Source organism: Salmo trutta, chromosome 34 (genome assembly GCF_901001165.1).
Source record: "Salmo trutta chromosome 34, fSalTru1.1, whole genome shotgun sequence".
NCBI lineage: Eukaryota > Metazoa > Chordata > Actinopteri > Salmoniformes > Salmonidae > Salmo > Salmo trutta.
The window spans coordinates 9,141,575-9,213,235 of record NC_042990.1 but is presented as its reverse complement, the minus strand read 5'-3'; the positions used below and the strand labels follow the sequence as shown (position 1 = coordinate 9,213,235).

At 44.7% G+C, this 71,661-nt stretch overlaps 1 protein-coding gene across 1 annotated transcript; it reads right to left on the bottom strand.

Annotated features, from left to right (window-relative positions):
• Positions 1-13,144: 13,144 nt before the first annotated feature.
• Positions 13,145-71,381, bottom strand: grin2da (glutamate receptor, ionotropic, N-methyl D-aspartate 2D, a). Its single transcript, XM_029731079.1, has 15 exons — positions 71,268-71,381; positions 63,170-63,287; positions 57,279-57,890; positions 52,247-52,513; positions 46,376-46,707; positions 37,611-37,725; positions 35,649-35,857; positions 33,292-33,460; positions 32,629-32,782; positions 27,918-28,043; positions 27,396-27,625; positions 19,947-20,107; positions 19,269-19,456; positions 16,536-16,768; positions 13,145-16,183 (listed from the first exon to the last, which is right to left on the bottom strand). Exons 3-15 carry the CDS (start codon positions 57,822-57,824, stop codon positions 13,145-13,147), a joined length of 5,769 nt encoding a protein of 1,922 aa, XP_029586939.1. The 5' UTR covers positions 57,825-57,890; positions 63,170-63,287; positions 71,268-71,381.
• Between the last annotated feature and the right edge of the window lie 280 nt (positions 71,382-71,661).

Here is a 71,661-nt window from a genome sequence, read left to right as displayed (position 1 = left end):
CTACTCATTCAAGGGTTTTTCTTTATTTTTACTATTTTCTACATTGTAGACGTCAAGACGTCAATGCAGCGCCATCTTGGTAAAATAGCCCTTACAGCTCCTGGAGTTGTGTTGGGTCATTGTCCTGTTGAAAAACAAATGATAGTCCCACTAAGCCCAACCCAGATGGGATGGCGTATCGCTGCAGAATGCTGTGGTAACCATGCTGGTTAAGTATGCCTTGAGTTGTAAATAAATCACAGACAGTGTCGCCAACAAAGCGCTCCCCCACCATAACACCTCCTCCTCCATGCTTTACGGTGGGAAATACACATGCGGAGATCATCCGTACACCCACAAAGACACGGCGGTTGGAACCAAAAATCGCCAATTTGGACTCATCAGACCAAAGGACAAATTTCCACCGGCCTAATGTCCATTGCTCGTGTTTCTTGGACCAAGCAAGTCTCTTCTTCTTATTGGTGTCCTTTAGTAGTGGTTTCTTTGCAGCAATTTGACCATGAAGGCCTGATTCACACAGTCTCCTCTGAACAGTTGATGTTGAGTTGTGTCTGTTACTTGAACTCTGAAGCATTTATTTGGGTTGCAATTTCTGAGGCTGGTAACTCTAATGAACTTATCCTATGCAGCAGAGGTAACTCTGGGTCTTCCTTTCCTGTGGCGGTCCTCATGAGAGCCAGTTTCATCATAGCACTTGATGGTTTTTGTGACTGCACTTGAAGAAACGTTCATTTTCCGGATAGACTGACTTTCATGTCTTAAAGTAATGATGGACTGTCATTTCTCTTTGCTTATTTGAGGTGTTCTTGCCATAATATGGACTTGGTATTTTACCAAATAGGGCTATCTTCTGTATACCCCCCGTACCGTGTCACAACACAACTGATTGGCTCAAATGCATTAAGAAGGAAAGAAATTCCACAAATTAACTTTTAAGAAGGCACACCTGTTAATTTAAATGTATTCCATGTGACTACCTAATGAAGCTGGTTGTGTCACGCCCTGATCTGTTTCCCCTGTCCTTGTGCTTGGCTCCACCCCCTCCAGGTGTCATCCATCTTCCCCATTATCCCCTGGGTATTTATACCTGTGTTTTCTGTCTGTCTGTGCCAGTTCGTCTTGTATGTTCCAAGTCAACCAACGTGTTTTTCCCGTGCTCCTGCCTTTTCTATTCAATTTTTCTAGTCCTCCCGGTTTTGACCCTTGCCTGTTTTTTGGACTCCGTACCCGCCTGCCTGACCATTCTACCTGCCCTGACCTCGAGCCTGCCTGCCACACTGTACCTCCTGGATTCTGAACTGGTTTTCACCTTTTGCCTGTCCACGACCATTCTCTTGCCTACTCCTTTTGGATTATTAATAAATATCAAAGACTCAAACCATCTGCCTCTCGTGTTTGCATCTGGGTCTCTCCTTGTGCCCTTATAGGTTGAGAGAATGCCAAGAGTGTGCATAGCTGTCATCAAGGCAAAAGGGTGGCTATTTGAAAATCTCAAATATAAAATATATTTTGATTTGTTCAAAACTTTTTTGCTTACTACATGATTCCATACATGTTATTTCTTGGTTGTGATGTCTTCACTAACACAGTAACTCCACGATGTAGAAAATAGTCCAAATCAAGAAAAACCCTTGAAAGAGTAGGTGTGTCCAAACTTTTGACAGATAGTGTACGTACTGCCTAGCAGAAATGAACAGACAACACATACATATTTATAAGCATATACATGCATCCGAATGGGGACACACATGACCAAACACACAGATCACACGCCACACATTTCCATAAAAACAGCCTTCGACACACAGCAACTTCCTTCCTCCCGCATTGGGCAGAAGCCCCAGAAGTCATGTTCTATTGGCAGAAGGTGCAGGAGCCTACAGGGCATTGGCAGTGAATGTGACTGACTCCTCTCCATCTCTCTCTCTCTATATAATATCCAGACACATCCATACGTATCTGATTCTGATGTATTGCCTTAAAGCACTTCTATGCACCTGGATTCATATGGATTCAATGACTACATACATTAGGGCTATTGAGGAATATTAAGTGCCTGTTAGAGTGGTTTTGGCCTATGACCCAGTTAGGTACTCTTGTCTGTGCAAATGAGAGGTACTCTGGGAAGCTGTGTTTTCTTTAGCTGCTAGCTACTCAGCTCAGGCACATCTGTGACAGAAGCCTTTTGGACCTCCGAATGTGTTTATGAGGACTTAGAGGCTTGAGTCCTCACTTTGTCATGTGTGGGATTGTGAGGACATAGGGATTCCATGTCCTCATTTTTGGCATCCTTGCAGCGTGTCTTTGAGGACCAAATGACCCGTGTCCAAACTTTGCCGTCTGTGGCTGTTTAGATCTGACAGTTTTATGAAAGTCTTCATGTAGATCTTTCTGAAAATGACCTAATAATTATTCCAACTTTGCAGTTCATTCAAATATTTGGTAAGAGACAGTTTCCAATTGTGTTGAATTCTTTAAGGTTACGCCAAAAAAATGCAGTGCTTGCTACCACACCAATCAAATACCAACTGAAAAGGAACTATAAAATGAAAAAAATTTCTTTACTAAATGAGTTGAAATCGATATGGAATTGACCCCAACCTTTGTGGGAAAAAAAGTGAATGGTCCCTCCAAAGTAGCTACGGACCTTTTCTGCCTCCTGAGACCACCGGAGTGATCCCACCACTGCCAAGAATTTAGTGAGAGTGAGAGAGAGCTGCAACAGAGAGAGCTGTAACCATTGCTCCTAAGGTACAGAGGTATCTTATGGACTGTGCCCCCGGGCCGAGGTAGTAAAATACTCATATATGCCATGTTACAAAAGTATTTACCATTTAGATTTCAGGTCTGATTAATAGATTGATATGTCATTGTCATCACATCACATCAGTGAGCATGAAGATATATTATGAATGTCATTTAGAGTATGTAATGACGGAGGTGGCTCTGAGAAATGTGAGATCTAATCAATCGTTAGATAACTATCTCGTCATCACACACACGCACGCACGCACGCACACACACGCACACTCACACGCGCATGCACGCACACACACACACACACGCACACTCACACGTGCATGCACACACACACACGTGCGCACACGCACACACACACACAAACTTTCTTTTACACTCACATATTCGACACATACATTATGTAACTCGCTTTAGGTCAAAATGCAAGAGCAATCTGTTCTTGTTAAACACCCCGGCGCTTGACTGTTAATGGCCTTGTTAGGAGACGCAGGCTCCTTTTTGAAATAAATTTGGTTAATTAAAGCACTGAAGTGTGCCAGCATTGAACATTAAAGGGGGGGAACACCTATGAGACCAACGATTAAAAGTACCCCTCATTATCTGCCTGTTCCCATATATTACCCATACCACTGTCCCCATATTACCGGACAGCAAGGGATGATCAGTCTTCCGTTCTCTGCTTTCGTATATACATTTTCTCTCATTTCATGTAGTGTAGTTGGCAAGCCTTTTATAATGAGCCATGTGTGTCCACTCCTCGCTATGACACTGATGATGATTTGTCAATTGCACCTTTCCCACTTTTTAGGGCATGATGTCCTAAATAAATAAGATTGATTTTTGCATCTGAGCCTCCATTTTTGTTTTTCTCCTTGTTTTTGGACAGTGTGTGGTTATCTATCCTTCCTGCACTCTCAATTTCTCTGTCGTATACAGGACAGTGCATACAGTATGTGTATAATGCTTGAGTTCCTTCCCATACAGACATTAACTTTAAAGGTCTAATGTAGCCGTTTTGATCTCAATATCAAATCATTTCTGGGTAACAATTAAATACTTTCCTGTGATTGTTTTAAATGAAAATGGTAACAAAAAATAAATAAATGAAAAAAAAAGCTTCTTAGCAAAGAGCAATTTCTCAATCCAGAATGTTGCTAGGACTGTCTGGGTGTGGTCTTAGTGGGGAAGGGGAAATCTGAAAACTACCTGTTATTGGCAGAGGGGTTTGGAACTCTCTTTCTTATTGGTCTAATAACTAATTTACCACCCCTGGTTGTCACCAGGCAGGTCGAAATTCCATCTCACCGAATAAGCTGAAATTTCAGGCAGCTCTTTTCAAACAGCTCTTACGCTAAAACAGCATTATCCTAATTTTCACAATTTCAGAGTATTATTCCAACCCCATTGTGTGGAAATGTATATAAAACACTAGAAAATCAAGTTTTTGACTGCAAAGGGCCTTTATTTTTGTTCTGCTAGGAGACATCTGCTACATAAGTATGTATGCTGAGTATTTTGCATACAGAACATATATACTCGGTTTCCGTTGTCTGTTATGTAAATATATCTTCACACACACACACACACACACACACACACACACACACACACACACACAAACACACTTTCTTCACACACACTGCAGAGTACACACTCTACCACTGCCTGTTAACACACACACATATTTACTTTTCATCATCAATCAACCTCACTCTCTCTCTCCAGCAGCCTCATGCTCATAGCCAGACACACTCTGCACACACTCTCTCCAGCTTGAACACAAGCCCACAATGACTCTCCTCGCCTCTCTGTCACATTCACACTCTCCTCTGCATAAACACACTCTTTTCCCCCCTTGCCATGTGCACGCACGCACACACACACACCAGTGGAGGCTTCTGAGGGGAGGATGGCTCATAATAATGGCCGGAATGGAGCGAATGGAATGGAATCAAACATATGGAAACCACTTGTTCGATAGATACAATTCCACCACTCCGCTCCAGCCATTACCACAAGCCCGTCCTCCCTAATTAAGACTCCACCAACCTCCTGTGACACACACATACTGTATGCACGTGCATGCACACAATATCCCCCTTTATCGCTCTGCCACATGCACACACACATGTTCTGCATAAACACACTCTTCCTTGCCAGAATGTGCACTCATGCACGCACTCTCCATATCTCTCATTGTCACATTTTCACACCCCACCATCGTCCTCATTGGTCCTCCGCATCTCACATTCTCAGTGTGGTGCAGTGAGACCCTATCCGGGGGCACAGCACTGGATCGTTCTGTGACTGTTACCATCTGACGCTGTAGCCTACTATACCTCCCCTTTCCCCCATCCCTCCTGCATAGGAGCAAATGTACCTAACTCCAAATGTGTGATCACTTCTGTATCTGAATCGATAAAGACCTGGGCCTGAGTCCGCAGCATTTCAGTGGTGGCGTTGGCCAGATCCTTCGAAGGCGTCCAGGCGGCATGGGAACGGGGCTGAAATTAGCCTCATCGTCGTCGTGCGCCTGGCAGTTCTCCAGGAATATGCGTATGGTGAGTGATTCATTCCACTGGCAACAGCCACGCTCTGCTGCAGAAGAGGACCCCCTTGCTCCATGGTGGCGGAAACTGAGTACTGCACCCTCCGCCTCGTTTTTCATACATACAAACTCCCATCACCGAATTAGATGTAATGTGTTCGGACAGCACAAGAACATCGACGTATCCGAGGTCGCTGGTGCGTGTGGGTCGTGAAGGCAGCCGAAGCCGCTCTTAGTAAAAACAGAGTCCAAAAGGAGAGAGGGCTAAGATAGTAATGACTAATTAGTGATCGAAACACTCATTTGATTTATTAGCATTAGGTCAGTACAGTAAGTGGGGGATTCCCTGGGTCCCATTGTGGTGGTTCTGCTGCCCTCTGGTGGAGTGAGGAGGACTGTGCTGCAGAACAGCAGACCTCTATTACAACTCATACATAGTCAATCACCACCGGTTCGTCTGGCCATCACATGTTCATTTCATGTCGTTTCTTTAATTACACTGTAAATGAAACATTTTACAGTTCAGAGGCCTTGCTAGGGGACTGGATGTTATTCAATTGGTTCCAATTTTATCTCCTCGAATATATATTAAAAGAAAGAGGTTAAAGGAGTATATTCAACTGAATATAACATTTTCATGTGTGAAGTCTAGGTGGACGAGGAGTAAAAATCTCCCAACAGTGCAGTAATGCCCAGCAAGACAAAACAATACACACACAATCCAAAAAGTTAAATGAAGAAATTAAGCAATATCAGAATGAGTAATGTCAGTCCGGAATATACGCGATATATGGTGTGTATAGACAGCATGGACAATATATGAACAGCAAAAGGTGTGTACATTAGTACTTATGTAGGATGAACCATGACTACACTGTATACATATAAAATGGGTTAAACAGTATGCAAACCTTATTCAAGTGACCAGTGTTCAATGACTCTCTGTACATAGGGCAGCAGACTCAAAGGTGCAGGGTAGAGTACCGGGTGATAGCCGGCTAGTAACAGTGGCTAAGCTTCAGGCCAGTGTACTGGGTGGAGGCCGGCTAGTGGTGACCAACAGTCTGATGACCTGGAGATATAAGCTGTCTCTCGGTCCCAGCTCTGATGCACCTGTATTCTCTCTGCATTCTAGATGGTAGCGGGGTGAACAGGCCTTGGCTCGGGTGGCTGAGGTCCTTGATGATCTTCTTGACCTACCTATGAAACCGGGTGCTGTAGATGTCCTGGAGGGCAGGCACTGTGCCCCCGATGATGCGTTGGGCTAACCACACCACCCTCTGGAGAGCCCTGCGGTTGCGGACGGTGCAATTGCTGTGCCAGGTGATACAGCAGTGATACAGCCCGACAGGATGCTCTTTACACCTCTCCACCTCTGTGTTCACCTCTCCACCCCCCTTCTCTCCCCCATGTCTCTAAGCCCTTCTCTCCCCCATGTCTCTAAGCCCTTCTCTCTATCTGTCAAAGTCCCCCTCTCCATGTCTTTCTTGGGTTCTAGCCTTCTCCCCCCTCTTCGTGTGTGTGACTCTCTCTCTCTTTTCCCCTCTCCTCTTTGTGTCTCTCTCTCTCCTTTCCCCTCTCCTCTTCGTCTCTCTCTCTATTTTCCCCTCTTCGTGTGTGTGTCTCTCTCTCTCTGTTTTCCCCTCTCCTCTTAATGTGTGTGTCTCTCTCTGTCTTCCTGTCTCTTAACTCCAGTGCACTGTCAGGGTTTACTTCGGCTTGGTTTCTGTTCTAGTTTGTCTAGTAGGAACAGGAGAGTGAACAGGCTGACAATATGACAGGTGTTCTGTCATCTATACATAGAATAGAATACATTAACATTCATTACATACATATGTTACACAATAAGCATGCTGTGAATTAATTAAGTGTAGACTCTCTCAATATTAGCGAAATTAATGATATCATTTTAAGTGGTGATATCATTTTTGTATTGCAATAAAGGACAATTGTATTGTATAGTGTAATTGCAGTGTAACAACAATTCTGAGAATTTTAAGGGGCGATTATGGTGAAAGGCACAACACAAGCACTTACTGAGACGTGCGCTCGCCTTGAGTTGCCATCGTTGCCTATCTTCTTGGCAGATCATCACGTCTGCCTCGCCTTGGATTGTGGCTCTCACACAAAGAGTGTCTGCCTGAATACCAAGTCTGTCAGATGATTGCATCAGAGAGTGAGGACCTTAGTAATGGAATAGAAATAGGCTACATGCACATCCATCTCACAGGAGAAGACATTACTTCACTTACAGTGCATTCGGAAAGTATTCAGACCCCTTGACATTTTCCACATTTTGTTACGTTACAGCCTTATTCTAAAATGGATTAAATAAAAACAAGTCCTCAATCTACACACAATACCCCATAATGACATCACAATACCCCATAATGACAAAGCAAAAACAGGTTTGAAGACATTTTTGCAAATCTCAAAAGAATGTAAATAAAAAATACCTTATTTACATAAGTATTCAGACCCTTTGCTATGAGACTTGATATTGAGCTCAGGTGCATCCTGTTTCCATTGATCATCCTTGAGATGTTTATACAACTTGATTGGAGTCCACCTGTGGTAAATTCAATTGATTGGACATGATTTGGAAAGGCACACACCTGTCTATTTAAAGGTCCCACAGTTGTCGTTGTATATCAGAGCAAAAACCATGCCATGAGGTCGAAGGAATTGTCCGTAGAGCTTTGAGACAGGATTGTGTCGAGGCACAGATCTGGGGAAGGGTACCAAAACATTTCTGCAGCATTGAAGGTCCCTAAGAACACAGTGGCATCTATCATTCTTAAATGGAAGAAGTTGGAACCACCAAGACTCTTTCTAGAGCTGGCCGCCCGGCCAAACTGAGCAATCGGGGGAGAAGGGCCTTGGTCAGGGAGGTGACCAAGAACCCGATGGTCACTCTGACAGAGCTCCAGAGTTCCTCTGTGGAGATGGGAGAACCTTCCAGAAGGACAACCATCTCTGCAGCACTCCACCAATCAGGCCTTTATGGTAGAATGGCCAGACAGAAAGCCACTCCTCAGTAAAAGGCACATGACAGCTCGCTTGGAGTTTGCCAAAAGGCACCTAAATGACTCTCAGACAATGAGAAACAAGATTCTCTGGTTTTGATGAAACCAAGATTGAACTCTTTGGCCTGAATGCCAAACGACATGTCTGGAGGAAACCTGTCACCATCCCTACTATGGCAAAGCATGGTGGTGGCAGCATCAAGCTGTGGGGGTGTTTTTCAGCGGCAGGGACTGGGAGACTAGTCAGGATTGAGGGAAAGATGAACAAAGTAAAGTACAGAGAGATCCTTAATGAAAACCTGCTCCAGAGTACTCAGGACCTCAGACTGGGGCAAAGGTCACCTTCCAACAGGACAACGACCCTAAGCACACAGCCAAGACAACGCAGAAGTGGCTTTGGGACAAGTCTCTGAAAGTCCTTGAGTGACCCAGCCAGAGCCCAGAGTTGAACCCAATTGAACATCTCTGGAGAGACCTGAAAACAGCTGTGCAGCAACGCTCCCCATCCAACTTGACAGAGCTTGAGAGGATCTGCAGAGAAGAATGGGAGAAACTCCCCAAATACAGATGTGCCAAGCTTGTAACCTCATACCCAAGAAGACTCAATGCTGTAAACGCTGCCAAAGGTGCTTCAACAAAGTACCGAGTAAAGGGTCTGAATACTTATGTCGTGATGAAGTTATTTATTTTGAAGACATTTGCAAAAATGTCTAAAAACCTGTTTTTGCTTTGTCATTAAGGGGTATTGTGTGTTGATAGACAAGGGAAAAAACGATTTAATCAATTTTAGAATAAGGCTGTACGTAACAAAATGTGGAAAAAGTAAAGGGGTCTGAATACTTTCCGAATGCACTGTAAAAGGCTAAATGTGAATACAGTAGATCCTAGGTACGGACTGGAGCACCAAAACAACAAATTATAAATCAATATAAGCATAAATGTATTCGATATTCAGAGGAAATAATGTTATATTTTAAAATATATTTTATACCAGTACCCCTTACAAAACAAAATCCCATTCCTGCTCTTACAATATCTTATACAGAGCCATCTAACCATTTTTCACTTTAACTGGGTGGGTGATAACTGACCTTCTCGCAGTGAGGGGTGATGGGAGATAGGCACTCTGGCACAAAATGGCTGTCAACCAACATCCATTAAGGTGTTTATTATTGGCCCTAGCTAACTCGTAACAATGCACTGCACTGTAAATGCTCCAATATCTGTTGAGGGGTTCCATCTCAATGAAATGTGTTATTGTGTCACGAATCCCACCGAAGGTGGCTCCCCTGCCTGCTCGAGCGGCGCTCGGCGGTCGTCGTTGCCGGCCTACTAGCCGCCGCCGATCCCATTTTTCCTTTTCTGTTGGTATGTCTTATTGTTTGCACCGGTTCCTTATTTGTGTGTCTTGATTTGTGGTTATTTAAGCCTGTTTAGCCCGCCCAGGTTTGTGCGGGATTATTTTACGTCAGTGTGCTTTTTGGATGTGCTGGCGATCTGCCTGATTTATTTTCTTTCCGGACTGTGTGCCCGTTGTGTATGGGTTGGTCACTTAGTTCACACGCCTGTTGTGTTGGCGTCGACCGTTGTCGTACCAGAGAAAAATAAATCTCATTTTTTCTTACCTCTGCTCTCTGCGCCTGACTCCTACCACCACTCCTAGCATTCGTGACATATTGGCATTAATGAGTTTACGTATAAATTGGTATGTGTGTGTGTGTGTGAGTGTTCCTAGTCCGGAGCTGGTACATGTTAAAAACACATTTGAGTCAACACTTTGGAAGTGAGCTTCGACGAACCGCCTTTCTATTCTTAATGTCGTTGCATTGTTGAGAGGTGAACCTGCAAGTAAGAATTGAATTGGAATGTGTACACAGTGTGTTCCTGTGCAATATGACAAATTAACTTGACCTGTAAAAGAATTGAACTGGACGTGGACCCTCACCATGGGCTGCAGCTGTGTGTGTGAGAATGAGAACACCTCATCTAGAATCTCTCCACTACAGTGTCACTCGCTGTGATAAAAACCTTGTACTTTTCTAAGGAAAGAGAGTCTTCTGCACAACATGTCCTCAATGAGATTTGTGAACAGATTTATCATCCCTCCCGCTTCTGTGACGCCGACACAAAGAATAATGGAAATAGACGGAAGAGGTTTTAATCCAAAACGTATTTTTATTCTGTTCTGCTTGCAGTACAGCACAGTATTGTCTTTCCAGTGGTGCGGCAGCCCAACGTAAGTAACCACTGTGTTCTAACCCAGTATGACACATTGATTCTCACACAGTGACGCAGTGCAAGTCCGCCTGGACACAGTGTGGAGTAAAAACCGCGCAGGGTTAGCGGACGGAGACAGCGCTGGACTGGGGCGCTACAGTGGGGATTATTATGGAGGAACACAGTGTGTTTTTGTTTAGTTCAGCACGACAGACGCAGGTTCGCAGAGAGGGAACACACGACACAGTCCTGGTATGGCTCACCACGGAGAGTATACTGCTGCATGACGCAACAAAAAGCCTGTTGCTGCCCGCTAGACCACATTGAGTTTCGGTGTTTAAAGAAGTCGCTGTACACTTCAACTCATTGGTCCAGTTGAAATCCAGGCTCAGTGTCTCATTGGTGTTACTGAGCAGACTATGCCCTGGTAAAAAAGAACTAATATAATGGTTATTAATAACGTGTTACAGCCATGGCCCGAACTTACACTACTACAGTGACACGGTCGTCAGACACACACCTCCATCACATTGCGAATATCATTGTTAACTAATCGTGGTCGATGGTCGGTGAGAACACAGTCAGGTACTGGTCTCTGATTTCACTGGGTTTTGAGACAAGGTAAGACAGACAAAAAAAAGCCAGCTTCCTAGATAATACTGTAAATGTAGTAGACAAACTTAACAGATAAGATCTTATCTTTGAAATAGATTGTTATATATAGATATGCTATTATTGAGATGAAAGAAATATTCACAGATACTTAATAAAAAAATAGAACGGTTTACAATTGCAGACACTCATCAACACAACAAATAGACAAGGAGAAGGGACAGAGATTTCGGTTCAATTGTGGTACAAATACCTCAGCAGGTAACATTTCGCCCACGGGTTAGCCTCGTCGTTAGATTCTTGCAAGCTGTTGATTGTAACAAGCAAAGCACTGCTTCCATTGTGTTCCTACCGCTCTTGGGTTAACTAGGTTTTAAGAATAAAAACCTATACTTTTAGCAACAAAGAGCGTTCCCAATTGTGGGTGAAAAAAGGAGATTTTTCCTTCTGCATGGAATATTCATCTCTTATCTAATGGCACTGGAATGATAAAACAATATCCCCATATCAAGATGCTAAACAACAATTACTCTAATGCTACCCAACTACACAAATATATATATATATATGCGATATATATCTAGATATTCAAAGAAATGCAGACAAACTTTACACAACAACTTTGTGTTAACTAAGGTTGTTCTTCTTTTTTTTCTTCAGCTGAAGTATGGCTCAGGTGCAGTCACTGGCAGATGAATGAGCTAAACAGACTATATGGAGAAGATGGAACTAGCCTTGTGGGTTACTGACAACGCACATTAGCTAACGCTAATGCTAAAGGTTGGTGGAAAACTGGCTGATTTGAAAGTACATCTGACCGTGCAGGTATCAGCTTTACCGTCAAATTGCTCTGAGCAAGCTAGCTCTTGATTACGGATTTACAAACGCATCTCTGGTAGCATCATTTAGGCACCTATCATGTTGACATCGTTACTGGGACACAGAGAATGAATCCTGACCACCTGTGAGGCCACATGTCTGACAATTCCATCTAGTCCCCCCCCCCCCCAAATGCTACAATCTTATAGTGTCTTCATAGTTGCAGCAGACTAGGTCAAGGCTACATTCTGTCTTATGGGGGGGAAAGGCTGCCAATGACGTTAGGTAGTTGAAAACATTTTGCTCGTACCCAGTATAGTACAGCACAGTGCTTACATTTTGTCAAAATGAATACATTTGTCTTAGTTTATAATAACACTATAGTAAAATAACCTTTTAAAATATAAAATGCATTAACTGTTGGTCTGCAGGCAATGTATTGCTCGCGAGGGTCATGAATGGGGGAGTACCTGTGGTATCAATGAAACAGCATTGTATGTAAGCTCCGCTGAAGTTTGGCACAGTATAAGATCAGTCACAGTCGACTTACCCTGTTGTCAAGAATACAAACACGGTAAAACACAGACACAGAACATCAAATATGAGTTTGAGAGGGTGACTGGGGAAAACCGAGAGAGCTAGCTACTATTCTATTCCCCCTAAACGTGAAACATAGAACGTACACAACTATGACCCTCAGACTTCACAGGCCTGTGAGGTGTAAACCGTTTGGTAAAGGAACATTGGGAGGTTCATGTTTTAGGGGTGTAAGTCAAATGTTCCTGCATTGGAGCCCTCGGTAGGGAGGCCTATGAACGAGTACCTGAGCCCTCATGAACAAATATAACTGAACAATAACAACCACTTCACTTCGAGACCCAAAGACGCGGCCTGTCAGGAGGACGGCCCCATTTCGGAGATCCCACTTCTGACACCAATTTCAGTTTACCAACAACACATGTAGTCTTACAGATACTCTGACCAGAATGAAGAGAGCCCCAGTAAACATGACATTGCTGTGCACTCCCTCAGACTGGACAATGGGGGTTGTGCAAGAGTTACAGGGGGCCGAGTTACAAAACTGCGGTTGCCAAACAGTCATGACCCAAGGTTGTCTGAATAGGTCGGTGTTTCCTACCCGGGTAGGTGTCTGTGATTCGCCTCACACCTCGCTCTCCACACTGGAGAAGTGTGCGGACCCCCTCCGTGAGCAGAGGCTCTTGGCCTTGAGGGGCAGGTGAGGTGACTGTAACCTTTGGGGCTGGGGCACTGAGCGCAGTCTCTGGTACAGGAGTTTGGCACTAGCAGAAGCCATAGAAGACGGCTGGGGGGCGCCTGGGGTGGAGGATACTACAGAGGGAGACGAGACTGAAGAGGAGGAGTTCGGAGGAGGGATGTGGATGGGATGGGATGAGGAGGGAGGGGCAGGAAGGGCCGGGAGTGTTGGTGGAGGGAGGGAGGGGATGAGGGCCTGCGATGTAGAAGGCTGCCGAATGCGGTCTGTCCGCTGGATGCTGAGGTTGGACTGGCTTCCCGATTTGGGTTGATTCTTTGTCCGGTCGGGTTTGAAGGAATGCCGTTTGGAATTGGCGTTAGTCACAAAGCTTTGACAGTGTAGAAATAGTTCCTCCTGGCTAGGAGAGCTCACCTTGGGCAATTTAGAGTGAGCGTGTTGATGTTCGAGGGCAGATTGGCAGTTGCAAGCCACATCACCCCGCCCTTTGTCCTTGTCTTTCCGTTTCTCTTTCTTCTCCTCCTTCACAGGAAGCTTGTCCACGGACCAGTATCTTCGAGGAGCTGGTGGTGTCAATGGAGGTGGAGGCCACTGTGTACCACCTATCCTCCCTGATCCCCAGCCACCTTCCCCTACTCCCCCTGCTCCGCCCCATCCCTCCCCACGGCCCAATAACGAGCCATCCCTACTGTTTATGCTGCCGGCTTTTTCTCTGGCGGGATAAGTGCCAAAAAACCAACCTCCCCCTCCTATTCCCCCAACCGCTCTACCCTCATGACCCTCCCAGTACCTTTCGAACTTTCCAAATTCTCCCGAGGAGCCGTCGTTGTCTGAGTAGATACCCACCATCTTATCGCTTTCCCTTTCGGACTCTGATGCGGTCCTTCGTCTTCTCTCGTGTCTCTTCTCTTGCTCCACTTTTCTCCTTTCCTCCTCGGAATCTTCATCCTCATCTTCGGAATCCCACTCATGAAACGACAGACCTTCTTTGGAGTGAACCTCCACTCTCTCGTTCCTGCCCAACAGGGGGCGCGTCTCCCCTTCTTTCCCTAGGGCCTCTCTATCTGAGCCCTTACTCCTGCGCCTGGACGAGAGAGGGATCAGTGGTAGAAATGCAGATGAAGGAATCTCTGACGAAGGGTTTCCCGCTCCCCAGAATTTGACAGCGGTTGTGGGTTTTCTGGGGCTCTGGTACTGCTTGCTGGAACTGGAAGGCCTACCTGCATGCCTGTGGCGAGAATAAGGACTTCTGTGCCTTTCCTTGCCTCTAGTGTCCTCTCCATCATCTCTTTCCTTGTCCTCGCTATCTCTCCTCTCTTCATCCCTTGGAATATCCCATCCGTAACTTCTGATAGAACCTTCACTCTTCTTCCTCATAGAGTCACGCCTCAGAGCCGGGTAGGAGGAGTAGGCCTCTTGCGTTATCGCTTTGAGCTGCCCTCTCTGCTCACCACCCCCCTCCTCGTGCTCTGAGCGCTTGCCCCGATCTCTTCTCTTCACCTTCTCCTCTTTCTTCCTCTTCTTCTTCACTTTATGCCGCTTGCGCTCCCGCTCTCTCTCCTTCTCCTCTCTCTTTTTTTTCTTCCGGCCTTTCTTCCTCCTCTTTCTCTCCCTTTCACTCTCTTTGTGATGCCGTTTCTCATCCTTCCCCTCGGCCCTGGTTCCTGTTCCTCTACGTCTTTCTCTCTCGCCCCAGGAGGTCCACCACTCCTGCAGCTGGGCTAGCTGGCTCCCAGCCCTCTCTCTCTCATACTGTAGACGAGGCTTGCGGGGTGGTACAGGCGGAGGGGGTGGACTGCAAGGCAGTGAGCGAGAGGACATGCGTCGGGATTTGCCCTTTCTCCGTCCTAGCAGGAGGCTAGACTCCTCTGTCAGCTCATCAGAGTCATAAACGTCCTCGACATCCCTACTGCCAGCCCTGTACTTAAAACTCTGGGACGATGTGTATGTGATGGTGGAGGATGAGGGTGAGTTGGAGCGTGAGAGGGAGACGGAGGATGAGGACGAGGATGAACTTGATGAGGTGGAGGAGCAGGAGCTGGAGGTGTAGAGGGCGGAGTGAGAGGGAGTGGTAGGGGTAGTGAGGACAGGGGACGAGACAGGGACAGGCAATGGGAGTGGGGGAGGGCGACGGCCTCGCCTGCCACCTCCATCCCTTGCTCCGTACCTCCCTCCCCCTCTTCTCCCCAAGGGGAGGATGTTCTCATACAGAGGACCCCCGGAGCCCTTTCTTTTCGGGAGGCTGCCTCTTCTCCAAAATGGCGGTGGATGTGGGGATGAGGGGAGCGGTAGAGGGGGCTTGGACATTAAGTGCCCAGGGGGCGGTCCTTTAGAAGGTAGCCTAGGCATTCCTGAGGACTTTGTCCCCCTCTGGTTCGTTTTGGGGGTTTGAGAGCCACCTGTTTGTGGGTCAGCATTTGCCCCTAAGCCCTCTGGATCGATCGGGCCATAGTATCGCTTGTATTCATCCAGACTCCCGTCCCCTCCACTGGCTCCCCCAGCCCAATGAGGGGGCAAGCCCTTTTGAAACTGTGCCATGTCTGGGATCACACCGCTGCCACCAATCGGCTTGTCCGTGCTGGGCTTGGGACGGTTCCAGCGGTCTACCACAGCCAATCTGCGATCATGGCGAGGCAGAAAAGTGGAGCACGGCATAGGACCCTCCAAAAGGGGACTGTTTGATGGCCCAAGGGCCATTGCAGAGTGCCCAGTAGTTGGAGGAGATCCAGCAGGAAGCATGCTGTATGCTTGCTGTTGCTGCTGCTGCTGCTCATGCTGCTGTTGCTGCTGGTGATGATGCCTCTGCTGCTGCTGCACCATGGAAAGAGTAGTGTTACAGGTTACAGCCGCTGAGATGTGGGATTGGGGTGGAGGTGGCATTGTGGGAACACTCTGATATAGGGGAAGTGTGTTTCTGAGGCCTCCAGAGACGGTTTCATCTTCAAACCTGCAGCAACTGTACATACCCTGTGTAGACATAGAAGGGGAAGCTAGTTAGGATACAGCTAGCAAACTCCACATCCTAGTATCCCTAGATGAGAATATTGATACTGCAGTAAGAAAACACAATGTCATCTGAAATCTTGGAGAAAACTAGGGTCACTTTTAAAACGAGGTACAAGGACCTACCTTTTGAACAGTACTGCCTAGACATAGCCTGTGATGTGTTGATGCACCAAGCCTTTTCCCTTTCACCACCACCAGGGGGCATCACTACCACCACCACCACTACCACCACCAGGGGGCATCACTACCACCACCACCACTACCACCACCAGGGGGCATCACTACCACCACTATAACTCAGTCAGTAACTCACCCTGCTGATGGCCAATAGGAAGTCCATGCCACCGGAGCGGCCCAGGCAGTGCCTGATCTTCCAGTACACCAGGTGCTCCCAGGCGAAAACCAGCAGACTGAGCCCCATGGCCACCAGCAGCATGTAGAAGACCCCCGCCATGTTGTCAATGTCCAACTTGGAGCTCATCACCTCAATCTTGTCGTTGTGACAGATCCCCGAGAGCCACAGGCGCTCGAGCATGTCGATCTCATCTGACGGTGGGAGAAGAGGAGATGGGAGAGAAATAAAAAAACTACAAGGAGGGATTATCTGCCATTGTTATGGGACAGGCATTGTTTTATACCTTAAGGGGGAAGCTAGGAAGGTAATAGTTGAGAGGTCAGGAGGAAGAGGGGTGAAAGTGTGTCTGGCTCAGAGCTGTTGTATGATGGCAAAAAGAAAGCTGAAAATTGAGAAAATAGTGTGTGTGGGCGGGGAATGTGAGAGAGTAAGCCTGTGTGTGTGTGTGTGTGTGTGTGTGTGTGTGTGTGTGTGTGTGTGTGTGTGTGTGTGTGTGTGTGTGTGTGTGTGTGTGTGTGTGTGTGTGTGTGTGTGTGTGTGTGTGTAAGAGAGAGGGGGAAAGCGGAGGAAAGGGGGAGAGAGAGAGAAGCTGCATAGCTTTGATGGAAGTTGGAAATGGCCTGGATACAGAATCTCCCGTGTTAAGAGTGACCTGGACAGATGAAAGGTAGCAGAGACTAATAGGACTCCCAACACAGACCATTAGTTCCATATGTCAAAAACAACTGTTACACTGTAAAGGAGAAATGGAGGAAAACCCAGAGTTTGTGCTCAGCGGAGAGCAGACAACATGTATTGAAATGACAGCCACGTCTAAAGCGCCCTGCATTGTAAGAGCAGCTACTTAAGGTGTGTTTTAAAATCCCTGGTCGTTAGAGTTAAAACAGTGAAACACTCAACTATATTAACCTTAGGTTAACTGCCCTGTGTTGGAAATCCCATTGTAAAGCCCAAACTACATGGATCAGAAAAACATGAATTAACCATCCACTCCAATAAAACAAAATAAAAGGGAATCTACCTAACAAAAATATTCTTCCAAGAATGTGTAGCTAAGAATTCACAGTCAGGAGTTAAAGTGGTCTCTCTGATTCCATTTTTTACATTGACATTTTAGTCATTTAGCAGATACTCTTATCCAGAGTGATTTACAGTCATTGCATTAATCTTAAAATAGCTAGGTGGGACAACCACAGTCATAGTAAGTACATTTTTTCCTCAATTAAAGTATCTATCAGCAAAGTCAGTGGAAAAAGTCAGGTACGAGTGCTAGACCACGGAAGTCACTATACCTCACTGCCAATTGTGTTGCTTTTTTTTAAACAATGGATGCTAATTTGCATGATCATAAACGGTGACAGACTCCTAATCTTATTCATCATATTTCAATAAGCACCCCCCCCCCCCGCTCTCTTTCACATTCAACCCTTAATCGTGACCAAACTCAGGGCTTCACGTAGAGCTGAGACAGAGCTGACAGAGCTGCGACATCCTCAGCACAAGCCGAAGGAATAACACCACCTTCTAATCACAGGACCAGAACAAATGAGTGACAGTAAAAAAAAGAAAGAAAAAAAGATGTATTACAAAGAAAAAAACATTAGCAATGCAAAGTATGATACAGTACTTGAGAATACATATATGGAATCTTTAAGACCTTTTATGATGTAAGGATTTGTGAAACATTCTGGGGGGGGGGGGGGGGGGGGGGTGATTGCACAGACCCAGATTAAGCCTAAAGTACTCATGGACTAAATGGCATGTTAAATAGAGAATCACCATTGAAGTCCGTGTTAAGGGTTAATCTGGGTCACAATCAACCCTAATAAATCCAACATTCAACATGAATTTACTGTCTTGCAGTATGGCAGGCCTCCTGCAAAGACAGCGTATGTAGGACTACTCTAAAACATACAGGTAACTGCCAAAATAATGGAAACACTTGAGTAAATGAGGGATACAAAGTCTATTGAAAGCAAATGCTTCCACACAGGTGTGGTTCCTGAGTTAATTAAGCAATTAACATCCCATCATGCTTAGGGTCATGCATACAAATGCTGGGCAGACCATTCTTTTTTGCCAATATTTTGGCAACCATGATTATGCCCCCATAGGATGACAATGCCCCCATCCACAGGGCACAAGTGGTCAATGAATGGTTTGTTGAGCATGAAAACGATGTAAACCATATGCCATACCCGTCTCAGACTACACTTATTGGAGATTCTGGAGCGGCGCCTGAGACATTTTCCACCACCATCAACAAAACACCAAATTATGGAATTTCTCATGGAAGAATGGTGTCGCATCCCTCCAATAGAATTCCAGACACTTGTAGAATCTATACCAAGGTGCATTGAAGCTGTTCTGGCTCAAGGTGACCCAACGCCCGATTAAGACACTTTTTGTTTGTGTTTACTCTAATTTGGCAGTTACCTGTAGTATGTAGGTCTACTGTACAATATACAGTATGCAAGACAAACTGCAAAAACCATGAATGTGAAAAGCATTCAACTGAATTAAGCAGAATGTAGCAGAAGCAGAAAGTGTTTTTTTCTCCTCACTTCAATCCACCACTAAAAGCAGAGACAGATTGATGCTGCCAGCATGCCACTAACAAGCCAGCACATTTATCAACTTCTCCTGCCTGTCCCCAACCCCTCTCTCCCCCACTCCTTTCTCTCTCCTCACCGTCTCCCACCAGCTGCAGGAGGGCCAAGTCCACGGGGCGTTTCCAGCGGGTGTTCTTATGCAGGGCGATGCCGTAGCCCGTGGTGGCGAACACCTTGCCCGAGCCAATGGTCATCACCTTACAGCCCTCGTCTTTCCTCGCCATGTAATTTAGCACAGCCGCATCATAGATGAAGGCATCTAGTTTACTGACGGGGAGGGAGGGAGGGAGGGGAGAAAGAGAAGAGGGGATGAGGGTGAGATGATAAGTGAGAATGTGAGGTTTAATAACACGGTACGTCAAGTCCGGGTGAGGAATAAGCTTCTGGTGGTCAAGTCGTCTTGGGGAAGTGTCTCTCCTCTGCATGAGGCGCACAATTTGTTACATCTACTCTAATGCTTCCAGCATGATGTGTGTGTGTGTTTTATCTAATGTAAGCATAATTCATACAAGACTGCATGGGGAGATAACTGTTGCTAAGAGGCTGCTATGCTGGGTCATGTTCTTTAGGGCACACAACAGAAAACATTAAAAAAAAAATGTTTTGCAACGGAAAACGAAAATATACGTTTCTTATTGGACAAGTCTAGGTAGTTCCTCCATGTTTCAGGCTGTTTTCTTCCGTTTGGTGCCTAATGAACATGGTCCTGGTTGAATGAAATGAAATGGATGTCATCTTCAGAAACACACAAACTGACCCAGTCTTGAGGTTGTCGATGGCCTCCTCCACGCCCTTCTGGTTGTTGCGGATCATGAAGTTGTGCATGTTGGCGTAGTTGCTGCGGATGTTCTCCTCGGTGCTGCCGTTGGGGACGGTGCCAAATCGGAGTGGGGGGTACTGCTCAGTAGGCTGCTGGAACTGGGGGGATAGAGGAGGAACTAGATGTTGATGTGGGGATTCAGGGTAAGAGTTGAGTGACAAGAGTACATTACAACGTAAATAATGCATGCATAGTGATCTAAGGAAGTTGGACAGGTGGACAATACATAGAGCAACATGTCAAAAATCAAAGAACTGCCAAAATGCAAGAACATTCGAAAAGATTGCTGCACAAATCTCCAACACCAACTCAACAAGTTGAGCATTTATCTTTTGAGATGTTCTTGTGATTTTTGGCTGCATCTCATGGTGCTGCCCAGTGTCCACCAAACTTCCTTAGATCTCATTTAAAAACATTTTCTTCTTCTCCCCCAAAGAGAACAGAATTCTGCTCTCCTTGCATTTTTATTACAAAAATCTTTAGAAAGGGAGAGAAGTGAGAGGGATGAACAGTAGGGATGGATCAATGCATAAATTGTCATGACATAAGACATTAGATGGATATTTTTTAATAATCAAATGATCAATGACAAATGATCAAAATAAATGGCTACTCTGACTGACAAACTGAGGACAATCTGGTCTTGAATTCAAACAATCAATAGCCCAGGCCAATGAAGCGACACACAGATTGTACAATGTTATGAGGAAATATATATACAGTTGAAGTCGGAAGTTTACATACACTTAGGTTGGAGTCATTAAAACTTGTTTTTCAACCACACACACAAATGTATGGGTAACAAACTATAGTTTTGGCAAGTCGGTTAGGACATCTACTTTGTGCATGACAAAAGTAATTTTTCCAACAATTGTTTACAGACAGATTATTTCACTTAGAATTCACTGTATCACAATTCCAGTGGGTCAGAAGTTTACATAAACTAAAATGACTGTGCCTTTAAACAGCTTGGAAAATTCCAGAAAATGATGTCATGGCTTTAGAAGCTTCTAATAGGCTAATTGACATCATTTCAGTCAATTGGAGGTGTACCTGTGGATGTATTTCAAGGCCTACCTTCAAACTCAGTGCCTCTTTGCTTGACATCATGGAAAAATCAAAAGAAATCAGCCAAGACTTCAGAAAAAAATGTGTAGACCTCCACAAGTCTGGTTCATTCTTGGGAGCAATTTCCAAACGCCTGAAGGTACCCCGTTCATCTGTACAAACAATAGTACGCACGTATAAACACCATGGGACCACGCAGCCGTCATACCGCTCAGGAAGGAGACGCGTTCTGTCTCCTGGAGATGAACGTACTTTGGTGCGAAAAGTGCAAATCAATCCCAGAACAACAGCAAAGGACCTTGTGAAGATGCTGGAGGAAACAGGTACAAATGTATCTATATCCACAGTAAAAATAGTCCTATAACGACATAACCTGAAAGGCCGCTCAGCAAGGAAGAAGCCACTGCTCCAAAACCGCCATAAAAAAGCCAGACTACGGTTTGCATCTGCACATGGGGACAAAGATCGTACTTTTTGGAGAAATGTCCTGTGGTCTGATGAAACACAAATAGAACTGTTTGGCCATAATGACCATCGTTATGTTTGGAGGAAAAAGGGGGAGGCTTGCAAGCCGAAGAACACCATCCCAACCGTGAAGCACGGGGGTGGCAGCTGTGGGGGTGCATTGCTGCAGGAGGGATTGGTGCACTTCACAAAATAGATGGCATCATGGGGAGGAAAGTTATGTGGATATATTGAAGCAACATCTCAAGACATCAGTCAGGAAGTTAAAGCTTGGTTGCAAATGGGTCTTCCAAATGGACAATGACCCCAAGCATACTTCCAAAGTTGTGGCAAAATGGCTTAAGGATAACAAAGTCAAGGTATTGGAGTGGCCATCACAAAGCCCTGACCTCAATCCTATAGAACATTTGTGGGCAGAACTGAAAAAACGTGTGCGAGCAAGGAGGCCCACAAACCTGACTCAGTTACACCAGCTCTGTCAGGAGGAATGGGCCAAAATTCACCCAACTTATTGTGGGAAACTTGTGGAAGGCAATCTGAAATGTTTGAACGAAGTTAAACAATTTAAAGGCATTGCTACCAAATATTTATTGAGTGTATGTAAACTTCTGACCCACTGGGGATGTGATGAAAGAAATAAAAGCTGAAATAAATCATATTATTCTGACATTTCACAGTCTTAAAATAAAGTGGTGATCCTAACTGACCTAAGACAGGGAATTCTTACTAGAAATTGTGAAAAATTGAGTTTAAATGTATTTGGCTAAGGTGTATGTAAACTTCCGACTTCAACTGTACAGTATACACTACATGACCAAAAGTATGTGGATGCTCATCAAACATCTCATTCCAAAATCATGGGCATTAGTATGGAGTTGGTCCCCCCGTTTGCTGCTTTAACAGCCTCCACTCTTCTGGGAAGGCTTTCCACTCGATGATGGAACAATGCTGCAGGGATTTGCTTCCATTCAGCCACAACAGCATTTGTGAGGTTGGGCACTGATGTTGGGCCTGATTAAGCCTGGCTCACAGTCGGCGTTCCAATTCATCCCAAAGGTGTTCAATGGGGTTGAGGTCAGGGCTCTGCAGGCCAGTCAAGTTCTTCCACACCGATCTCGAAAAAACATTTCTGAATGGACCTCGCTTTATACACGGGGCATTGTCATGCTGAAACAGGAAGGGGACATCCCCAAACTGTTGCCACAAAGTTGGAAGCACAGAATAGTTTAGAATGTCATTGTACACTGTAGCATTAAGATTTCCCTTCACTGGAACTAAGGGGTCTAGCTCGAACCATGAAAAAAACAGCCCCAGACCATTATTCCTCATCCACCAAACTTTACAGTTGGTACTATGCATTCGAGCAGATAGCATTCTCCTGGCATCCGGCAAATCCAGATTCGTCCTGTCGTACTGCCATATGGTGAAGCGTGATTCACGTCTCTTGAGAATGAGTTTCCACTGCTCCAGAGTCCAGTGGTGGTGAGCTTTACACCAATCCAGCCGACGCTTGGCATTGCTCATGGTGATCTTAGGCTTGACCTGCGGCTGCTCGGTCATAGAAACCCATTTCATGAAGCTCCCGACAAACAGTTATTGTGCTGAAGTTGCTTCCAGAGGCAGTTTGGAACTCGATGGTGAGTGTTGCAACCGAGGACAGACGATTTTTAAATGCTACACACTTCAGCACTCGGCAGTCCCGTTCTGTGAGCTTGTGTGGCCTACCTCTTCGTGGCTGAGCCGTTGTTGCTCCTAGAAGTTTCCACTTCACAATAAAAGCACTTACAGTTGACCGGGACAGCTCTAGCAGGGCAGAAATTTGACGAACTGACTTGTTGGAAAGGCGGCATCCTGTGACGGTGCCACGTTGAAAGTCACTGAGCTCTTCAGTAAGGCCATTCTACTGCCTATTGCATGGTTGTGTGCATGATTTTATATACCTGTCAGCAACAGGTATGGCTGATGTAGCTGAATCCACTAATTTGAAGGGGTGTCCACATACTTTTGTATATATAGTGTATATACCATTGCCTACAGTAGGCTACATAATAATATTTCGAGAGGGTCAATGTCTCACCTAATGATATAGATGAAGCCATAGGCTACTCATAGTGATGGCCGATGCGCTCATCGTGGCAATAGCCTATCTCATGATGAGCTACTTTGAAAAACAGTGCTGCTGTTCGCAAAAAAATGGGAGTTGTTGAGAAAAATGTGTTTCAATCAGTTGTACTGACAGATTAGACTTTTCAGAAGTAGGTATTTGCTTTCCAAACTGTACGTTTCTCCCACAATTGTATTTTGAAATCTTCAAAAGGCAAACTGACAACCGCAAACAACCATAGAAATATAATCCATAGATGGCAGTTCAAGTCTGGACTGGCATCCATTGCTAGAGTACCCATGAGTTTATCAGTCAAATTGCCAGGGTAAGAAGTTATAAAACCTTTCTATGTCTATGTCTATGGCCACAACGCAACAAGCTGTATATTTGGCACGCATGCTGGCCAAATTGCAGCATCCCCGACTGTAGGCATACAGGTGACTGCCAAAATAAAGGAAACACTTGAGTAAACGAGGGATACAAAGTACATGTTATGGTGTGGGGTGCATTTTCCTGGCATCGTTTAGGTCCACTTGTAGAATTTCTGCCAAGGCGCATTGAAGCTCTTCTGGCAGCTCTTGGTGGTCCAACACCATTTTCATTAAGACCCTTTATGTTGGTGTTTCCTTTATTTTGGCAGATACATGCTTGTGAGTGTGATAAAAATAAATCCACAATAATTTTTTATTAACTATTGATTCTCTGTGGCATAATATACACTACATATAATGATGCTCTTTGGTGTGGCGTGATAAAACTATTTAATATTACAAAAAATACCGCAATTTTATTTGTGTTTTTTTTTTTTTTGCATCTTCGGCTTTGGCCCAGCCCCTGACTCACACAACTGACCAGTCACATTTATTTATTATGCCGTTTTTTTATTTTATTAATCAGTTACCCAATAAAGGCAGGGCACCCCAGTTACCCACGTGGGCCCCTAGCTTCTCTCCTGCCTCATGTGATGATTAGCAGAGTGGCAGAAGGCTGCAGCAGGCTGTCTACACTCATTGAGAGCGGGCTCATGAGTCCTCCTGTGTTTGGCGGTTGCATAAAAAAAATATATATATATACTATACTGAACAAAAATAAGCGCAAAATGCAACAATTTCAACGACTTTACTGAGTTATAGTTCATATAAGTAAATCAGTCAATTTAAATCAATTCATTAGGCCCTAATCTATAAGTATTTCACATGACTGGGCAGGGGCACAGCCATGGGTGGGCCTGGAAGGGCATAGACCCACCCACTGGGGAGCCAGGCCCAGCCAATCCAAATTAGTTTTTCCCCACAAAAGGGCTTCAATACAAACAGAAATACTCCTCAGTTTCATCAGCTGTCCGGGTGGCTGGTCTCAGATGATCCCACAGGTGAAGAAGTCGGATGTGGAGGTCCTGGGCTGGCGTGGTTACACATGGTCTGCGGTTGTGAGGCCGGTTAGATGTACAGCCAATTTCTCAACAAAAAAAACGTTGGAGGTGACTTATGATAGTGAAATGAACATTAAATTCTCTGGCAACACCTCTGCTGAAGATTCCTGCAGTGAGCATGCCAATTGCACGCTCCCTCAAAACTTGAGACATCAGTGGCATTGTGTTGTGTGACAAAACTGCACATTTTAGAGTGGCCTTTTATTGTCCCCAACACAAGGTGCACCTGTGTAATGATCATGCTGTTTAATCAGCTTCTTGATATTACACACCTGTCAGGTGGATGGATTATCTTGACAAATGAGAAATGCTCAATAACAGGGATGTAAACAAATTTGTCCACAAAATTTGAGAGAAATAAGCTTTTTGTGCGTATGGAAAATTTCCAGGATCTTTTATTTCAGTTCATGAAACATGGGACCAACACTTTTTATGTTGCGTTTATATTTCTGTTCTGTATACATATATACAGTTGAAATCGAAAGTTTACATACACCTTAGCCAAATACATTTAAACTCAATTTTTCACAATTCCTGACATTTAATCCCAGTAAAAAGTCCCTGTCTTAGGTCAGTTAGGATCACCACTTTCTTTTAAGAATGTGAAATGTCAGAATAATAGTAGAGAAAATGATTTATTTCAGCTTTTATTTCTTTCATCACATTCCCAGTGGGTCAGAAGTTTACATACACTCAATTAGTATTTGGTAGCATTGCCTTTAAATTGTTTAACTTCGGTCAAACGTTTCGGGTAGCCTTCCACAAGCTTCCCACAATAAGTTGGGTGAATTTTGTCCCATTCCTCTTGACAGAGCTGGTGTAACTGAGTCAGGTTTGTAGGCCTCCTTGCTCGCACACGCTTTTTCAGTTCTGCCCACATATTTTCTATAGGATTGAGGTCAGGGCTTTGTGATGGCCACTCCAATACCTTGACTTTTTTGTCCTTAAGCCATTTTGCCACAGCTTTGGAAGTATGCTTGGGGTCATTGTCCATTTGGAAGACCCATTTGCGACCAAGCTTTAACTTCCTGACTGATGTCTTGAAATGTTTCTTAAATATATCCACGTCATTTTCCCTCCTTATGATGCCATCTATTTTGTGAAGTTCACTAGTCCCTCGTGCAGCAATGCACCCCCACAACATGATGCTGCCACCCCCGTGCTTCACGGTTGGGATGGTGTTCATCGGCTTGCAAGCGTCCCCCTTTTTCCTCCAAACATATCGATGATCATTATGGCCAAACAGTTCTATTTTTGTTTCATCAGACCAGAGGACATTTCTCCAAAAAGTACGATCGTTGTCCCCATGTGCAGGTGCAAACCGTAGTCTGGCTTTTTGATGGCGGTTTTGGAGCAGTGGCTTCTTCCTTGCTGAGCAGCCTTTCAGGTTATGTCGATATAGGACTCATTTTACTTTGGATAAAGATACTTTTGTACCTGTTTCCTCCAGCATCTTCACAAGGTCCTTTGCTGTTGTTCTGGGATTGATTTGCACTTTTCGCACCAAAGTACATTCGGTATGATGGCTGCGTGGTCATATGGTGTTTATACTTGCGTACTATTCTTTGTACAGATGAACGTGGTACCTTCAGGCATTTGGAAATTGCTCCCAAGGATGAACCAGACTTGTGGAGGTCTACACATTTTGTTTTCTGAAGTCTTGGCTGATTTCTTTTGATTTTCCCATGGTATCAAGCAAAGAGGCACTGAGTTTGAAGGTAGGCCTTGAAATACATCCAAAGGTACACCTCCAATTGACTCAAATGATGTCAATTAGCCTATCAGAAGCTTCTAAAGCCATGACATAATTTTCTGGAATTTTCCAAGCTGTTTAAAGGCACAGTCAATTTAGTGTATGTAAACTTCTGACCCACTGGAATTGTGATACAGTGAATTATAAGTGAAATAATCTGTCTGTGAACAATTGTTGGAAAAATTACTTGTGTCATGCACAAAGTAGATGTCCTAACCGACTTGCCAAAACTATAGTTTGTTAACAAGAAATTTGTGGAGTGGTTGAAAAATGAGTTTTAATGACTCCAACCTAAGTGTATGTAAACTTCAACTGTAATACATATATAATTGTTTGCATCCTCTTGGGCCCCCAAGGGGCTGGGCCCAGGGGCTTCAGCCCTGGTAAACCCCCGCATAAATCCGGCCCTGCCTTCCCCAATGCAATGCTTTTAAATCCATAGACAGGTAATGTGCGAGTGCACACTTTGGGAGAAGTGTGAAGAATTGAGGCATCACTGTGCTATGGAAACAGACATTATAGCCATCTTGGCCTTGGATCAGAATGGCCTCCTCACTCACACACCTTCTTGTCGCTGAGGCCAGACACAGTGTCGATGTACTCCTCCTGGATCATGAAGGCTGCCAGGTTGGCCGTGTAGGAGGCCAGGAAGATGACAGCAAAGAAGGCCCACACCAGCACCATGATCTTACTGGTGGTTCCTCTGGGGTTCTCCACGGGCACTGAGTTATTGAAGACCAGAGCCCACAGCAGCCAGATAGACTTCCCTATGGTGAATTTAGAGCCCCCTGTCTCTGGATAGAGAGAGGTCGGGGGGAAGAGGGGTAGGGAGTGGGAGAGACAATGAGTGAGAGAGTGAGCGAGAGAGAGCGAGAGAGAGAGAGCGAGAGAGAGCGAGTGAGAGAACGAAAGAGCGAGAGAACGAAAGAGCGAGAGAGAGAGAGAGAGAAAGAAATGGACATTGAATGGAAAAGAAATATCCCCAGGGTACTACTCACACTGGTATGTAACTCATCACGACTACTTCAATTGCTTCAATGGTGATAACCTGAAATAATAATGACCATACTGTAATAAATTACTTACTCTTTGCACTTTGCAGGCTGCGGTTGTAGCCAACGGGACTGAAGAACTCGAAAATAAAGACTGTGACAGCGACCACGGAGAGGCACATGACGAACATCATCACCCACACAGCTGGGCTGTACGGCTCTGAAACATCACATCAGAAAGACAAAGGTTCTGTTCCAAGGTTCTCGCTAGCTTGCTACTTAGAATGAAGCTATTGACACGTCCCAAATGGTACCCTACAATTCCCTATATATATAGTGGGGTCCGAAATGATCGACACCCTTGATAAAGATGAGCAATAATGATTGTATAAAATAAATAATTAGAATACTGAGCTATATTGTATGCTCCCAAAAATTGGGTCATTATAATATTTTATACTAATCAAACTGCTTAGAGAAAAATATTTTGTTAGTAATACCTTTTTTCTCAAAAGGTAGGGGGCAAAATTAGTGACACCCCTAAATATTCTTATAAATGAAGTAGTCAAAGGTTTCCTAAAGATACTTATAAATAAAGTATTCAAGGGTTACTAAACCTTTGACTACTTTATTTAAAAGAATATTTAGGGGTGTCAATAATTTTGCCCACTACCTTTTTGAGAAAAAAAAGTATTACTTGTTAAACAAAATCTCTTTCTCTGAGCAGTATTAGTATAAAATAATATACTTTCACAATTGTTCTTCGTTTGATCCTATATTCTACATTGGGTCCCATATTCCTAGCACCCAATGACAACACAAAGCTTGTGATTCTACGAACTTGTTGGAGACATTTGCATTTTGGTTTTGTTTCAGATTGTTTTGTGCCCAATAGAAATTAATGGTAAATATTGTAATGTGTCATTTTGGATTCACTTTTATTGTAAATAATAATAGAATATGTTCCTAAACCCTTCTACGTTAATGTGGATAATCCTAAATGAATCGTGAATAATGATGTGTGAGAAAGTTACAGCGGGTCAAAGATCGTACCCCAAAGACATGCTAACTTCTCACCATTACCAATTACAGGGGAGGTTAGCATTTCTGGGTGTATGATCTTTGACCCGCTGTAACTTTCTCACTCATCATTATTCACGATTCATTCAGGATTATCTCTAAGCATGGTAGCATCCACATTAATGTAGAAGTGTTTAGAAACGTTTAGAAACATATTATATTCTTATTTTTACAATAAAAGTGACTCCAAAATGACACAATAATGATCTGAAATACAACCGAAACTAACTGTAAAAGCATCCATCAAGTTTGTAGAGCTTGATGCAGTCCTTGCATGCTAGAATTATGGGAACAAATACTCAACTTTTGACTACTTTATTTATAAGAACCTTTAGGGGTGTCAATATATATATTTTTATACAATATAGCTCAGTATTTCAATTATTTATTTTATACAATCATTATTGCTCATATTTATCAAGGGTGTCAATAATTTGGGACCCCACTGTAGTGCACTACTTTTTTCTAGAGCCCATTGAGCCCTTGTCAAAAGTAGTACACTACATAGGTAACGGGGTGCCATTGGGACACAGGCAATGTATTGGACACGCATTAGATGGTTGCTCGACCTCATCCCTTTAATAAGGCTTGTAAATGGACAAAGTTTCGATCCAAGAGTGGATGCACATTGTGCATTTACTAGCCTTATTAAATATATAAGGGTATGTGGTGGAGCATTTGTGTATGTTAGTTTTTACATGGCCCAGCAACCCTCTAACAAGTGCTGTGTGTTTAACTATACAGACAGATTACAGGCATGCATTCTAAGTGGTATGCTAGCATTGACTTTGGAACATAGCCAAGGAGGGAATTCTACAAAAAAGCCATTCTCAAACCACTACACTCGTGCCATCAAATCCCCGAGCCGACAAGGTAAAAATCTGTCGTTCTGCCCCTGAACAAGGCAGTTAACCCACTGTTCCTAGGTCGTCATTGAAAATAAGAATTTGTTCTTAACTGACTTGCCTAGTTAAATAAAGGTAAAATATATATATATTTTTTTAAATAGGTAAAGATTTAAAGGGATTGTTTTGTGGTAACATGATTTTGATTGGATACCTGTGAAGGAACTAATTACATGTATTAATGTGTTATTACAAAGTAATGAAGCAATTGCTCTGTAATTGCATACAGAGGAATCAGGAATTGCCTTTAAATCATTTTCAGATTCTGTCTGACCTTAGTCATACAGGAGTAACCTACAATATCAAAAATATTAAGGTCAAAACAAGATAGTTGAGAAAATGGTTGAAGGTCTCAAGAAAACAGCCTTAAAAGAAAGAGTCAGGCTTGAAGAGCCAAGATTTTCTTGGCAAGAGATTACTCTGGGCTCTGGCCAGCTAATACACACTAAGAGCAAACCAATGACCCTTAGGTTACCATCAAATCAGTGACCCTTGATTCAGACTAAATGGCCTTGGGGTAAAAAAAACTTCTGGGTGGCCATTGGATACAGAATATGTCCAGACTGTCTGCTAAATCTTAGTTGACAGACAGATATAAGTCTGAAATGAATCATTCAGGGGGAAAAACTACATCCAGTCTGTGTTGTTTGAGTGTCTGAAACTAAGGCTACATCCAGTCTGTGCTGTTTGAGTGTCTGAAACTAAGACTTCATCCAGTCTGTGTTGTTTGAGTGTCTGAAACTAAGACTACATCCAGTCTGTGTTGTTTGAGTGTCTGAAACTAAGACTTCATCCAGTCTGTGTTGTTTGAGTGTCTGAAACTAAGACTACATCCAGTCTGTGTTGTTTGAGTGTCTGAAACTAAGACTACATCCAGTCTGTGCTGTTTGAGTGTCTGAAACTAAGACTTCATCCAGTCTGTGCTGTTTGAGTGTCTGAAACTAAGACTACATCCAGTCTGTGTTGTTTGAGTGTCTGAAACTAAGACTTCATCCAGTCTGTGCTGTTTGAGTGTCTGAAACTAAGACTACATCCAGTCTGTGTTGTTTGAGTGTCTGAAACTAAGACTACATCCAGTCTGTGTTGTTTGAGTGTCTGAAACTAAGACTACATCAAGTCTGTGCTGTTTGAGTGTCTGAAACTAAGACTTCATCCAGTCTGTGTTGTTTGAGTGTCTGAAACTAAGACTACATCCAGTCTGTGCTGTTTGAATGTCTGAAACTAAGACTCCATCCAGTCTGTGTTGTTTGAGTGTCTGAAACTAAGACTTCATCCAGTCTGTGCTGTTTGAGTGTCTGAAACTAAGACTCCATCCAGTCTGTGTTGTTTGAGTGTCTGAAACTAAGACTACATCCAGTCTGTGCTGTTTGAGTGTCTAAAACTAAGGCTACATCCAGTCTGTGTTGTTTGAGTGTCTGAAACTAAGACTACATCCAGTCTGTGCTGTTTGAATGTCTGAAACTAAGACTCCATCCAGTCTGTGTTGTTTGAGTGTCTGAAACTAAGACTACATCCAGTCTGTGTTGTTTGAGTGTCTGAAACTAAGGCTACATCCAGTCTGTGTTGTTTGAGTGTCTGAAACTAAGACTACATCCAGTCTGTGCTGTTTGAGTGTCTGAAACTAAGACTCCATCCAGTCTGTGTTGTTTGAGTGTCTGAAACTAAGACTACATCCAGTCTGTGTTGTTTGAGTGTCTGAAACTAAGACTTCATCCAGTCTGTGTTGTTTGAGTGTCTGAAACTAAGACTACATCCAGTCTGTGCTGTTTGAGTGTCTAAAACTAAGACTACATCCAGTCTGTGTTGTTTGAGTGTCTGAAACTAAGACTACATCCAGTCTGTGTTGTTTGAGTGTCTGAAACTAAGACTACATCCAGTCTGTGTTGTTTGAGTGTCTGAAACTAAGACTACATCCAGTCTGTGTTGTTTGAGTGTCTGAAACTAAGACTACATCCAGTCTGTGCTGTTTGAGTGTCTGAAACTAAGACTACATCCAGTCTGTGTTGTTTGAGTGTCTGAAACTAAGACTACATCCAGTCTGTGTTGTTTGAGTGTCTGAAACTAAGACTACATCCAGTCTGTGTTGTTTGAGTGTCTGAAACTAAGACTACATCAAGTCTGTGTTGTTTGAGTGTCTGAAACTAAGACTACATCAAGTCTGTGCTGTTTGAGTGTCTGAAACTAAGACTTCATCCAGTCTGTGTTGTTTGAGTTCATGTCTGAACTAGCTTGTTTTACGTACAGCACAGCCGTCTCCTATGGCCAGATTGCTGTGTACTACTGAGTCATATCTGATGAGCTGCCATTACCTCGGTGCATTTCACACTGTATAATCTAAGATCTGGCTGCAGATTTAAACGTACCATCACGTCTCAATCGACAGCTGTAGGATTAAAATGTCTGCCTTGTTTAAAGACTGAGTCTCTCTACATGGTTGGGCAAAGACTAGAATTACGCTCAGGCGGCTTGAAATGTAGAGGCGTTACCTTAGAGACATATTTTATCTGAAATATTTTCACCATTCATTACCGAGGAGCGACATAGCCCATTGGAATAGTGAATGGGTTTATGGATTTTATTTGAGAACCCTGTGAAACATTGCTTGACAACTTTGATACTAAACCAAGAGAGAGAAATCGAGGTTTTCCTTGTTAATGTGGGATAATGTTGGCTGGGTTGTCAGGTGTTGTGTGTTACCATAGACCCTTCATAGCCCATCATAGGCCCTTCATAGCCCCTTCATAGCACATCATAGGCCCTTCATAGCCCCTTCATAGCACATCATATGCCCTTCATAAGCTCTTAGTCTGCCCTGCTCACCAAGGAAGGCCGACGGCGAGACGGTGCCGTTGCTACGGGAGACCATGACGCTGATGCCTGTCTCCACGAAGGGCACGGAGAACTCCACAGCCTCCGACCTCTCCTTGTTGACGGTCAGGGAGCCAATGGCCATGTCGGCCCGTTTATAAACCACCTGGTGGGCGGGAGGGGAACTGCAGTTAGGAACAGAAAGAAAACGGGCCCATTCACGTTCACAGGCACTCACTTCCAGCTGTCTCAGTAGTAAAATGGTTGCGTTAACGAGATTCGAGGGCGAGTTGAGCGACTGAGGTAGCCTCGCGGAGAGAGAAAAGGGACACCGGCACCGGGTAGAAGGAGCCTAGCACCCGGTGGCTGTGTAAGCACAACAACACACCCTTAGCCGTGCTGGTATATAACATCCCATTCTCTGTTAACCACCCGTATTAATCCCGGCCCTCAGAGGGGGATTGGCTTTCCTGGAAATAACGAGGCATCTGCCCAAGACTCCAACCCAAACACTCCAGTTACTCTTCCATGGGAATACTAATCTATTTGACTTAGTCTCATTCTGTCTCCACATTTACTTTTAGGGGATTTTGAGGAGGAATTGCTTGGCACCCCTTGAATACGTTTTTTTGAATACGAAAAGAAAAAGAGCAGAAGAAATGAATGACCCCTGACCTCCCCGACCATGCCATTCCACTGCCCATCACTCCCCCTCTTCCCATGTCTGCCATTGGTCACCAGGTAGAGGTCATAGGAGAAGCCCACTATTTTGGCCAATCGCTTGAGGACGTCAATGCAGAAGCCTTTGCAGCAGTGCTTCGACGATTTCTCATCCACCGGCACACTGTGGTTACAGAGAGAGAGAGGGGGAGGGAAGGAGAGAAAGACAGGGAGGGAGAGGGTTAGAGACAGGAGGCAGAGGACAGAGAGAAGCAGAAGGGAGACACAGAAGGGCAAGGAGGAATGTATGAATTATTAGCGAGAGCTGTAGTAGCTGGATCAATACTGCCTGTAGGTGGACTGCACATCAGGACAGACAGGAGAGGAGAAGGAGGACTGCATTAAAACAGGATTAAATGCTATTTTTCTGTGTGGGTTACCCTCAGCAGGGGACGAGGAGATGTAACGGGACATACGTGGACTCTTTCCAAGCGTGTAGCTTTACAACAGGGAAGTCGACAGAAAAAGCCTGATGGTAGATCAAAAAGCTACATTTATCTGGGCAAATATCAATGTGTGGTCCCTCCCTGTATGCCTACTATGATAACCCACCAGTCAGTGCAGGTTTTAAGATTCTAATGGAATGTTCAAAGTAGGCTAATTAAATGGGCCAATCTCCCTGAGCAAATCAAACTGATGGAACGTTCAGCAGGCCTTGTTACCAGGCATCAGAGACAGACTGGGAACACACAACACACTCATCAGACCTTTAGAGACCAGGGCAGACTGTGAAACACTGAGTGAGAGTATATAAAAGAGGACAAGAGAGAACATACAACAGCATGTCAATAAGAAAAACGGGCAAAGCACGTGTTTACTGGTTAGACTAAGCTGCATCCAAAAAAGTTACTTTAAGGGGAAACTTCAATCAAAAGTTCACAGGAAACTGCTGAATGTGAGAAAAACAGCAGCGTTGCAGTTCTTGACACACTTAACCCGGTGCACCTGGCACCTACTACCATACCCCGTTCAAAAGGCAGTTATATATTTTATCTTGCCCATTCACCCTCTGAATGACACACACAATCCATTTTAAAACTCAAGGTTTTAAAATTTTTCTTTAACTCCCCTTCATCTACACTGATTGAAGTGGATTCAACAAGTGACATCAATAAGGGATCATAGCTTTCACTTGGTCAGTATATGTCATGGAAAGAGCAGGTGTTCCTAAGGTTTTGTACACTCAGTGTATAAAGACATTTTTAAGTTCAAAGGCTTTATTATTTATTTACCACAATTCAGATGCTAAATCTTTACAACTTCTCTCCAATTATTTTCCCTGAATGCCTCGAGGAGAGAGAATGTTACCCTGTGACATCATACTTTTAGGAGTTATGTCCTTTTTAGTTAGTGTGGATTAAAGCATTGTATATGAAACACACTCTCAGTAAACTATATGAATAATGACGATCAACATGGCTGACCACGATTTTTGAATGAAATTCCCCTTTACACTTATGATAGTTACAACATTTAAACTACGTTGGTTACATGTTGGTCATGGTTAAAACATCTGAATGGTTAGACCATGGTCGGTCATGCTTAAACATCTGCATGGTTAGACCACGGTCGGTCATGCTTAAACATCTGCATGGTTAGACCATGGTCGGTCATGGTAAAACATCTGAATGGTTAGACCATGGTCGGGCATGCTTAAACATCTGCATGGTTAGACCACGGTCGGTCATGGTAAAACATCTGCATGGTTAGACCACGGTCGGTCATGGTAAAACATCTGCATGGTTAGACCATGGTCGGTCATGGTAAAACATCTGCATGGTTAGACCATGGTCGGTCATGGTAAAACATCTGCATGGTTAGACCACGGTCAGGCATGCTTAAACATCTGCATGGTTAGACCACGGTCGGTCATGGTAAAACATCTGCATGGTTAGACCACGGTCGGGCATGCTTAAACATCTGCATGGTTAGACCACGGTCGGTCATGGTAAAACATCTGCATGGTTAGACCACGGTCGGTCATGCTTAAACATCTGCATGGTTAGACCACGGTCGGTCATGTTAAAACATCTGAATGGTTAGACCATGGTCGGTCATGCTTAAACATCTGCATGGTTAGACCACGGTCGGTCATGCTTAAACATCTGCATGGTTAGACCATGGTCGGTCATGCTTAAACATCTGCATGGTTAGACCACGGTCGGTCATGCTTAAACATCTGCATGGTTAGACCACGGTCGGTCATGCTTAAACATCTGCATGGTTAGACCAGGGTAGGTCATGGTTAAATATCTCCATGGTTAGACCAGGGTAGGTCATGGTAAAACATCCGCCCCAGTAGCAGGCCTTACTTGGTGGTGTTGAGCGGTAGTCTGCAGGGCACCGAGTCCCGGATGCAGGAGTTGGTGCCTGGGTCGGCTGGCTCCACAATGACAAAGGGCCTCTCCTCCAGGGTGACCACCTTGAGGTGCTGGGTGTCATCCAGCGGCTTGAGGAAGGAGCCGTAGCGTGAAAAGGGCTGGATGATGAGATCCAGAACACCGTTCTGCCACGTGCCAACCTGCAGGAGATCATTCAGAGACACTTAGGAAGTATACGGAGCGTGAGGTGGAAAAGGGAAACCTTTGTGCGACACAGTGTGTCTCTCTTTCGTTCACCGCGCCGCTTTGTGGTAAGTGCGGCATGTGCTAAACACTTTGAGAGTGTTCCAGTGTCTCAGCGGTCAAGCTAACATAGGAGACTGCATACTGGGGGAAATAAAAACCAGAAGTGACCGCGACCTGTGTTGAAGTGATTCACAAATGAATTCAAGTAAGTCACCGTTTTCTGAAGCACCAATTCATCAGTTCTCCTTTGGGGTCACTTGAAGTTGTCTGGTTTGAATATGACTAGCTACAATGTATTAGTACGTGTACATGTCGACCATGGAATGGCCTACATTTTTTATATTATTATCTTCATATTTTGAATGGTGGTTATGTTATACTATAGGGAACAGTAAGTTACAGTACTATGAAGACTATGAACGCACTGTAAATCATAAGTGGTCTGGTTTTTCCATCATATAATGGTCTGGAGTCAGAAACTGGTCCCAGAGCTCAATCATCCACTGCTTGTTCACTCCCCTCTCCTGATCTGAGCCCAGAGCCCTCAGTAAATATACTCAGAGGAGATGGGAAATGAACTGAAGGAGCACGACCGCAGGGACCATGTTATCATTCTGCTGCAACTGGGTCGGATTAGCCCACCTTGACACTGACAGTACGGAGGCAGTGGTGTAAAGTACTTAAGTAAAAAAAAAATACTTGAAAGTACTACTTAAGATGTTTTTGGGGGTGTCTATACTTTACTTTACTATTTATATGTTTGACAACTTTTACTTTTACTTCACTACACGCCTAAAGAAGATAATGTACTTTTTACTCCTTACATTTTCCCTGACACCCAAATGTACTAGTTACATTTTGAATGCTTAGCAGGACAGGGAAATGATCCAATTCACACACTTGAACATCCCTGGTCATCCCTACTGATGATCTGGTGGAATCACTAAACACACATGCTTGGTTTGTAAAGGATGTCTGAGTGTTGGAGTGTGCCCCTGGCTATCCGTAAATAAATACAAAACAAGACCATCTTGCCATCTGGTTTGCTTAATATAAGGAATTTGAAATGATTCATATTTTACCTTTTGATACTTAAGTATACTTTAGCAATTACATTTACTTTTGATACTTAAGTATATTTAAAACCCAAATACTTTTAGACTTTTACTCAAGTAGTATTTTAATGGATGACATTCACCTTTACTTGAGTCATTTTCCATGAAGATATCTTTACTTCCACTCAAGTATGACGTTTGGGTACTTTTTCTACCGCCGTATAGAGGCGTGTTGAGTGTATCACGATTCATGCTGAACGAATTCTGGGGGTTGTGAATGGATATCAATGGAATCGCTAGGCCTTGAGGCAGCGACGTGGGTCAACATACAGAGTACTGAAAGGTTCGTTGAAAACAGCAGGAATGGAGTGAATGGAGAGCTGAGGCAAGAGCATTAGACGTTGAGTTAGCCTGTTAACAAAAGCTAACAAGGTTTACAAAATGTGAAGGAGGGGTACGTAGGCACATCCGATGGACTGTGATAGTGCGGTTAGCGTGGTTAGCAAGGTGAGGGGAGTGTGTGTGTGTGTGTGTGTGTGTGTGTGTGTGTGTGTGTGTGTGTGTGAGCAAGACTTGACGGGGTGTGGGATGGTGGTTAGCCAGGTTAGCGAGCGTGTCAGCTAATTAGAGGCTAGCGCGTTAACTCACTGACCTCCTCCCAGCCTTTCCCCTCGGTGTAGGAAATCACATCCAGCACTGGATTGGACAGGTAGCCGTCACTGTTGAACGAGTAGTCCCGGCCACTCAGCGTAATGTTACTGAAGAACCTGGAAGACAGGGAATGGAGTGAGAGAATGGCAGACAGAAAGAGAGAAATAGAAACAGGGAAACAGAGAGAAATAGAGGGGCACACTAGATAACTTTCAGCACGGACAGACAGACAGACAGACAGACAGACAGACAGGCAGGCAGGCAGGCAGGCAGGCAGGCAGGCAGGCAGGCAGGCAGGCAGGCAGGCAGAAAAACAAAGAAACGGAGAAGCAAGCTTAATGTTTTAGCTAGAAGTGACAGTGAAGGCAATGAGAGTGGCAGAGAGAGAGAGAGAGCACACAGCCATGCAATCTCCATAGACAAACATTGGCATTCAAATGGCCTTACTGAAGACCTCAGTGACTTTCAATGTGGCACCGTCATAGGACGCCACCTTTCCAACAAGTCAGTTCTTCAAATTTCTGCCCTGCTAGAGCTGCCCCGGTCAACTGTAAGTGCTCTTATTGTGAAGTGGAAACGTCTAGGAGCAACAACAGCTAAGCCGCAAAGTGGTAGGCAACATAAGCTCACAGAACGGGACCACCGAGTGCTGAATCGTATAGCGCATAAAAATCATCTGTCCTTGGTTGCAACACTCACTACCGGGTTCCAAACTGCCTCTGGAAGCAAAGTCAGCACAATAACTGTTCGTTGGGAGCTTCATGAAATGGGTTTCTATGGCTGAGCAGCCGCACACAAGCATAAGATCACCATGCGCAATGCCAAGCGTTGGCGAGGGTGATGTAAAGCTCGCCGCCATTGGACTCTGGAGCAGTGGAAACGCGTTCTCTGGAGTGGTGAATCACACTTCACCATCTGCCAGTCCGACGGATGAATCTTGGTTTGGCGGACGCCAGGAGAACACTACCAGCCCAAATGCATAGTGCCAACTGTAAAGTTTGGTGGAGGAGGAATAATGGTCTGGGGCTGTTTTTCATGGTTCGGGCTAGGCCCCTTAGTTCCAGTGAAGGGAAATCTTAATGCTACAGCATACAATGACATTCTAGATGATTCTGTGCTTCCAACTTTGTGGCAAAAGTTTGGAGAAGGCCCTTTCCAGTTTCAGCATGACAATGCCCCCGTGCACAAAGCAAGGTCCATACAGAAATGTTTTTTCGAGTTCAGTGTGGAAGAACTTGACTGGCCTGCAGAGCCCTGACCTCAACCCCATTGAACACCTTTGGGATGAATTGGAACACCGACTGTGAGCCAGGCCTAATCACCCAACATCAGTGCCCGACCTCACTAATGACCTTGTTGCTGAATGGAAGCAAGTCCCCGTAGTAATGTTCCAACATCTAGTGGAAAGCCTTCCCAGAAGAGTGGAGGCTGTAATAGAAGCAAAGGGGGGGACCAACTCCATACTAATGCCCATGATTTTGGAATGAAATGTTCAATGAGCAGGTGTCCACATACTTTTGGCCATGTCATTTATCTTCCATGTGTCTTCAGCTACAAGCTTTGTACTTGAAAGGTACAACAAATGGAAGGGGGAGAGTGGCAGAGTGGCAGGGTGAGAGACAACAGGACGCAGGTGGGCTGTTAGGCACTACACTAGAGATCTCTCTATGTCCCAAGCTGCTTGTTATTGTGTTCCAGCCGGGTACAGTTACAGGCAGCGACGTGACATGAAATGTAAATAAATCAATGACTTGATGAACAAAACATGTGAACTTGCCTCTCAAGAGAGGGCTTTAGAGTACCAGAGTTCTACAAAAGGCAGGTAGTTTCTGCATATCACATGGATAATGTGCAGTGTGTGTGTTTGAGACTTGCAAAGACTGCAGTATGCAGAGATGTAGGGTAGGCAGGCTATTTTCCATCATCTTCAACACATCTGTAACTCTTTGATATCGAGAGTGCTAATGGCTTCCTAGCCCCATTCTGATAATCAGGGGTAAAAGCTATAAAGCAAACCACACTAGCTGTTGGCTTTCATGTGGAATATTTTTGCTGTTAGGGGTAGTCTGTCTGTTGCATAGTCTGAGATGCTTCTGTGTCACCATGACAACACTGCACCTAAAAGCACCATTCACAGAGGACGCCGCCAGTCAGATAGAATGTTAAAAACCCAACACCGGTTTTGTTTTTCTCTCCTGTCCTTCGAAAGGCATTTGGAATTTGTCGGCAGCGCTTTCTTGTTTTCATGATGCAGCAATTGTTGATTGAAGATGCCCTCATTTCATTTTCCACTTTCATATTTATTTTGGCCATTATTTATACGAGGCTGTCACATAAAAAGCCTACTACACAATATGAGATTTTTTATTTACGTCTCAAACACTGCCCTCTCATTGACTTCCCAAGAGAAATGAGCTGAACTATGATTTATAATTGATGGGTTTTTCAATATCATACAGTCGGAGGAATTATACGCATTCCGGCGCATGGTCAGACCGGCTGGAGCCCTGTGGCATGGCTTTGGGTTATGTTGGTTTTCATATCCATCCTGTTGCTACTGTACATACAACGGGCAATGATGGCATGCAAAGTAATGCAATGCAATGCAATGCAAATGAGCTAGAGGGCCTTATACAGTATGTATGGAAGAGCTGTGTGAAGAAGTCATAAAGGGTTTCATTACTTTTTTATGACACCCACACCCTATTACACACAATCCCGGTCGCAAGCGATTCGTCAAAGCAAGCCCGTGAAGAGAACACTGACCCAAGCATAGAGAAATGAAAGTAGGAAACGCCCTTGGTCTCTATTCTACATTCAAATGATCCCTTTATGGTTTGGAAAATCTCCTGACCCCAAAAAATCTCCTGACCAATATGGAACTATTCATCCCACCGTATGGTAGTCGCTTTTCTTATTTGATGACAAAAGACAATGTTAGCATTCGCTTCAACTCTGCAATGCCGCTGATCGCTCTTGGTGAGTGCCATGTTGTCATGGCGACACACAGTCATTGACATTACATGTGTTCCCTCTGATGCCGAACATTGTGAGGTGAACAAACAACCAGAAGCTACGGACTATTTGAATGTAGATTTGTCTCCCGTGCCGGAGACAAAGACAACTCATAATGGCTAATGCATTCAGACAGAGAGAGAAGGAGTCAGGGATAGAGAGAGCGAGAGAGAGAGAGAGAGGAGTCAGGGATAGAGAGAGAGAGAGAGAGAGAGAGAGAGAGAGAAGCCAGGAAAGAGAGCGAGAGGATAGGCAGAGAGGGAAAGAGAGTGGAGAGAGAGAAGGAGTCAGGGATAGAGAGAGAGAGAGAGAGAGAGAGAGAGAGAGAGAGAGAGAGAAGCCAGGAAAGAGAGCGAGAGGATAGGCAGAGAGGGAAAGAGAGTGGAGAGAGAGAGAGAGAGAAAGAAGGGATGGAGGGTTTGGGGAGGGTGACTAGCTGTTTAAACATCAGACAACATTCAGTCGGATTTTAATGTACTCTCTTTTGAGCTACATTAGTATGTGCCCTCTTTATTAGATTCTCCCATGCCTTACTGATGCCAGCTTCTTCATTAGAAGGAAACTGGACGGGCCAAGTGGTGGTGGTGGGGGAGGGGGGGGGGGCTGTTCGTGGCTGTGTGTAACTGCCTCCGATATTTCTACCCTGCATTACACCACCATAACCAATTATCCAATTTACATGTAAAACGATGCCGCATCAGATCCCTTTTAGAGTCAGGCCAAGGGAGGAGGGGGTGGGGAGAGGGATGAGACGGAGTGATGAGAAAAAGAGAGAGAGCCAGGGAGAAAGAGAGGAGAGAGAGGGCTGCGAACTGACAATAGATGGGAGAGCGTGGGAGGGAAGGAGCGAGGATGGGATGGAGGGGAGAAAGAATGAGATTAGATTGAGGATGAAATGGAATGGTGTAATAAAAACAAACCATAAAGAGCATAGCGGTGGGAGAGACAGAGGGAGGAGGGAGAGGGAGGGGTGCAGGGATGAGAGAGGAGCAGAGAGGTACAGAAGGGGATGCAGGAAAAATAATTGTGAGATAAAGCGGGGAGAGTGGTGGGAGGTGGATAATTGTAGTATTACCCTGACTGGTCAAAGAAATGCATTAAAGAGACCCATTATAGCTGATACATTAACAATGAATGAACAGTAAGTGGATATTTTTTTTTGGTAATGTATTATCTAAGTCTTTGGTTACACTTTATTTTGATAGTCCATCTGTAGATGCTCTATAGACTATAGTCCCTTCAGAAAGTATTCACACCCCTTGACTTTTCCCACATTTTCTTGTTACAGACTGGATTTAAAATGGATTCAATGGAGATTTTTTTTTTTTTAATAATGTCAGATTTTTGGTAATAATGTCAAAGTGGAATTATGTTTTTAGACATTTTTGCAAATTAATTAAAAATGAAAAGCTTAAATGTCTTGTCGATAAGTATCCAACCCCTTTGTTATGGTAAGCCTACATTTTTTCAGGAGAAAAAAATTGCTTAACAAGTCACACAATAAGTTGCACTCTGTGTGCAATAATAGTGTTCAACACGATTTTTGAATGATTGACTACCTCATCTCTGTACCCCACACATTCAATTATCTGTAAGGTCCCTCAGTCGAGCAGTGAATTTCAAACACAGATTCAACCACAAAGACCAGCGATGTCTTCCAATGCCTCGCAAAGAAGACCACCTATTGGTAGATGGATAAAACATTTAGTAAAAAAAGCAGACATTGAATATCTGCATCGTGAAGTTATTAATTACACTTTGGATGGTGAATCAATACACCCAGTCACTACAAAGATACAGGCGTCCTTTCTAACTCAGTTGTCGGAGAGGAAGGAAACCGCTCTGGGATTTCACCATGAGGCCCACGGTGACTTTAAAACAGTTACAGAGTTTTGTTACAGAGTTTAATGGCTGTGATAGGAGAAAACTGAGGATGGATCAACAACATTGTAGTTACTCTACAATACTAACCTAATTCACTGAGTGAAAAGAAGGACACCTGTACAGAATAAAAATGTTCCTAAACATGCCTTCTGTTTGCAACAAGGCACTAAAGTAATACTGCAAAAAAATGTGGCAAAGCAATTCACTTTTTGTCCTGAATACAAAAGTGTTATGTTTGGGGCAAATGAAATACAACACACACACAGTACCACTCTCCCTATTTTCAATTATAGTGGTGGCTGCATCGTGCAATGGTATGCTTGTAATCACTAAGGACTGGGCAGTTTTTCAGGATAACAAATTAACGGACTGGAGCTAAGCACAGGCAAACCTGGTTCAGTCTGCTTTCCACCAGACACTGGGAGATGAATTCACATTTCAGCAGGACAATAACCTAAAACACAAGGCCAAATCTACAATGTAGTTGCTTACCAATAAGACAGTGAATGTTCTTGAGTGGCTGAGTTACAGTTTTGTCTTAAATCTGCTTGAAAATATACAGCAAGACCTAAAAAGGATTGTCTAGCAATGATCAACAACCAATTTGACAGAGAATGAAGAATTTTGAAAAGAATAATGGGTAAATGTTGCACATCCAAGGTGTGGAAAGCTCTTAGAGACTTACCCAGAAAGATTCACAGCTGTAACCGCTGCCAAAGGTGCTTCTACAAAGTAGTGACTCGGGGGTTTGAATAATTATGTAAATTTGATATTTTGGGAATTTCATTTTCAATAAATTTGCCAACATTTCTAAAAACATGTTTTCCCTTTGTCATTATGGAGTAGGTTGTGTAGAAAATGTGGTATAAGGCAAGGGGTATGAATACTTTCTGAAGGAACTGTATCTACAGAGTATCAGTATCTTTTCAACTAACAACCTACTAACCCTGACCCTGACCCTTACCCTAACCCTGACCCTGACCTTGACCCTAACCCTAACCCTGACCCTTACCCTAACCCTAACCCTAACCCTAAACTTAATCCTAGCCCAGTGGTCACTAACCGGTCCCAATCGACTGGTCATCTCCAAGGAATTTCTAGTCGATCACCCAACATTTCTGTAAAAAACCCAATGGTAAAGCCTTGCGTTCTTCAATTTTTTATTTGTTTTGTGCTGTTGGTGGTAGGTGCACTTGATTCAGCAGCCCTAGTGCTGTTGGTGGTAGGTGCACTTGATTCAGCAGCCCTAGTGCTGTTGGTGGTAGGTGCACTTGATTCAGCAGCCCTAGTGCTGTTGGTGGTAGGTGCACTTGATTCAGCAGCCCTAGTGCTGTTGGTGGTAGGTGCACTTGATTCAGCAGCCCTAGTGCTGTTGGTGGTAGGTGCACTTGATTCAGCAGCCCTAGTGCTGTTGGTGGTAGGTGCACTTGATTCAGCAGCCCTAGCGCCGGACAGGCAAAGTGTTCCCATTTTGAACCATTTCATGTGTCTGAAGGTAGAACTCCGCCTACCCGGCAGGCCCAGAGAGCAAATCAAGTGTACCTACAGTCCTACCGCTGGCCAATCAGAGAGCTCAGATCACCGTGTCTGCACAGTTTCCTCGAGCCATAGACTGTAAAAAGAAGAATACAGCAAGAGCTGCTGTTTTGATGAGTAATTTCATGTTGAAGTTATTCAGCACTGTCAACACTTTTACAAGCTACAAAATGCACGTTCTCCCTACTTCCACTTACGCTACAACCAGCACTGCAGCTGCAATTAATGAGTAAATCAATGTGTTCCGACTTTCTCTGGTCATAGGAGTAACAACATGAATTGGTGCACGAGGCAGAAATAATGCAGTGCGACTTGAGTTTCGCCATCAGCTAGAAGACTGTGTCCCCTTTTCTCCGACTGACTATCAGAATCAGGCCATCAGTCCAGTAAAAAAATTAAGAAGCTAATTATTATGCTGTGCATCACAAGTAATACAACAAATTATCATATGATCACATACCATTCTTTTTTTAAATATAATTTCAAAATGGTCTGAGAAGAACAACAATGGCAGGGCAATTCAAGCATAGCCAATATGCAGTGTATTGGGCCTATAGCTTACTGCACAAACCTCATTGCTACAAAACTGGGTTAAAACATTTTTTTCTGGGGGGGGGGTATTTTATCCCCTTTATCTCCCCAATTACAATCTTGTCTCACTGCTGAAACTCCCCAACGGGCTTGGGAGAGGCGAAGGTCGAGTCATGCCTCCTCCAAAACATAACCCACCAAACCGCACTTCTTAACACCCGCCCGCTTAACCTGGAAGCTAGCTGCACCAATGTGTCGGAGGAAACACAGTTTAAATGACGACTGAAGTCAGCCTGCAGGTGCCCAGCTCGCCACAAGGAGATGCTAGAGCACAATGAGCCAAGTAAAGACCCCCGGCCAATTGTGCGCCGCCCTATGGGACTCCCGGTCAGTTGCGACACAGACTGGGATTGAACCCGGTTCTGTAGTGACGCCACTCGGGTGGCCCCAGAACTGTTATTAATAGGTTAACGTTGCTTACGTTTTTTTAACTCATGTTTAAAAGAAATCTAGCTTGATTCGCATAGAAAAGTAATGTATCTTAAACTTGATTCGCATAGAAAAGTCATGTATCTTCAACTTGATTCGCATAGAAAAGTCACGTATCTTCAACTTGATTCACATAGAAAAGTAATGTATCTTCAACTTGATTCGCATAGAAAAGTCATATCTTCAACTTGATTTGCATAGAAAAGTAATGTATCTTCAACTTGATTCGCATAGAAAAGTAATGTATCTTCAACTTGATTCGCATAGAAAAGTAATGTATCTTCAACTTGATTCGCATAGAAAAGTCATATCTTCAACTTGATTTGCATAGAAAAGTAATGTATCTTCAACTTGATTCGCATAGAAAAGTAATGTATCTTCAACTTGATTCGCATAGAAAAGTCATATCTTCAACTTGATTTGCATAGAAAAGTCATGTATCTTCAACTTGATTCGCATGGACGCAAGAAGTCATCTTTAACTTGATTAGCAGGGACTCAACCAGGCTTGTATCTTTAACTTGATTCACAAATGAACATGGTTCATGCATTGTTAATTCAACACAGGAACATGGCTCATTACTTTATTCTGACACATACTCTATAAGGACGGACACGGACATACAGCATGTACACATGGCTCATGTATCTTTCAGCCAAGTGTACTGAATGAATGACATGAGGGGGACTTGGAGGAGTCAACTATGAGACACGGCTGACAGGCAGCAAAAGACAGACGGAGGGAGATACAAAGACTTCTCATACGCAACCGGGAACCAGTCATGGAGAGAGAGAGACAATGAGAGAGGGAGAGAGAGCGAGCGAGAGAGGGGTTGAGGTGTTCCAGCTGTTGATGGGGAGAGAGAGGCAGACGAGGGGGAGAAACAGAGAGAGAGAGAGAGCGAGAGAGGGGTTGAGGTGTTCCAGCTGTTGATGGGGAGAGAGAGGCAGACGAGGGGGAGAAACAGAGAGAGAGAGAGAGAGAGAGAGAGGCAGAGACTGACAGAGAGACAATCACAGACGACAGAGTAAGGCAGACAGAGAGAGAGAGGAAGAGATAGAAAGAGAGAGGGGGAAGAACGAGAAGTGAGAGAAGGAAAGGCATAGACACACTGAGGATAGAGAGAAGCAGACGGACAGAAAGAGGCAGGCAGAGAAATAGAGAGAGAAGGAGAGAGCGAGAGAGAGAGAGAGAGAGAGAGAGACAGAAGCAGCCAGCAGTAGCAAGTGACACTCCTCCACCACAGAGGAGAAGTTCTAAAGAAGAAGTTCTGAAGGAGAAGATCTGAATGAACACATCCGCTGTCCTCACCTGATCCTGTCTGGCACCCTCTGCGTCTGGTTGCCATCTGTCTGGCAGTTGCCTGCGAAGTAGTGTGGCCCTCGAGCCCAGCCGTACTCCTTCCTCAGAGCCATGGCTCCGTGGGTCAGCACAGACACCCCTTTGGCGATCCTCCGGCGGGGCTCGTCTCTCCAGCCCTGCGGCCGCACTGCGAACAGGGCCTTGGGGAGGCCCTCCAGGCCAAGGCCGGACAGGGCTGGCCCCACGGCGAACCACATGTGGGAGTGTCCGGCCTGACCCGAGGCCCAGGCCGCCTTGAAGATCAGCGCGGCCTCCTCCTGGGAGCAGTAGAGGAGACGCACCTGGAAAGAGCGGGGGAGGAGAAAGAGGGGGAGAGAGCGAGTGGTTAAGTGGGAGTCTTGTTGTAGCGAACTGGGTCAAATGATGTCAGTCACACTGTGGCAGTTTTGGGGATGCTGACCCCATCCACTGCCTTCTTTGAAAACATCTCAACTCAGACCATTTCCCATTCAGGCTGCAGCAGTGGATAGTGTTTGGCGTGAAATGTTATATCGTTACATAATTTCTGTTTCTTTTTGTCCATTCTCCTATTTCTTCTTTACATACACTATATATACAAAAGTATGTGGACACCCCTTCAAATTAGTGGATTCGGCTATTTCAGCCACACCCATTCCTGACAGGTGTATACAATTGAGCACACAGCCATGCTCACTACCGAGTTCCAAACTGCCTCTGGAAGCAACGTCAGCACAAGAGCTGTTCGTCGGGTGCCTCATGAAATGGGTTTCCATGGCCAAGCAGCCGCACACAAGCATAAGATCACCATGCACAATGCCAAGTGTCGACTGGATTGGTGTAAAGCTCGCCGCCATTGGACTCTGGAGCAATGGAAACGCGTTCTCTGGGGTGATGAATCACGCTTCACCATCTGGCAGTCCGACGGACGAATCTGGGTTTGGCGGATACCAGGAGAACACTACCTGCCCCAATGCATTGTTCCAACTGTAAAGTTTGGTGGAGGAGGAATAATGGTCTGGGGCTGTTTTTCATGGTTCGGGCTAGGCCCCTTAGTTCCAGTGATGGGGAAATCGTAACACTACAGCATACAGTGACATTCCAGACGATTCTGTGCTTCCAACTTTGTGGCAACAGTTTGGGGAAGGCCATTTCCTGTTTCAGCATGACATTGCCCCCGTGTACAATGCGAAGTCCATTCAGAAATGGTTGGTCAAGATCAGTGTGGAAGAACTTGACTGGCCTGCAGAGAGCCCTGACCTCAACCCCATCGAACACCTTTGGGATGAATTGGAACGGCGACTGCGAGCCAGGCCTAATCGCCCAACATCAGTGCCTTGACCTCACTAATGCTCTTGTGGCTGAATGGAAGCAAGTCCCTGCAGCAATGTTCCAACATCTAGTGGAAAGCTTTCCCAGAAGAGTGGAGGCTGTTATAGCAGCAATGGGGGAACCAACTCCATATTAATGTTAATGATTTTGGAATGACGAGCAGGTGTCCACATACTGTTGGTCATGTAGTGTATGTCAAAACACCATCTACAGCTGGATTTCAATTACAATTACAATTTCATTTATGTTTTGAGGTTGGACTTTAGCACGTACTGCACGTTAGCACGTTAGCACGTTGGGCGCACCGATTGGTGTCACCTCGTTAGTCAGTATGTTTTACACCTGTGCTGGTTGCCGTCTCATTAGTGGGAAGGTGTTTCACCTGTGCTGGCCCAGTTGCTATTTAAGAGTGGTTAGCCCAGTGTTCCTGTGGTCTCGAGAGATGTGGAGGGTTAACACCTTTAGTTGGCTCGCCCTACTGCTAGAAAAACAATCCTTTATCTGATCTTCCCTGTTTTTGTTTTGCTCCACTTTTATGCTTGGCTTCCTGACTTTAAGTCTGGTGTGAGTTTTGTTTGCCTCTAAGTGGGCAAATTTAGTGGGAGCTCATGGTGTGTGTCTTTTAGGTTGCAGTTGTTGTTGCTAGACAACTTTCAGTGGACACCCTCATGAGTGTCTTTTGGAACCCCTCCTAAATCCCCACCTGGGTTGGTTGTTGTCAGTGACTCTTTGTTAGTTCCCCTTTTTGAGCAACAATTTTTGGTTTTCTTGCTGGGGAATTTAACAAAATGGGGGCTCATCCAGGATCTTGTTTCCCATCAGTAAGGTAGTCGCTCTAATCACCTACTCTGAAGCTCTGTTGTGTTCAGAATAGCCTTTTGTGGTAGAGTTTCTGTCACTGCCATCCACCCTGAGGGGTTATAAGAATGGGAGAATCAGTTTGAAAGTTGCACAAACACACCGGCTTATAAAACTAAAGCCATGGACTTTAAGTTGGAAGTATTTGTGGAAAACCCTATGAAATACTAGATAAATATACAAAGGTGAATCTGCTCATCATTGCAAAGTATTATGCCAAAGTGGCATCTGGCGATCCAAAAGCAGTAGTCATAGAGTTGATTGGTACTGCTTTGGTGGAGGAGGAAATCCTTCCGGAGAGGGAGGTTGATGAAAAGGGTCCTACGGGTGGCAGAGTACATCCCGTAGATGTGCAACTAAGAGAGATAGAACTAAAGGCAAAGTTGGAACAACAAAAATTAGAGCGTGAACAACAGACATTAGAGCGTGAACAACAGACATTAGAGCGTGAACAACAGACATTAGAGCGTGAACAACAGACATTAGAGCTTGAACAACAAACATTAGAGTGTGAACAACTGACAGAGTGTGAACAACATACATTAGAGTATGAACAACAGACATTAGAGTGTGAAAAACAGACAGAGTATGAAAATATGTCATTAGTGTGTGAACAACTGACATTAGAGTGTGAACAACAGACGTTATAGCTTGAACAACAGACAGAGTATGAACAACTGACATTAGAGGGTGAACAACAGACATTAGAGGGTGAACAACAGACAGAGCGTGAACAGCAGACATTGGAGCTTGAACAACAGACATTGGAGCTTGAATAACAGCCATTGGAGCTTGAACAACAGACATTGGAGCTTGAACAACAGACATTAGAGCGTGAACAACAGACAGAGTGTGAACAACATACATTAGAGTATGAACAACAGACATTAGAGTGTGAAAAACAGACAGAGTATGAAAATATGTCATTAGTGTGTGAACAACTGACATTAGAGTGTGAACAACAGACGTTATAGCTTGAACAACAGACAGAGTATGAACAACTGACATTAGAGGGTGAACAACAGACATTAGAGGGTGAACAACAGACAGAGCGTGAACAGCAGACATTGGAGCTTGAACAACAGACATTGGAGCTTGAACAACAGACATTGGAGCTTGAACAACAGACATTGGAGCTTGAACAACAGACATTAGAGAGTGAACAACAGACATTAGAGCGTGACCAACAGACATTAGAGCTTGAACAACAGACATTAGAGCGTGAACAACAGACATTAGAGCGTGAACAACAGACATTGGAGCTTGAACAACAGACATTAGAGAGTGAACAACAGACATTAGAGCGTGAACAAGACATTAGAGCTTGAACAGCAGACATTAGAGCGTGAACAACAGACATTGGAGCTTGAACAACAGACATTAGAGAGTGAACAACAGACATTAGAGCGTGAACAACAGACATTGGAGCTTGAACAACAGACATTAGAGCGTGAACAACAGACATTAGAGCGTGAACAACAGACATTAGAGCGTGAACAACAGACATTGGAGCTTGAACAACAGACATTAGAGCGTGAACAGCAGACATTAGAGCGTGAACAACAGACATTAGAGCGTGAACAACAGACATTGGAGCGTGGACAACAGACATTGGAGCTTGAACAACAGACATTAGAGCGTGAACAGCAGACATTAGAGCGTGAACAGCAGACATTAGAGCTTGAACAACAGACATTCGAGCGTGAACAAGAGAAATTAGAGCTTGAACAACAGACATTAGAGCGTGAACAGCAGACATTAGAGCGTGAACAGCAGACATTAGAGCGTGAACAACAGACATTCGAGCTTGAACAACAGACATTTGAGCGTGAACAAGAGAAATTAGAGCTTGAACAACAGACAGCACTTGAACGACAGAAAGTCGTGCTTGAGCACAAAGAAAGAGAACGTGCAGGCAGACTAGAGCAAGAACAAGAAGAACGTGTGCATGCCATTTGATTAAGAGAGATGGATCTGGAAGCCCTCCCAATCCAGTCAGGCCATCCTGCACCCTCATCAGAGTTTAATCTTGGACGGAATAGCCGGCTTGTACCGCCTTTCAACGAAAAGGAGGTGGATGTATATTTTACTCTGTTTGAGCGGATTGCCACATCCCTAAAATGGCTGCAAGATATTTGGTCACTGCTCCTTCAAAGTGTTCTTGTGGGAAAAGCTCAGAGAGTGTACGCCGCTTCATCTCTTAACCAGAGTTCAGATTATGCCACTGTTAAAGCTGCTATCCCTCAGGCTTACGAGTTGGTCCCAGAAGCATACAGACGACAGTTCCATACAGTTTATACTGCCCTGAGAAAGGACACAGTGTCTCTGTGTCCTAAGTTGAAACAGAACAATGAGAGGGAGAAAAATACATTTCTTCTTGTGAGAGCACTGCAGCCCATTAAGTCTCTGGTTGGGACTGGTGTCTCCTAAACAAGATTTGAAACGTTCGTGTCTCTGCAGAGTGGCGATGCTGTTAAGCAGCCGGTGAAGATACTGTGAGACACTGGGGAAGGCCCAGTCCTTCATTTCTAAAGGGTGTTTTGCCTTTTTCTGACACTTCAGCAACTGGTTACAGTGTGTTAGGACAGGGTGTGGAGATGGGTTGCATGGAAGTTCCTTTGTATAATGTGGATCTCTGATCTTCATTCTGGTTCCGTCGTCACTGGAGTGAGGCCTAGCGTACCGGTGAAAGGGGTCTCTTTCATTTTGGGAAACGATTCGGCTGGGGGGGAGGAAGTCGTGCCAAATCCTGTGGTTTGTAAGGAACCCAGAGTAGAGGAACCTGACGGGTTATCAGAAAAGTACCATAGAGTGCTCCCGTGTGCCGTTCCACATTTCGTTCCACGTTTCGGTTGTTGTCAGTGACTATTTGTTAGATCCCCCTTCTGTTTGAACAAAATGTTTGGTTTTCTTGCTTGTTAACGTAACACATGGAAGACAAGACTGAATTCAATGTCCCAGATCAAACGATTTGAAGTATGCCAGGTAACTTATTAAGTATTCCTGAAGATGGGTGATTGGAGTGTCTTTCAGGTAATTGGCTACCAAGACAATACTGTACTAATCAGTGTCAAATTATTTCTCAGCAGGAGGGAAATCTGGCATATCCTGCACGGCAGGGTCCCCGGGAACAAGGTGGAGAAACACTGTCCTGCAGTACAGGTACACTACAATGAAAGGACTGCAAAGACAGGACGACGGCATGAAACACAACAAAGGTCCCATAGACCTGTGCCTTGGGCTGGCATAGCGGGTTGAGCTACCATCTGCAGCACATCTATACAGCCTGATGATCCATGGAGCTTTTAGTGCAGACCGGGAATGTGCAGGACTGGGGCGTAAACACAACTGCGTGTTTACCCCTTCAGTGTGGGATCAAATCCCAGTCCCACAGCTATTCTGTATTCTCTCCCTGTCTCCCTTCTACCTTAAACCCTGTCTCAAGGAATAAATGATTACGAAGAGTGAATGAAAAGATCCCCAATGTAGACTCCTTGGTCTAGTGGTAACAAGCCCGCTGCTAGTACATATACATACCTCCCCACCAGAAACCTGGGTTCAACCCCCCAGCGTCTGTCCTTCCTGCTCCCCTCTTCACCACTATCCCCCTCTACTTCTGTACCATCAGACAAAAGATCATGAAGCATAACAAGACGGTAGTAGCCGCCTCACCTGCGCCTCGTTCTCCTTGAGCAGCCTGCTGGTGCGCGTCCCTCCAGGGTCGTCGGTGACGTTGAGCATGACCACGCCCTTCTTCTCCCAGCCGATGAAGGATCCGTCCGTCAGTGCCTCCACCATGGCCAGGAAGTCCTCGTAACCGTGGTGGCGCGTAGCCACCACGGAGAAGGAGGTCCAGTCGAACTCTTCCAGCACCTCAAAGACCACGTCCAGCTGCATGGCTGTGGAGCAGGTGAACTGGAGGTAGATGGAGCCGCTCTCCTGGGGGAGGTGGACAACGGTGGTGTGCAGAAGCGGGAGAAAACAGTTTGTTAAAGAGTGGAATGGGTTTTCAGGACAGGGAGGGGGAAAGAGGGAGCGAGAGAGTGCGGTGAACTGAAGGATGGAGGTAGTATCTGTCCATAAGAACACAGAATTTCATTTTCTGCCATAAAGGAGGAATCCAGGCCTCATATTCCCAGAGTCTCAGAGTAGGAGTGCTGATCTAGGACCTGTTTTGCCTTTTAGATCATAAGGCGTAAGATACATGGACAGGAGAGATCTGATCCTAGATCAGCACTCCTATGCTGAGACACTTTATGAATACAGTGGAGTCAAAATTGGATTTAATAGGGAGAAAACATTTTGTAACAGAGTTAAACGAGAAGGTAGTACCTGAACTTGTCGAATAAGAACACAGTTTCCCCTACTGAACACGGCCAATGTTAGGAGTAACGTAAAATTCGAATGACAGTGTGAGCTTGATTCAGTCCTACACGCATTGCAGTGGCTGAGTCGGATGAAGGCCTATTTAGACCATAACGTTGGTTAAGAAAGATACATTAAACTTGTGGTGCATCAAGTTTCTTACCTATTCAGTGGCTTACATTCATGCCATAGCAATATTACCCGTGGTTAAATAGGCCTATAATCACAATGTCTCAGGGTACTATAAACTCCTTGGGGTAGCAGCTTCCTTTTTCCAGAGTAAGAAAAGCTTCCTGTTTTCAGAGTAAGAACTACATGTGTGGGTAGGAGATTTTAAACAAAGACACAGCGGAAATATCAATATGGCTATTTGTAATTGAATTCCAGTCTCAATACCATCCCTTTCTTTTTATTTTCTCTTTGTCTGTCTTGTCTACTGTGAAGGCTTTCCAGTACGGTCCTACATTACGGTCCCAAATGGCACCCTATTCCCTTTATAGTGCACTACTTTTGAACAGAACCTTATGGGCCCTGATTAAAAGCAGTGCACTATGTAGGGAATAGGGTGGATTTATGGGGCACAGCCGATATGTCCCTGTGTTTGGCCAGAAGTACGTTCAATTATTCTTTATTCACTGTGCAATTATTTCTATTTTTATTAATTTTTTTTATCTTATCATTAGCTCTGCATTGTTAGAAAAGGACTGTTGGTCTACACGTGTTGTCTGTAAAGCATGTGACAAATCATTTTGATTTGATTTGAGATTCTGTATTGCACAGTAGACCATGATTTTTTTTTTATGAAAAGGACTAGCCTTCCTCTCCTTGTCTCCTTTCCTTCATCTTCACTGATTTGACCAGACTGGAAAGCCTATGCTTGTTCAGTTCTTTTAGATTATATTAGGATAAAAACAGATAAGGAAATGGAGAGAGGAAAGGGAGATACTCTACTGAAAGGTTTATGTACAAGTAGAGGATAAGATTTCTAGAGCCTTATACATAAGACAGACAAGGTAACAGACACAGAGATGGGCAAAGATACTTAAAAAATGTTTCTTGTTACAAAATATCAAAGTAAAATACAAAATACTTTTGCCACGTCATGTATTTAATAACAATACTTGCAAGTAGCCCCATGACTGTAACTACAACAACATTCTCAGTAACAGTTACAGAAACGTTTTACTTGCTATGACTGTGATGTGGTTGGTTATCTACCTTAGTTGAATGCTCTGGATAAGAGTGTCTGCAAAATTAACAAAATGTAAATGTCAAAAAATGTGCACTTGCAAAGCACACAGGGTATTATTCTAATGAGCTCCGCCCCCAAACAATTTGTATTTGAATAAAATGTGGCCTTGTCTGTGGGCGGAGATAATTCTAATAATACCCATTGTACTATGCAAGTGTTCATTTTCCAATTTACATTTTGGTAATTTAGCAAACGCTCTTATCCCACCATAGTGCCATCAGACTTCTGATACCAATGCAGCAAATTTGGGGTGATAAGGGGCCACAAAATTGTGAACCACTATATTTTTCTTTAATGGAAATGTATTTGAAAATACACAAATGTAGCTCTCTAAAGCAGCATTTCCCAAACTCCGTCCAGGGGATCCCAAGGGGTGCACGTTTAGTTTTTCGCCCTAGCACTACACAGCTGATTCAAATAATTACATCTTGATGATTAGTTGATTATTTGAATCAGCTGTGTAGTGTTAGGGGGGAAAAACAAAATGTGCACCCCTTGGGGTCCCCAGGACCGAGTTTGGGAAACACAGCTCTAAAGTATCTTGTTACAAAATACATTGGACTGCAGTAAATTACAAAAAACTTGAAAGGTAATTTAAATACATATTTCAAATACATGTAACAGAAATACTGCCCATCTCTGAACAGAAGGATACAATTTAGATGGAACTATATTATGCATATGTAAATGCCCACCGTTGAACTCCCTCGCTATATTAATTATTCAGTGAGCGATGCACAATTAACAAGGCCAAGTGAGACTTGAATGGGGCCTGTAATTGTAGAAACGTTCACAGTTGGATATGTGTGCAAAAATAGGTTAAGTATCAAATGATACATTTGTGTTTGAGAAGAAAGACTGATTAAAGGCGACAGAGCTGAAGAGGTTGGGTGTGTTTATCCCAAATGAGACTGTGTGGAGAATAAGTGTATGCAGTGCATTCGGAAAGTATTCAGACCCCTTGACTTTTTCCACATTTGTTATGTTACAGCCTTATTCTAAAATGTATTAAATAAAATCTACACACAATACCCCATCATGACAAAGCCAAAACCGATTTTTAGAAATGTTTGTAAATGTATTAAAAAATAAAATCAGAAACCTTATTTACATAAGTATTCAGACTCTTTGCAATGAGACTCGAAATTGAGCTCAGGGGCATCCTGTTTCCATTGATCATCCTTGAGATGTTTCTACAACTTGATTGGAGTCCACCTGTGGTAAATTCAATTGATTGGACATGATTTGGAAAGTCACACACCTGTCTATATAAGGTCCCGCAGTTGACAGTGTAATTCAGAGCAAAAACCAAGCCATGAGGTCGAAGGAATTGTCCGTAGAGTTCAGAGACAGGATTGTGTCAAGGCAAAGATCTGGGGAAGGGTACCAAAAAATGTCTGCAGCATTGAAGGTCCCCAAGAACACAGTGGCCTCCATCATTCTTAAATGGAAGAAGTTTGGAACCACCAAGACTCTTCCTAGTGCTGGCCGCCTGGCCAAACTGAACAATCGGGGGAGGAGGGCCTTGTTCAGGGAGGTGACCAAGAACCTGATGGTGACCGAGAACCCGAGTTCCTCTGTGGAGATGGGAGAACCTTCCAGAAGGACAACCATCTCTGTAGCACTCCACCAATCAGGCCTTTATGGTAGAGTGGCCAGACGGAAGCCACTCCTCAGTACCTTTTACAGAGATGGTTGTCCCATCCCCACAGAGGAACTCTGGAGCTCTGTCAGAGTGACCATCGGGTTCTTGGTCACCTCCCTGACCAAGGCCCTTCTCCCCCGATTGTTCAGTTTGGCCAGGTGGCCAGCACTAGGAAGAGTCTTGGAGGTTCCAAACTTCTTCCAGTTAAGAATGATGGAGGCCACTGTGTCCTTGGGGACCTTCAATACAGCAGAAATGTTTTGGTACCCTTCCCCAGATCTGTGCCTCGACACAATCCTGTCTCTGAACTCTACGGACAATTCCTTCAACCTCATGGCTTGGTTTTTGCTCTTACATGCACTGTCAACTGTGGGACCTTATACAGGTGTATGCCTTTCCAAATCATGTCCAATCATTTGAATTTACCACAGGTGGACTCCAATCAAGTTGTAGAAACATCTCAAGGATGATCAATGGAAACAGGATGCACCTGAACTCAGTTTAGAGTCTCACAGCAAAGGATCTGAATACTCATGTAAATAAGGTATTTCTGTATTTTTTTTTATTATACATTTGCAAACATTTCTAAAAACCTGTTTCTGCTTTGTCGTTATGGGGTATTGTGTGTAGATTGATGAGGATTATTCTTTTTTTCAATACATTTTAGAATACGGCTGTAACATTACGAAATGTGGAAAAAGTGAAGGGGTCTGAATACTTTACAAATGCACTGTAGGACCCTTTTCACAGAGTGTTCTACATGGAACTCAAAATAGTTCTACCTGCAACCAAAAAGGGTTCTACCTGGACCCAAAAAGGGTTTTCCTATGGGGACAGCCGAAGAACCCTTCTGGAACCCTTTTCTTCTAAGAGTGTAGGGTTGCACAACTCCAGTCCTCGAGGGCCACTCTCTCTGTTTTCTGTTTTTATCAACGGCTTATTTTGACCTTTGGAAACCAAGTGTTGAACCTTCTCAGCAATCAGTGACATTCATTGTTAAATTACAGTAAGTGCCAGGCAGACACATAAAGCAGCAGGACTGCAGCCACTCGAGGACTGAAGTAGTGTTCTCCTACTCAGACCACACTGTATCCAGCGGGCATTTTTCTTTTTATGGCAAAGATGACATCCTCATACTAGTTGCATAAGGAGGAAGTTTTGTAAGCATCTTTTTAGCAACCAGATAACAACCAAAATACAATGTCTTTCCCATGACGTTTTGAAAAAGACATCTTTACCTGGTTGTAACAGAGACCAGTTGGTTGCAATCTGGTTTTATGGTGTCTTCTCAACCAGAAACCCAGTTTCCAACCAGAAAATGAAGACGTCATGTGCCAAATTCTGCCCACTGGGTAAGATGAGGCTTCCAACACACAGTAACTTAGGACTGATTGATTACTTGAAATCCATTAAGAAGGGAAAGTTCACAGCCAGGTAGTTACCTGTGGCTCCCTGCCCAGACCGGCCCCTCCTCCCACGGCCACAACAGGCACTCCGGTCTGGGCCGAGACAAACTCCAGCATGGGGGCCAGGGGAGCCTGGTCAGGTGGCGGGGGCCTCTCCTCCTCGAACACCAGCCCCTGGAGCGGCGTAGTGGCCAGCAGCTCACACAGCTGCAGCAGAAGGCTCGCCGGGCTGCTCTCGTTCACCGTCAGGTAGATCACGTTGGCCGGGCCATACTGCGTCATCACGCTACCGCCCACCAGAGCCGCTGACGCGGACGCCAGCGGCGCAGACGCCGCTACCATAGCCAATGACGACGAGGCCCCCCTCCCCTGAGGACCCCCCGGCCCGCTCGTGCCGCCCGTTCCCCCAGCAGCGGCCGTCTCCGGGAGCAGGGAGGAGCCCGAGTGGACCACAGCGATGTTGACTACACCCAAGTCCCTCTCTCTCTCCCGGGGGCGGAGCAAGAGGGGAGGGGAGGAGCGGGCGGGCCCCGTGCAGGCCAACACGGCCAACAGGAGGGAGAGGGCGGGCTTGGCTGCCATGGGGGGGGGGGGGCGCAGTTCGGTGGGCAGAGCAGCGACGGCGGCAGTTCACAGGCGAAGAAGGACCTGGAGTGGAGAGGTGAGAAGAAAGGATTCAGGGGGGAAAAGTCTGAAGAATGAAAGGCCTGTAAGTAAGTGAGGAGAGGAGCAATGATACGCATAGAAGTAAGTAGGAGCTACAGTGGCGAGGGATACTATTGAAAAACAATCCTGTGGAAGAGGAGGGGCTAGGCGTAATGGGAAAGAGAGAGAGAGAGAGAGAGAGAGAGAGAGAGAGAGAGAGAGAGAGGCACAGTGAGATGGCGCTAGACAGGGGGTGGATGAAATGGGCCTGCATCACCTACCATACAATCAATCAACATCTTAAGGTCAGTGTAAGCGTAAAGCCAGGTACAGTGACCTACAGAGGAACATAAGCTCACTGCTTAGGGACTAGCGTAGGAGTGCTCACCCCTTGAACTCAACCCTCCCCCTTACTGGACATCAGAATTCATTACCCCGGGAGCGGATTCACGGTTCGGTCCCACACCATTGGAGAGCTTTGAAGCTAAGCTATAAATCTTTGCAGCCATAAACCACCAATGGGTACTGTACATCTAAATGGACAGGGCTAAATTACAATTCAAATAAGACTGGGGAGGGGTGACGAGTTTAGTCGAGGTAGTTGTGTGTATGCACGTTTTTTTTTAAGCAATTGTGGTTGAGGTGGGGAAATGGTCTGTGCAGTTGAGTGAGGCTGTGGGACTGTACACGAAATGTAAGGAGATGTAAAGCAAGCAACACTTAATTAATCATTTTTGAAGTCGCTTAGCGTGCCAGCCCCCCCCCCCACCACTCCCCCTCCCCCCTCCCCTCCTTCTCACACCCCCCCCCCCTTTCCATTCACTCTCTTTAATTAACCCTCCCTCTCCCCCTGGGGCACACACAAATAGACACAGAGTCAAAAACCCACTCTCTCCGGATCACTAACACGCAGCACAACAATCGGTATCTGTCACTCCCTCCCATATTGCCCGTTTTCTCTCATAGCGTCCGTGGCTAATGTCATTGCTTTGAACCAGAAGGCTTTGCTGATGTAATGTCCTCTTCACTCCCCCCAAACAAACAGCTTCTTTCTGCCTTGTTCTCTCTCTCTCTCTCTCTCTCTCTCTCTCTAATTCCGTTTTCACATTCCTACATCGCTCCTTTTGACGCTGAGTTATCATCTGAGGAAAAAATAGGGGGATTACGATGATGAAAAGTGCTCAATTTGGGGGAAAAAGGGGGGGGGGGGGTGTAGACAAATTTAAAGAAACTGTAGCTGTCGTGGAATACAGAGAGGAAATAGAGGATTGAGCCAGTGAGCCGGATAGCAACAGCGGCTGTAAAGTGGGAAAACAATAAAGTATTGAGAGAGGATATAAAAAAAATATATACAAAAATATAGATATTTTATTGTCACATACACCAGATAGGTGCAGTCAAATGTGTTGTTTTACAGTGTCAGCCATAGTAGTACGGCACCCCTGGAGCAAATTAGGGTTAAGGGCCTTGCTTAAGTATATCTAAGGGACGGTAGTATGGGGTAGGCAAGAAAGATAAGTATTTAACACTGCCCTCAATATACCATTCAGACAAAGCCAGACCTCGGCTTGAATGCCTCATCCGAGCCCTGTTGCATAATTCAATTGGATATTACTACCTCGGTTAAGCCTATGGGCAGAGCCTGCCATGAAACCTAACGGACTCACCGTTTTTCAAAGTGAGATAGACTGGAATGGCATGAGGCTTAATCCAGTTCAGACTGTATGAAACAAAATACAGATCTTATGAAACCAGTACAGACCACACAGGTTCTGTACTCAGTTCGAAGGACATACGGCTGAATCCAGTACAAAACCGCACTACTGACCATACATACGGGTTCCGGATCAATCATTCCAGGCTAGCATTCCATCCGCTGGCCCTAAACCACTCAGCTTGTGTTGTCACTGCCCAGGACTCTCATACTCCCCAGGACTCTCATACTCCCCAGGGCTCTCATACTCCCCAGGGCTCTCATACTCCCCAGGGCTCTCGTACTCCCCAGGACTCTCGTACTCCCCAGGGCTCTCCTACTCCCCAGGGCTCTCATACTCCCCAGGGCTCTCGTACTACCCAGGACTCTCGTACTCTCCAGGGCTCTCGTACTCCCCAGGACTCTCATACTCCCCAGGGCTCTCATACTCCCCAGGACTCTCATACTCCCCAGGGCTATCATACTCCCCAGGGCTCTCATACTCCCCAGGGCTATCATACTCCCCAGGGCTTTCATACTCCCCAGGGCTCTCATACTCCCCAGGACTCTCATACTCCCCAGGGCTTTCATACTCCCCAGGGCTCTCATACTCCCCAGGGCTCTCATACTCCCCAGGGCTCTCATACTCCCCAGGGCTCTCATACTCCCCAGGACTCTCATACTCCCCAGGGCTCTCATACTCCCCAGGACTCTTATACTCCCCAGGACTCTCATACTCCCCAGGGCTCTCATACTCCCCAGGGCTCTCATACTCCCCAGGGCTCTCATACTCTCCAGGGCTCTTATACTCCCCAGGACTCTCATACTCCCCAGGGCTCTCATACTCTCCAGGGCTTTCATACTCCCCAGGGCTCTCATACTCCCCAGGGCTCTCATACTCCCCAGGGCTCTCATACTCCCCAGGACTCTCATACTCCCCAGGACTCTCATACTCCCCAGGACTCTCATACTCCCCAGGGTTCTCATACTCCCCAGGGCTTTCATACTCCCCAGGGCTCTCATACTCCCCAGGGCTTTCATACTCCCCAGGGCTCTCATACTCCCCAGGACTCTCATACTCCCCAGGGCTCTCATACTCCCCAGGGCTTTCATACTCCCCAGGGCTCTCATATGGCAGTTTCATGGTCTTCTCCTGACATGTAGTGCATTGCTTGTTGCCTATGTTAAATGGGCCCTGCGGTATCATGGCCGTAGAGTGGTATAGTGGTTAGGGAAATGGCGTTGGGAGAAGACTGGTTAGTGGTTCAGAGTACAGGTCAGAGGTTACTGTAAAACACAGCTGGGTGAATGGATCATGCGTATCCTGGCTGACGGAAACGGTGTCAGCTGTACAGTATGTACTGTACGGACCTCTGTCGCCATGTTATCTTATCCAGGCATTAGCATAGAGGCTATACATCCTTGAACTCCTCCCCATATCTATTGGTTGTCTACGGCTTACCGTCCTACTGGGTAATACACCACGAATAGACATCCTACAGTATTTCCCCTCTAAAAGCCCCTGCATCTTGTGTGAGGGTCGTATGGCACGTTCAGCTCCCAACATCAATCTTGTGTGATGATCATATAGCACGGTCAGCGCAAAACCCTATCTGGACAACGGGATAACTGGTAGGCAGAAGTAACTGCACTGACCATGAGGGAGACAGAGGGGCAGTGCACACAGAGAGTGATTATGTCGAGTCTCTCTTTATGGCCGTCTAAGTGTTGGCAGACTCTCAGAGCAGCGCAAGCGTTATGAGGAACTGCCTGGCCCGGTCTTACTCCAAGCGGTATCCTCTGGCGCTTTGGCACACAGACACCATTAGCAGGAGTATGATGGTCCGTCACGTATGCTCAAAATACTTCAGTCCCATGACCCAAAAGTCAGGGCCCTCCCTAGTAAGCTTTAGAGATGACTTGACTACCCCCCGTCACACACACACACAGACATTCACACACACATGCACGCACTCACACACACACACACACACACTCTCATACACACGCAATCTTATACACACACTCACACAGAGTAAGATTCAATTCAATTTTGTCAAAGCAAACTGCTTTTCAAGGCAATCCGTGACTCCATGTCTGACAGAAAAGGAATTCCACGCAGTTAGAGGTCTTCCTCCTGCTACATCACCTACTGTAGGTACAGTTTGAAGCACTTATTTACACTGAGTGTACAAAACATGCTCTTTCCATGACATAGACTGACCAGGTGAATCCAGGTGAAAGCTATGATCCCTTATTGATGTCACTTGTTAGATCCACTTCAATCAGTGTAGGTGAAGGGGAGGAGACAGGTTAAAGAAGGATTTTTAAGCCTTGTGACAATTGAGACATGGATTGTGTATGTGTGCTATTCAGAGGGTGACTGGGCAAGACAAAATATTTAAGTGCCTTTGAACGGGGTATGGTAGTAGGTGCCAGGCGCACCAGTTTGTGTCAAGAACACTGCTGGGTTTTTCACGCTCAACAGTTTCCCCTGTGCAACAAGAATGGTCCCCCACCCAAACGACATCCAGCAAACTTGACACAAACGTGGGAAGCATTGGCATCAACATGGGCCAGCATCCCTGTGGAACGCTTTCGACACCTTGTAGACTCCATGCCACAACGAATTGAGGATGTTCTGAGGGCAAAAGGTGGTGCAACTCAATATTAGGAAGGTGTTTTTAAAGTTTTGTACACTGTGTACATTGTCAGACAGACGGTTACTATTTTTACAGAGCATTCGGAAAGTATTCAGACCCTTTCCTTTTTCCACATTTTGTTATGTTACAGCCTTATAATAAAATTATTTCAAAAAAATGTTTTCCCTCATCAATCTGCATCATGACAAAGTGAAAACAGGTTTTTAGGAATTTTTACAAATGTATTCAGAACAAAAAAATATTAAAAAATGGTTTATATACATTTGCTACATTTAAAAAATATATGTTTTGCTTTGTCATTATGGGGTATTGTGTGTAGATTGATGAGAGAAAAAAAAAACGATTTAATTAAGGCTGTAACGTAACAAAATGTGGAAAAAGTCTGAATACTTTCTGAATGCACTGTATCTTCTTCTATTTCTAAATGTTCCAGATAGGATAAATCCCCTTGAGGTGATCTGTCTTGTTTCCAAGGAAGTGTCAGGAGAACAACAGAACCGATACAGGACTCCTTGAGCTTTAACAAGAAAGATTCCCTCACAGTCAGCACAGCAGTTAGTTATACCGAGCTCCTTTAAGTTGGCTATTTAAGATACATGGTATAAAGTATTTGCCTGGATGAAATGCAATCATTACTTTATGCACTTGTTTTTCTCTTTCAATTTTACACCAAATAAGCACAAACAAGAAGCAATATTTGCCACTTCCTACTATACCTCCAATTCACCACTGATTGTGTGGCTGAAAATAAAGAATATCACATTCCAATTTATTGGGGGATGTGATGCTTTACCTCATGCATCGTCTTTGCATGAAAGTCATTTGGTGGTGAAAATTGTACTGGGATCAAACTTTGCCCCATAGCACTCTGCATACAGAGAAGCAATATCATTTATAGAAATAATTGCTACTCTAAAAATACATACCACAATGCATTTGCTGACGGTCATTGGTGGCATTCTTCATTTCCCATATGCTGCGGCTATGGATGGTGGGAGGGGAAGGAACGAATGAATGCGGGCCTGCTCGGCTCAGCACACAGCACTGAGGAGGAAGCACAGAGGTATTTAAGAGCGTCTGCTCTCTCTGCAAAGAAGTAATCAACAGGCTGGCCGGTGACCTTGCTAACAATGTTTTTAATAAACATGACCTTCATTAGATTGAAAGAGAAGCTGGGGAAGGGAGTTACGGATAAAGGGGCAGAGGAGGCAGAGGAATACATTTCGGCTATATTTTTTTTCAGGAAATTACAGATTGGGAAGGAGGAAGCATAAAAAACAGGCCGTGAGAGAGAGAAAAAGGGGTAGGGGGGAGGTGGATTAGCTAATGTCATGGTCCTTTGTGGTTCAGTTGGTAAATCATGGCACAGATAACACCAGGGTAGTAGGTTCAAGTCCCAGTACCATCCATAATGTAAAATGTTTGTGTGCATGACTGTAAGTTGCATTGGATAAACGCGTCTGCTAAATGACTTTTCTTCTTTTCTATGAAGGAGAGACATGAGGACAGAAAATGAGCAGCGGACGGATCCCATTGAGCACAGACGTCAATTCGACATCTATTCCATGTTGGTTCGATGCAATTTCATTCAAATGGTGTGGAAACGACATTGATTCAACCAGTGTGTGCCCAGTGGGATATAGGATTCTGAGGGTGTCTGATGCTCCCTTGACCCCCCCCCCCCCCCAAGTATCTTGCTCATGTTTGTTCTGACGCCTTCTATCTCTCTCTCCTCTATCGACCATTCCATCTATCTCTCCCACTCCCTCTCTGTCTATCCCTGGCCTGTCCCGCTCTCCCTCTCCCACTTCCTCTCTATCTATCCCTCTGTTGTATCTAATTCTCCCTGTTTCTATCTCTTTCTCCCTCAGCCTCTCTTCCATTATCTCTCCCTGTCCCTCTTTCCCTAACCTCTTTCCTCCGCTCGCTCGCTCTCCTTCTCAAATCAAATCAAACTTGTATTGGTCACATACACATATTTAGGAGATGTTATTGCGGGTGTAGCGAAATGCTTGTGTTTCTAGCTCCAACAGTGCAGTGGTATCTAACAATTCACACAAATCTAAAATAAATATTAGGACGAGCAATGTCGGAGTCCGGTGTGTGTGTGTGGGGATAGATGGATGGATGGATGGATGGATGGATGGATGTGTGATGGGATGTATAGACATTATGTGGATTGAACATTTAGTATATCTGTAGAATATGTAGGATAGAATAGTATTATATACAGCATTAGTTGAACAGGATGGCATTTACTAGAATACAGTATAAACATATGAAATGAGTAAAGCAGTATGTAAACATTATTAAAGTGACCAGTGATTCCATGTCTATGTACATAGGGCAGCAGCCTCAAGGTGCAGGGTTGAGTAACCAGGTGGTAGCCGGCTAGTGACAGTGTCGACACTCAGGCCAGGGTACTGGGTGGAGACTGGCTAGTGATGGCTATTTAACAGTCTGATAGCCTTGAGATAGAAGCTGTTTTTCAGTCTCTCGGTCCCAGCTTTGATGCACCTGTACTGACTTCGCCTTCTGGATAATAGCTGGGTGAACAGGCCATGGCTCGGGTTGTTGATGTCCTTTTGGCCTTCCTGTGACATCGGGTGTGGTAGGTGTCCTGGAGAGCGGGTAGTTTGCCCCTGGTGAAGCATTGGGCAGACCGCACCACCCTCTGGAGAGCCTTGCGGTTGGGAGCGGTGCAGTTGCCGTACCAAGTGGTGATACAGCCCGACTTGATACTCTCAATGGTGCATCTGTAAAAGTTTGTGAGGGTCTTAGGTGCCAAGCCAAATTTCTTCAGCCTCCTGAGGTTGAAGAGGCGCTGTTGCAAAGTGATATGTTTGCCGAGAAACTTGGAAGATTTTCACCTTCTCCACTGCGGCCCCGTCGATGTGGATGGGGGTGTGCTCCCTCTGCTGTCTCCTGAATTCCACGATCAGCTCCTTCCTTGGTCTAGGGTGTCAGGTAAGGTGGAGGTGATATGATCCTTAACTAGCCTCTCAAAGCACTTCATGATGACAGAAGTGAGTGCTATGGGGAGATAGTCATTTAGTTCAGTTACCTTTGCTTTCTTGGGTACAGGAACAATGGTGGACATCTTGAAGCAAGTAGGGAAAGCAGACTGTGATAGGGAGAGATTGAATATGTCCATAAACACTCCAACCAGCAGGTCTGTGCATGCTCTGAGGACGCGGGTAGGAATGCCGTCTAGGCCGGCAGCCTTGCGAGGGTTAACACGCTTAAATGTTTTACTCACATCGGCTACGGAGAAGGAGAGCAGCCTGCGTCAGTGGCACTGTGTTATAACTGCACTGTCTGTATTCGATCATATTCCCAGTCACCTTGCCGTGGTTAAATGTGGTGGTTCGCACTTTCAGTTTTGCGCGAATGCTGCCATCTATCCACGTTTTTTGGTTTGGGTAGGTTTTAATAGTCACAGTGGGAACAACATCCCCTATACACTTCCTGATGAACTCAGTCACAGTGTCAGTGTATACATCAATGTTATTCTGAGAGGCAACTCGGAACATATCCCAGTTCGCGAGATCAAAACAATCTTGAAGCATGTTTTCCGATTGGTCAGACCAGCGTTGAATAGACCTTAGCACAGGTGCTTCCTGTTTGAGTTCCTGCCTATAGGAAGGGAGGAGCAGAATGTAGCTGTGATTTGATTTGCCAAAGGGAGGGTGGGGGTGGGCCTTGTAGCCATCCCGGAAGGGCTAGTAACAATGGTCGAGAGTTTTTGAAGCGCGAGTACCACAGGCAATACGTAAATAGAACTTTGGTGGCGTTTTCCTCAGATTTGCTTTGTTCAAATCCCCAGCTACAATAAATGCGGCCTCAGGATATGTGGTTTCCAGTTTGCACAAAGCCCAGTGTAGTTCCTTGTTCATTGAGGGGTGTTGTGGTATCGGCTTGAGGGGGAATATACACAGCTGTGACTATAACCAAAGACAATTCTCTTGGGAGGTAATATGGTCTGCATTCGATTGTGAGGTATTCTAGGTTGGGTGAACAAAAGGACTTGAGTTCCTATACGTTATCACAATCACACCAAGAGCAGTTAATCATGAAACATACACCTCAGCCTTTCTTCTTTCTCGAGAGTTCTTTATTCCTGTCTGCGTGATGTACTGAGAACCCAACTGGCTGTATGGACGGGGACAGTATATACCGAGAGAGCCATGATTCCTTGAAACAGAGTATGTTACAGTCCCTGATGTCGCTCTGGAAGGAGATCCTTGCCCTGAGCTCGTCTACTTTATTGTCCAGGGACTGAACATTAGCGAGTAATAAACTCGGAAATGGTGGAAATGGTGGATGGTGTTCAATCTGGGATAAGTTAAATTGCCTCGGAGAGTACGAACAAAGGATCCAATTCTGGAAAGTCATATTTCTGGTCGAAATGCTGGTGAGTTATCGCGGTTCTGATAGCCAAAAGTTATTTCCGGCTGTTTGTAAGAAATAACACCAAATTTGTTTTACAAATACTCTTGCTCCCACTCCCTCTCTATCTATCTCTCTCCCTCTTTTGTGTCTCCTTCTTTCCTCTCATCCCTCTATCTACTCCCTCTCCCTCCCTTGTGTCTCCTTCTCTCCTCTCCTATTTCTTGCTCCCTCAACCTCTCACATGCTTCTAAGGGTTTTATTTCTCCAGAGCCCCATTTGGCCAGTCCTAATGAGTTGGTATTTAGCTGGCTCACGATCCTCAACTTTGACCCCAGGGGAGTTGGCGGATTACAGGTCTCCGCCAGTGGGTGTCTCGGTTGTCACGCCACAGTAAAGAACTGGCAAAGGTGCCTATCTACATGCCCAACGCAGCCACTGTAGATTAACAACGTGTTGCATTCCTGGCCACAATGGAAACCCCCAAATGAGCGGCCATATTGTTACACAAAGCTCTATGACCAGCTTTATTAAATGTATGTGTCTGACAGAAGGCTTATTTATTTCAGATATAAGTATGTCAAATTCCTTGGCTGTTGTTTTGTTGTTTGATGGTTTGGCGCTAAGGTGGAATAAAAGTTTTTCAAGGTAAACAGAGACATAGAAATTGGCAGGATCTGTACACAAACACAGCTATCGCAGGGAAGGTATGCCTGGGATAAACGAAAGAATAGAGAAAATAAAAATAAATGTATACCAGAGGCAACACACACACACACGTCAACTCTTTATTTCAGTCTCCGTACCTTGTCTTTCTCTTACGCCTCATTCATCTCTCTCTCTCTCTCTCTCTCTCTCTCTCTCTCTCTCTCTCTCTCTCTCTCTCTCTCTCTCTCTCTCTCGACATGTACTGCACATACTTTACAGGGCTTTGTGACAAAAACCTGCCTAGTTGAAAAAGGTCCACAGACTTATTCATCAAACGGTATTCATCGGCTCTGTCAGATTCGCCCAACCCGCTACCAATCAAGCAACTGAACAATAAACCTGCCTGTCAGTAGAACTGACTCAGAGAGAAATACAAAAACACGGCTGATCCGAGATGTGTAATCATTTGTGTTGGTCAGAGTCGTAGTGTAGCTGACTGCAGCTCAATTGCCCTCCTCAGAGGAAGCGAAACGAAGACCGACGTTTCCGGTGGTACTGGTACAAGAGGCTGTGGCCTAGCAGGTAGAAGCAGTAACTTCATCAAGCCAGAGTGTGCAGATGCAATGTCAATTTACATTTGATCAAAAGGGATTTACAATCGATGCCATTAGCCAAATGTTAGCTCTCTCTGCTAAGGGAGATGGAATTTATGACCCGATTAAAGCGCAATGTTCACAGAAAGCAAACCGATCCGTTCTACGGTGTCCTCCCAGCATTATAGGTAGAATTATATATTTCAAAAGTATCAGCCCCACCATAGTCAAGTACAGAGACCCACCATGTCCCTTCATACCAAACCGTTTGCCTGAAAAGAGAAAAATGTAATAAATAACGACCAAGGTTATATGGCCCCCTGGATGTATTAGATCAAGACGGCAGCCTAGGGACATTTTTTTTTTAACCTGAAGACTTTTTGGAAAGATCACTCAGCTCACAGTAAAGGCAAATGATTCATTCGTGGACATTCTGTAGTTCCTCATCGTGGGACATTATCAGGTTTTGTGCTTTAGAAGTAGAGTAGAAATGGCAACACCTACACTATATCCCTGATATACCACAGGCCTATCTGCAATGTATAGACACTGGCTGGCTGCACTGTGAATATGGAAACAGGGATACACTATATCCCTGATCACTATATCCCTGATATACCACAGGCCTATCTGCAATGTATAGACACTGGCTGGCTGCACTGTGAATATGGAAACAGGGATACAAGAGGCACCATCAAAGTGAGTCACCGAGACAAGAAGCTTGAGTTGGCTATCATTGCGGTCCTAATTTATTTATGACCTGCCAAACTACACACAGCCGATAAAAACAGAAAAGGAGCATTTATTTGTTTTGAAAGTTAATTTGAACAGTAGATATATCGTCTCCCAGATATGCTTGTGATAAACGAGAGGGCTGCTTCTTTGGTCATTGTGCTCTGATACTGAGAATGATAGCCTTTAGGCCTACCTTTAGCCTTGCATATTGTAAGCTATCTGAATAGGCCAGGGGTATTCAACTCTTACCCTAAGAGGTCTGGAGCCTGCTGGTTTTCTGTTATACCTTATAATTAATTGCACACACCTGGTGTCCCAGGTCTATATCAGTCCCTGATTAGAGGAGAACCCACGAAAAAAATATGGAACTGGCTTCGAGGTCCAGAGTTGATTTTGAAGGGACTAGGCTACGCAGCAGTCCTAGCTAGACTAAATCCAAACGAGGATGATAGAACACTTGGAATGAAGATATGGTTCAGAAGTTTCAGAGTGGCCTTCAAACAGGGTCTGGGTGTGTCGAAGGTAGGGTTCTGATCACATGATTCTGTCACGTACATTCAGGCGGTCGTCTTTGGACGCAACCTCGCGGCGGGCCCCCACCTCCAGCTCACTACTTTAACATTAAGTTGGATCGAAGGTTTAATCCATTTTTTTTTCAGTCAGGAAAGTTGAGCAAGTTTCATGGTGGCTCCCCTGGGTGTAGCCAAACCAACCAACACTTTGACCACCGTCACCATCGAGGAAAGCCAGGGCCACTTGGCTTGTCTCTAAAGAAGATGAAGCTAAAATGGCCTCTTAGCAGAATAGGGGATTTCAGTCCGTAACTGATAACGTCCCGCAGCCAGCAACCATTCATTCATACACGAATGACTCAATGGAACACCTCAGACTGAGTGCAATTCTCAGGGATGAAGAATGACTTTTCTAAAGGAGCTCAATTTGAAAGGATCATCAGGCATCAAATGGAAGAAAACAGAATGAAACTACCTGGACTTGTCCACAAAGAAAAAGGTTTTCTGTTGCTTGAAAACGTTTTTCCGTTGTGTGCCCGAATGAACACAACCCACCCTTGCCTGGAAGTTGGAAGCACAGAGCTGAATCCTAAGGTGACGCTACAGGTGCAGCCCTTCTCCACCTCCTCTGTCTCCTACTCAGTGGACCTGCACTTCTGAGTGTCACATTAGTCTGATGATTTAATGGGACAAGTCCCCACAAGTCCAGAGTTACTCAAGAGGCTGAAACAACGGTCTGAAAGAAGCTTCCCCTGAGCAACTTGGGCTTGTCATTGTCAGATTTGTTTCTCTCCATAAAGGAATCCCTCAGAGATTGCTTTGCCGAAGTCATTCGGAGGCCACGATATCAGCCGATGACAAAGTAACATGTGTTTCAACATCCTCCATTAACTGGATGAAATAGAGCATTTTGGATTAGGACGAGTTCCACAATCGGTTTCACTGAAAACAACCTAAATTAGACTGTATGGCCTGTTACACATTGTGTGTGTGTGTGTGTGAAACTGTACGACACATGAAACTAGGTCCATTATAATCCAATTGCAAATCCCACCCTCTTTCATGCTCATAGGTCCAGTCCAGAACAACTAACAAAAGAAAACATGTATGGTACATTGTCTTCAACTGAACAATGGGGTTTCAGGCAGACAGTCTCAAGATCCCATGCTGTGAAGTGCTTGAGAACCCCAAACATGGAGGGTGGCCCTTCAAGGCTATATATCACATAGTGATCAATGAAAAAACGTGTTTCAACTTGCTCTAGGATAGAAATAAAAGGCCTACAATATTGGTTTTCAAAAGAATCCGAATATATGCATGGCCTGTTTAAGAATGCAAATATGATTTAAACATGCCACCTGCCTATAGGTAAGGTATTTACTCAATATACACCCAACAGTGCGAGTGGGATAGTTTGCCTAAGGAATTCTGATAAGATCAGAGCAAATGACCTTCTGCACAGTTCAGAACTGCAATTCAAAGAGCTGTCTTCCAATAAATTCACACATTGTCGGGAGCACAGCTGACAGATGGGTACGTACAGAAAGCTCAAGGATTGATTCAACATCTGAAAGCTGCCTTGGGCAAATACCAAGAGATGTGTCTTGAAAAAAAAAGGCTACAACGTGTTCTCCGTGGACAAGAAAACAATAAAAATGGACACATGCGCATAAACCGGTTTCAAACGAAGGCAATGTGTATACTAATGGACGAATGGTAATGTACCCAGATTTAAAACGACGATTTGGGGGAGATAAAAAAGGTACACATTTCTTTCATCACTAATGTAAGTTATGTGTGGTGACTCAGAACGTGTGTGTGTGTGTTTGAGTGTGAACAAATGCCCGTGCCAGTGTGTGTATGTACAGTAGGTTATGCCTGTGCAGTGTTCGTCTGGAAATAGTCAGAGCACTTGGAGTATGCAAGCGCATCAATGACAGAGGGGTCAAAGCCTCGCTCACCGGCCGGTTGTTGCCTATCCATCAAACTAGCTGCCAATATGAACACATTTAGCCTCGAGAAACACTACGCCACTAATTCCGGTCCCCGTGCATAACATTCAGCACATTTTTTGAAGGGCAAATCTTGGAACACTTCTTGAAGGAAACCTAAACATATCACCCTCACGGCAAGGAGTAAATACTCACTGTTTTTCAGGAGCCCGAAACTCTGTTCTCCCCTCGTCTCTCCATCCACAGTACATCCATTCCTCTCCTGGCCATATCCTGCGGGTTATTTCCCCGTTGTGTTGCCTGTATATTTAAATGTTGCACCTATACACAGTATCGACCTTGCCTTTACTCAGCGAGACTACATGTTGCTGACTACATCTCTCTCCCTCCCTCTTTCCCCTCTCGCCAGTTATTTTGTTAAAATTCCGTATATACGCCTCGTCACCTAGCAACCTCCCTCTTCATCACTCCCGCGACACGTGTTGAATGCTAAACTTGTCGTGGATTTTTTTTATTTTTTTTTTACGATGGAGTGGATGGATACACACACACACACACTCTCAGTGGTGTATCAGTATGCTATCAAGAT

Excerpts from the sequence above, each read along its gene's own strand:
- grin2da (XM_029731079.1), bottom strand. The coding sequence starts at position 57,824 with ATGGCAGCCAAGCCCGCCCTCTCCCTCCTGTTGGCCGTGTTGGCCTGC. Across the intron at positions 37,726-46,375 it reads AGGGTGCCAGACAGGATCAG|GTTCTTCAGTAACATTACGC; the intron begins GTGAGGACAGCG and ends CCTGTCTTCCAG. Across the intron at positions 32,783-33,291 it reads GGAATGGCATGGTCGGGGAG|GTGGTTTATAAACGGGCCGA; the intron begins GTCAGGGGTCAT and ends CCCGCCCACCAG.